Source organism: Castanea sativa, chromosome 5, assembly GCF_040712315.1.
Source record: "Castanea sativa cultivar Marrone di Chiusa Pesio chromosome 5, ASM4071231v1".
NCBI classification, from domain to species: Eukaryota; Viridiplantae; Streptophyta; class Magnoliopsida; order Fagales; family Fagaceae; genus Castanea; species Castanea sativa.
In genome coordinates, this window is record NC_134017.1 from 9,556,024 (window position 1) to 9,628,112 (window position 72,089).

The window sequence follows — 72,089 nt, forward strand, 5'->3', positions numbered from 1 at the left end:
CAATCATCACAGCAGAAATTAAATGATACAGGATGTGATGACCTAAGAAAAGCAATGAAACAACTTGTTTCAAGGTAGAAAACCTATGGAAAATTTAACCTAAACAATCCACAAGGCAACAATTCACTAATAGAATAAAAGTTCTTACAATAGACTTAACACTAAATCTTCTGCTATCTCATGTAGCACTTACTCACGTGAGCACACGCAGCTTTGAATCCATGGACACTTCTATTTTGAATCTATTGAACACAAATACTCCTATTTGTGACTCTAAGAACTCCACTAAAATACTTAGATCATCAACTATGGTTAATTTGATGTAGCAACTTTACTCCACCGAAACTAGCAATATGGATTTGATCTCTGGTAGGTACTTGTTGATTTAGAAGGTTATATATAGAACCTCATAGATCTCACAAGAGTAACTCACAAGACTTCAAAAATGTGTATTAGGGTTTTGCTTTTATACCTAACAGTATTGGACTCAAACCCTAAACGTTTTGTGGGCTATTGGGCCTTCTTTAAAATTCTACAGATCGCAATTTGGTTGGTCAAAGGTCTTTCTCGATCGGTCGAGCTCTTCAATTTCTGAATTCATTTTTCTATAGCTTGTACATTCTTGAATCTTGACTTGTATCAACTTAAGTAATGTCTAAAACTCTTCAAAAACACCAAGATCTATTAAACTAGTTTTTGTTCTCGGTTTGCTAATGTACAATATATTTAGAACTTAAACATTTAAGACTAAATATTTAGAACCTAACAGAGTTCATAGTAAGGGTAAATTAGAGAGGTTATGTATAGTCTTATACTTATTTGTTCGAATTGTCAAAGACTTATACTTTTGTGAATAGTAGTGCTCAATTTTAAAACTTTAGAGACAAAATATACTCATTTAAAATTTCAGTTCAATATTTTTCTTGTGTATGTCTTTATAGAGAAATGATGTAACATTTTTATTAATGATATGACATCTTTTTTTTTTATTTATTAAATATATACACATGCAATCTTAGACCTGAACCCGTTCCTATACCCCAATTCAAATTGAAACCCGAAAGACCTTCATAGTTTACCACAAATGCACGAGAGAGAGAGAGAGAGAGAGAGAGAGAGAGAGAGAGAGTACTATCCCGATCCACAAACCCTATAAAATTTGATACCCTTTTAAGTTTCTTTCTCATTTACTTTCCATATTAACTATTTCAAGTCTAGTGATTACTTGGTTTTGATTTGAGTCACTATAGATTACTTCACGTTTGTGTAAATTGAAAACCCTTTTGATTTTACCTTGAGTTGATAATTTGGATTTGTGTTATTACCTGGACGTAGATTATATTTTCAAGATTTTGTCCTAACTTAGTTAAGATTTTGAGGAGATACTTAAACCCTCATTGGAATTTTATGGATAGATACTTTACATAAACACCTAATAAGTTTGAGTTTTCTGAACTGCTGCATGGGTTTTCTGAAATGGTTAGTATTTCAAGCACTTCAAAAACTAGGAGTCTAGATTTGGTTTCAAGAGGTCATATATGAGATGGGGTAGGAGTGCTTGTGTTAAGGCTAGTTGCAGTGCCCTTTAGAGCTTGTTCAAAAACTTTAAACTAAAAAGGGAGGCACTGAATATATATAATGAACCTTTCAACATAAGAAGCACTGTAATTTGTCTCAAGTGTTGATTAGTTTACAATGAAAATTCTAATCGAACCAACCCGGAGTGTTTAGCCATAAGTTAGTACTCATAAGCAACAACAGGCGTACTAGAAAATTATTCCCAACCCTTTTACATTCCCTTTATTAGTTTCTAAAAGTTTAAAATAATTGGCAAACCATGATTACAAATTTGTCTAGATATAGATTACTAAGTCTATAGGTATGATTAGACAATGTTCAAGGTGTTTCAAGTTAGAATACAAGAATAAGGAAGTTGCAGGTTCAAAAATTAGAAATATGATAGGCTCGACTAATTGAGAAGATAGTTCGATTGATCGAATTGTGTTTCTATAGAATTTAAATTAAGGCCTTATAGCCCATTTATCCATCATATGATTAGGGTTTCAGATCTATTTCACTAAGTGTCCGTTTGGATACCGCTTATTTTGCTGAAAACTGAAAACTTATTGCTACAAACAATAAAAAATTAATTTCTGAGTTACTGTTTACTAATAAAAACACTGAAGCTTTACCTTAAAGTACTGTTCATATCCCATGAACATATGAATAGTTCAAGAGGCGCTGGTAAAAAAAAAAAGGTAAAAACGCCAAACGTGGATGCGGGCTCCAAACGGGTACTAAGTATATAAAGAAAACTCTATGGCACATTTTAAAGAATTTGGAACTTCTCTTTTGAGATTTAAAAGGTTTTGTGTCTTCTCCTTTGAAAGTCACCATCAAAAATCAATCTACATATTGTTAGATCTAGTAGATCTGAAGTTGTTGCATACCAGTCTTCAAAGGTGTTGGATTTAAACCTTCGAGGGTAGTCTTGGAGTTGTAGACTGGAGGTCTATGCGAAAGATCTAAAGTGTGAACTGGAGGTTCATGTTGGAACAAATCCACATTTTTGGAGTTTTATCTAAATTTTTTTTTTCTACTACACCTTTTTTTTCAAAATTTTGGGGCCTCCCTTCCACTTGGGGCCTTAGGCAATGGCCTAATTGGCCTAATGGAAGAGCCAGCCCTGATTAGAACCCAAAGTACCACTGCAAACCCACACTTATAGTTACCCAAATCAAACCAATCCCAAAATCCACTGATAAGCTAAACCAAACCAAATCTAGCCACCTAAACTACCAAATCCACATGCCACCACCTTTGAAACTGAATCTGTCATCATTGATGCCATGAGGTGGCCCCACCATAAGATTAGTGTTATTGTCCCTTGAAGAGCGCTGCCCAAATCGAAGAAGTATCCAAGCAAATGGGAGATTAGGTTTAAATTCTTACCCAAAAACAACTGTTTACGTACACAAAAAATACACTGCACCTAGACAACTATATTGAAGGTTCACAAACCCACATCCCAAAAACACTAAGAATTACAATAAGACCCACCTCTTCTCAAACCCAAACCCATCATCAATGAGACCCACAAATAGAAAACCATTGCCATCAATTAAAAAAAAAAAAAAAAAAAAACTAACCCACGGAGAAATTCCAAATCAAACTCAACCAAACCCAACAAATATCCCAAACCAAACTCAAATACAATTGTGGAGAAACCAAGGTCCTATTTGGTTATAAAAAGTGGTGTATTCACATTTCATTTTCTCTTTTCTATATTCAAATTCGAAAACTGAATATATAAAAAAATGACACATTTTTACATTTAAGGGTGTTTGGTAAGTTATTTTAAATACATAATTTGGGTATAAAATTCATCATACATGGTTTGGTATTGTTTTCTATTTTGTTTTTAAAAGTTACTTTTTTCACTTACACACACTCACATCAATCAAGTAGGGTCCTTTGCGTTTTCACAATATTTACAGAATTGCCACCGTATTTGTTTTCTATGAAAACAAAAACACTGAAAAATTGTTTTCATATTTTGTATTCAAATCCAACTTTTAGTATATTGAAAATGAAAACTGAGTACAAGTTCTTAAACCAAATAAGTTTTTTGTGGTGGGATTCACTGAAAACTAAAAATGAAAACAAAAATCATCACTTTTTTTAGCTAACCAAATAGCCCCCAAGATTCACCGCCAATCATTGTTAGGAAACCAGTGATTTCTAATGGAGATGGATGAGAATTGTAAGGGAACGTATGAGAAATATAAGGGAATTGATTTAATTCAAGGTAGTTACCATTTTATAGAGAAAGAATGAGATTAAGAGAGAGAGAGATGCACTAAGAAATTAGTTTATTCTTCAATATCCAATGTTGAGTTGCAATTATGTATTTATAGGAGATTAGCTCTAATCTCATTGGCCCACATGGCTTAAGATAATTGGCTAGTTAATTGAACATGTGGTTTAAGAATTAAGTCATGTGTTAAATGATCTAAATGTGCTAAAATCCTAACTAACTCATCATAATCTCAACTGACTAACTAGAAATGGTCGATGGAACTATAGAAATTATTATGATATTAGGATATTATATTGAATATGAGATTCCTAACAATTGTGGTGGTTGTATTTTACCCTTTTCTTTTTATTTTATGCCATCCTAAAAGAACAGCACAATGAGATAAAGGGATCGGCTTTCACAAGTAATTTATTCAAATAAATTTAAAAATGCATTCAATTATATACTTAATTTTAAATGTTTAAGTGGTTAACTATGTTTGTGTATGGATTCAACATCTCAAATGGTGTGAAAACACTATTGCTTGTTAGGCCCCCAAATAAAAACTTACAAATAAATTGTTTTTACCCTACTTAACTAAGTGTGGAATAAGAGTAAGTGTAATGCAATGAAACCAAAACAACTCTCTAAGGCATAGGCAAATTTAATAATAAAAAAAAAGCAAAGCTTAAAGAGTAAGGGAAGAGAGAAGCAAACAAAAGATAACATCGAGATGTGTTATTGAAGAGAAAATTTAAGTACTAGGCAAAAAACCTCTCTACGGCCCTCCAAGCCAAATCGATCCACAAGTGAATACAGTTGGAGTACACAGATATCAAAAAGACCCTCCAACCCTAATCTACCCAAAGTACTTGAATCCTCAAAGTTCTAGCTACAAACAGACTTCACCAAACCATGTTTTCACTAGTTATCCAGATCCCGCAATTAGCTCTAAATTGCATCCGACAATCGATGGTTTCTTCCAATGCTTCCCACATGCACCAAAACTTCGTTCAACACTCAAATTGGGTGAAGTAAGTGTTTGGGCTAAGAACCTTTCAAGGATTTATAATTGGAGAGATAGGAGTAGAGGAAAACTAAGAGAAATTGTGTAGATGATTGTGGGTTTACAATCTCTAACTCTCAAGTGTTTTGCTAGGGTTTTCTCTCTAAAAGTCTCCTTACAATTTCGTAGGTAATGTGGGCTTATATAGTGTTGGTAAATAAATGAGAAAAATACTCTTTGAAAAGTTCCAGGTAGAGAGTTTCGCGGGTCACTTGCGAGTTGGCCAATTCGCAAAGTGACACGCGAAATACAGCCTGGCAAAAGATTGTTTAGCTTCTAGTATGTGCCTCTCACGTGGCCTTTCGCGAGTTATCCACTCGTGAACCAGTCACGAGCCAGTTGCAAACTTCATTATCTTCACAATTTTTCACCATACTCTCACACTCAACTCTTACATTAAATCCTACAAACAGACAGAGCAATGATTGAACAAAAAATACAATTAAAGCCAACAAAAACATAGTTGTAAATCACAACTTTACAGTAATAAAGCGGGAGAAGGAAAAAAATCTATCTTTGTGTATTTTTATAATAAATATTAAGTGACAAGTTGTTATTAACTATTATTATTGGATAAAAAACTAATTTCAGTGATAGATTTAAGTTAAAACTAATAACTTATCACATAGAATTTATTGTAAAGTGTTGTAAAAATATTGTGACCATAGCACAACTCAAAGTAAAACAAATATATATATATATATATAATATTAGTAAAAAAAATTATATTGTTTAAGATGTAAAGGTTGATTAACATTATTTTAGATATTAGTGTAATAAGTAGAAACATACAAAAATCTCTACAATGTTAAAACATTGAACGTGGGATCTTTTTAAATAGTCGGTGCTATAGATAAATAAAAAATAGCTGAAAACACATTTTAGAAGGTGACATTATTGCTCAAAGATATATTTGGAGAGAGTGATGACTCAAGACTCAAGAACATGCGACTATGCGACTTTGATTGCCACCTACTCTAATAGAAAATGAATTTGATGCCTCATAGAAAATGAATTGTTGACTAAGTTATGCTAGTGCCATAATTTGTTGCACAATTTGTGCCACAACTTGTGAGTTGTGAGCGGTGGAGGGGTGTCCCCACATGGACCCACCATCACCCGTCCACTACTCACAACTCGCCACGTGAGCAAGTTGTGGCACAGGTTGTGGCACCAACATTACTCTAGTTGACTTGACCCATCTCTTAGCATGCATGCTTCCATTACCAATTTACCATACGGGCTGGGGCCTACCTCTCCATTGAAAAGCAAAAAGTATATTCCTTTCTTATGCATTAATAAATTTACTTTTTTGAGTTTTTTCAATTGCACTAGCAATTTCCTAAACCTCTAACCTCATTGTTTAAGCTCATCCATTTTCTACATGGCTTTAATTCCATTAGCTTCTTCTTCTTCTTTTTCTTCTTCCAAGAGACAGAAATACAATGTTTTTCTTAGTTTTAGAGGCGAGGACACCCGCACAAAATTTACAGACCATCTATATGCTAGTTTGATAAAAAAAGGCATATCAACTTTTAGGGACGATGAAAAACTCAAGCAAGGAACACTAATTGCCCCAGAGCTCTTGAAAGCAATAGAAGAATCAAAATTTGCTGTTGTTATTCTATCAAGAGATTACGCTTTTTCAAGGTGGTGCTTGATTGAACTAACAAAGATCGTTGAGTGCATAGAAAAGACGGGATTGGTAGTTCTACCTATTTTTCACTATGTGGATCCTAGTGATGTGAGGAATCATAGTGGGATTTTTGCAGAAGCCTTTGCTAAACATGAAGAGAGTTTCGAAGATAATATAGAAATTGTACAAACATGGAAAGCTGCTCTGACAAAGGTTGCTAATCTTGCTGGATGGGATTTAAAGAATAAGTAAGAAATTCTCTGAAATAATGTTATTTATGGTCAACTTGTTTTTTCCTGAATTTATTTATATATACTTTTTTTTTTTTACATGGCCACATGATGAGAGAGTACTGAAGTATTTATAGAAAAATTTAGTCTAACTCTATTATAATCCTAGTAGGACTAGATTCTTGTCATGCAAGTACATAATTACGCAGACTTGGGCCTTACAGCAAATTTGTCCCCAAATAGCTCTAAAATTGCCCTATAATACATCTAGTAATGAATTTCTTTTTCCCTTGTAAACTTTGGGAATTATAATCTCAAATTGGACTTTGGATGAACCTTTGCATACTTTGGCATGGTAGACCCTATATTACCCAATATGAGCAAAAGGCACGAACTTGGTAATCCTCATTCTACTAGTAACTCGTGGGGTCCTTAGCTTTTCTTTTTTATAAACTACTGGCCTACCTGTAGTCTTTTCATTCGAATTCCTACCTCCAATTTATAGTTCATGTTTCCTGCAAAATAGTCTTGATAAGAATGTAAAAATTTCCAAAGCAAGTGGTTAGCGAAAAGTAGAATTATATAGTTAATACTTCAATTGTTTAAATTTTTTTTTAATAAAAAATAAGGGTGCATGAAAATAGCAATCCTAGAAATGTACAACAGAGGACTAAATCTAATTAGGCACTCTCAAAGTGGCTGAACGAAGCTATGACTATGCTTATGTTGAATGTTTTGTATCTAAATGTGGCTATCTCTGCCTCATCAAAATTATTGTTTTGCTATTTTTTTTGCAGGCATGAATCAATAGTTATCCAAGAAATCACTGGATGGATATTTAGTGAGTTGTATAGTAAATTCTCAAGTGTTTCTAAGGACCTTGTTGGAATGGACTCCTATGTAAAGGAAATGTTGGATTCATACTTAGGCGGAGGGTTGGGTGGTGTTCGCTTTGTTGGGATATGCGGGATGGGTGGAATAGGCAAAACAACTCTTGCGCAGGAAATTTATAAAAGAATTTTTGGTAACTTTGAAGCTAGTAGCTTTATTGCTAATGTTAGAGAAGAAACTAAAAATCAAGGTCTAGTTTCTTTACAAAAACAACTTCTTTCTAAGATCCTCATGAAAAGTGAAATAAATATATGGAACGTTTGTGAAGGAATTGATATTATAAGGAATACACTATGTAATAAAAGGGTTTTTATTGTTCTTGATGATGTGGATAAAGAAGAACAATTTGGAGCATTAGCAGGAAAGCATGATTGGTTTGGTCCAGGAAGTAGAATCATTGTAACAAGCAGAGATAGCCATATATTGGTAAGATGTGGTGTGAATGATATATATATAGCTAAGGGGTTGAGTAATGATGATGCTTTGCAACTTTTTAGTTGGGGAGCTTTTCATAAACCTTATCTTGAAGAAAATTATGTGAATTTGTCTAAGGACTTTGTGAATTATGCTAAAGGCCTTCCTTTAGCTCTTAAAATTTTAGGTTCTTCATTGTTTGCTAAAAGAACGAATGAATGGAAAAGTGCTCTAGATAAACTAAAAGAAGAATCTAATAGAAACATTTTGGATATACTTCAAATAAGTTTTGATGAGCTAACAAATTCACAAAAAGGATTGTTTTTAGATATTGCATGTTTTTTCAAAGGAGAGAACAAAGATTTTATAAGAGATATACTGGAAAGTTTTGGCTATTATCCAGACTACAATATTGGTGTTCTTGTGGGCAAATCTCTCATAACCATTGATAACGGAAGAACTTTGTGGATGCATGATTTGCTACAAGATATGGGTCAATAAATAGTTCTTCGTGAATCTCCTAAAGAGCCTGGTAGACGTAGTAGGTTGTGGATTTATGAGGATGTCATTCATGTATTAAAGAATAATACTGTACGCTGACTAATATAAACTTGAACTTAAATAAGTACATATATTATCATTAAAAATTTTAAGATTTTACTAATTATTCTGATTTCATTGTTTTTGGTTATTAGGGAATAGAAGTAGTTGAAGGCATAATGCTAAACCTACCTATTCAAAAATAGGAACAATTGAGTGCTGAAGCTTTCTCAAAGATGAAGTTTTTGAGATTGCTTAAAATTGGTAATAAGGGACTTCTACAAAACTTCATAAATGGTATGCAACTTCCAAAACACAATTTTAGAGGTGCGGTGCAACTTCCACAAGGCCTCAGTTATCTACCTAATGAGTTGTGTGTTCTTGAATGGCATGGATATCATTTAAAATGCATACCAACCAATTTCCAACCAAACAAACTTGTTGAGTTGAGAATGCATTGTAGTGGGATCAAACAACTATGGAAAGGAAATATGGTAAGATTTTAGTTATGCAAATGTGCATTTTATTCCTTTTCATTAAGTCCTATCTTTATCTAATTATTTATTGGTTTATAATAGAATTTGGATGAGTTAAAACTCATGGACCTAAGTGGCTTTCAAAACTGGATTGAGATCCCGGACCTTAGTGGAGCCCCAAAGCTTAAGCAATTGATTCTTCGACATTGTGCAAGACTATATAAGATTCACTCATCTCTTGGAGATCTCAAACAACTAATTCAATTGGATCTGAATGGTTGCAAATGTCTCGAAAACCTTCCTCACAAGGTCAGCTTGGAAGCACTTGAAATTTTCGATCTTGGTGGTTGTTCGAGATTGAAGAAGTTTCCAAAAATTGTAGGAAATATGTCGTGTTTGTCAAAACTTTGTTTGAATGAGACAACTATAAGCGAACTACCATTCTCTGCGGAGTATTTAATTGGCCTTATTGAATTGGATCTAAGAAATTGCAAAAATCTTTTTAGTCTTTTGGATGCCTATTGCTGTTTAATATCTTTGAAGATTCTCATTTTATTTGGCTGTTCAAAACTTAAAGAAGTACCAGAGAATTTAGGGAATATTAAAGGTTTGGAGAAGCTAGACGTGAGTGGAACTGCAATAATAAGGCTACCTTCGTCTGTTGTTCACTTAAAAAATCTTAGGGTGCTATCTCTCCGTGAATGTGTGAGGCTGTCATCTAAATCGTCTAATATGCTTCTTAGTTTTCGTTTAATGCAGCCAAGAAGTAGTCCAAATCTCATGGGCATGTTACAAGGCTTATGTTCTTTAACCTATCTGGATCTACGCTATTGCAATCTTCAAACAATTCCTAGTGTTCTTGGGAGCTTGTCATCTTTAGAATTTTTAAATCTTAGGGGAAATAATTTTGTTTGCCTTCCTAAAAGTATCATTCTACTGTCTAATCTGGTACAACTTGTTTTGGCTGGTTGCACTCAACTTCAAATGTGTCCCAAGCTTCCATTAAGTATTAAATATATGGATGCAACAGGGTGTACCTCATTGGAAACATTACCATTAAGACCAGAATATGATTTTCAGCCGAATCTACTTCTTCTCAATTGCAACAAATTGATTAAGAATGAAGGCTATAGTGACCTGTTGTCAACAATGCTAAGACATTATAACATTAAGGTCTCTCTCTCTCTCTCTCTCTCTCTCTCATATGAAATAATTTTGTTTGTTTTAGAAAGTATCCTGATTCCATTGATTAAAAATGAAATAATTTTGTTTGCCTTCCTAAAAGTATCATGATTTGTTTGTTTCGGAAACGCTCTCAGACTATTTCATATCTCATATTTCTTGGAAGTGAAATTCCGAATTGGTTTGGGCACCAAAATGTGGGGAGTTCAGTGAATCTAGAAGTGCCTTCACATTTATTATTATGTAACAAATTTATGAGAATTGCTGTGTGTGCTGTTTTTAGATTTCGCCAGCATCGTCGTCCACTTTACCATCAAGAGCAGCAACTTGTATATCGTATTAGAATCAACGAACGTAACTATATTAAAATGGGGGGCATTTCAATATCTGAGGAATTTGGTAAGATTGAATCATATCAGATTTGTCTGCTATATATTCCCTATATACCCTTGAAAGAAGTATTGAATCGAGCAGATGCTTATGCATTCAGCCAAATTGAGGTAAGATTAGAAACTTTCAATGAATGCTTGGAGTTTACAAAATGTGGAGCCCATTTGGTATTTGAGTAAGACATTGAAGGTATAAAACAAAATAAGGTTGGGTTTAGCAGTTGCATAATCACTCCATATAAGGATCATGATTCAGTGAAAGATTTTGAAATTAAGGGAAGCTTGGATGACGAACCACCACATTTGAAGTGGATAGAACACCCTAATCTAATTGAAAATTGGATTGGGAATTTACGCACATAAAGGCCAAAGGTAAACTCTCTAATTGTAAGAAAGAGGAATCCAAAGTAACTTTAGGATGGGTTTGAATTGGGCTAAAACGCTCAGTTTCAACCTTTTTTTTTTTTTTGCTAGACGCGCACGTGTCACTATCCATTGGTCATGAACAGTGTTTTAGGCCAATGACCAGTAATTTTAGGCATGAACAATGTTTTTTACCCATTAAAAAATTATTTTACTACAGTATTTTTCAGTTTTAATTTTTAGTTTTCAGCTGTATCCAAACGGAACCTTATTATCATCATTTTATTATTATTGTTTTTGATAGAATAAAAAATTTGATGGCAGAGACGATCATACTACAGCCAGTAGCATGGGTTTTGGTGCTACCACTACACCGTCTTTGAGTGTCTCTGGGGTTGACGCTGATGGGGTGGAACTGGGTTTGGTGCTATTTCTGTTTGGCTACAAGGAAACTTGAGGTAAATATAATATCATTTTTATTATTTTTTTTCATTTAAACAATTTGATTTTAAAAATGAAGTTTTTTCTAGAACTCCTGGTGTGTTTGTGTGTGGCAAGTAAGCTCTCACTGAATATTATTGATTTCTATCAATGAAATATCATTAATTGTGTTATTGCCAATTAAAATAGTCCTTATTGTGTTTTACTATAAACAAAATTTTATTTATTTAGTAAAATTTGTTTTCTTTTCCACTCAATGTTAGATGGCAGAGACGATCGTACTACCATCTTTGAGCGTCTCTGGGGTTGATGCTGATGATGATAAAGTGGAACTGGGTTTGGTGCTATTTTTGTTTGGCTACAAGGAAACTTGAGGTAAATTTATGTAGAAATAGTAAAAAGCTTTTGAATTATATGGGCTGAAATAGTGGTTCCAGACTTATTTCTTGAGTTCTTAATTTTTTGGTTTCCCTTCAGAACATATAAATTTTTTTTCTTTATCCTATAATTTTCACAGAAACTTTTCAAACACATACGCACAGCTCAAGCAAGCCAGCTGTGTTTGGCTTTGCCGGTAATTTATTTCCTTTAAATAAAATGCATTTTTTTCCAAGAAAATAGGAGCTAATTGTGAGTTATGTTGTTTTGTATATATGTTTTCTGAAGGTACCAGTTGGAGCTATGCCAAAAAGCTTTGGAGGAGAATATTATTGTTTATTTGGGATCGCTGTACTGCTTATACACAAGTTGGGTCACTTGATAAGGAAGCCCCAGAAGAGCATATGCATATGCGTCATCCTTGCCCCTACTGTAGCTCTGTTTCAACAGGTGAGCTACTATCTATCATGTTGGTTTTGTAATTTGATGTTCCATTTTGGCTTGTATTTAAGTTTGAGATAATATTTATAGTTTACATGGATGGTACATTGCACAAAAATGAAGTGGTGTGCTCTCTGGCTTGGCTGAGGTTGTAGGTGTGTAGGCCGTGAGAAGGCAGTAGGGTCATTGTGTTTTAATGCTTATGTATGCAATTTCTCATTGTGATTCTAGATTTTAAAAAGGGGCTTTCTGAATCTCGGTGCTTCAAGTCCACCTTGGAAGGTAGTTTGGCATTTTATCAATAGAACCTTGATTATACTATGAACTCATGACCCCTTGAAATATATAAACAAAATCAAAATAGGGCTAGACTACCAAAAAATACAAAAGAATCAATTACTAGAACCAAGGATTCAATTCCTAGAAATTAACCAACCTTGAAAGCGCAAAAGTTTGGGCTTACTCTTTTAACAGCAAGGTGATATGTAGTGTTTTAGCAAGCAATAAAGGGTTGTGTGGCCTCTTTATTTGTTAATTGGGGTCTCATTTGTCAATTGATGATTGATAATAGCAAAATAAAAATGCAAAACTATAATTTTGATTTATGAGGCATGACCCAGTAGTACAAGAAGCTCTAATGAGGAATTTCACCTTGAGACACTGAGACAACCCACTGATGCCATTCTTAAAGATATGGGAAAACAAGTTTTAGAATAACCTCTCCACTACTTGCACAGTTGCCTTCAATACTGCTGTGCTCTTCCTTCTGTCATAAATTTCAATAAAATATCTCATTTATTTCTTATTCTCTTTGTGATTTGGTGAGTAATGACTTTTCCATAAAAACCTTTCATTCATATTAGCTCTGCCTCATTTAAAAAAAAAGAAAAAAAAATCCTTCTTTCTTAATTTTCATGTAAATCAAAATTTCCATAGTTAAATACTTTCCTACATGATATCTACTTTACCAATAAATTATTGGTAGGATGCGGATGTTGTGTTGAGAATTTAACCTAATTCCCATAACCTATGAGATGCAAAAATAAAGAGAAAAAAAAAACACACACACACACAAAGATTTATGTGATTTGGCAACATGCTTACATCCATGAAGTTGCTGCAATTTTCATAATGTCAAGGAGAAAAATACAGAGGTGGCTACAGTACAATGATGCAAGCACCCCTAATTCTGAAGCAACAAATATATACCGAAACAATGGGTCCAAAACAAGCCAAAAATGCTCTTGCTGGCCCAGGCCTATGCTCCATGAATTAAGCGATCCCCAACACTGTTGCAACATATTTCTATAGAAGGATCGACCACCAAACACAAACTTCAGGTAGGGCTGAAAAACGCCATCAGCTTATTAGCCCACTTGTTCAATGAAATTAACTTCTATATCTCTGGGTCTTTATATTTTAACATTTCCTTCCTTCTTCTTCTTCTTCTTTTTTTCATAAAAATCTATCCCCCAATTACTAACTTAACTTTTTTTTTTTTTTTTTGAAAAGGCGCTAACTTAACTTGTAGAGCCAAAAACATTTGTGTGGACTAAGTTCTACTAGTACTTTACAGAAGGCCACTAAATTAAAGAAATTTATATGAGAAGACATTTCCTTGATTGGTGAGACACATCTTGGTGAATCCGTATATGCTTTTAAGTCAAAGTCTTCGTTTAAAAATTTTCCATTAGATTTATGCATACTATTAAATATTATTACCAACTTTATTTCATCCTCAGCAACCTATCATAACCTCTGAAGAACTAGCTAGTCTCACCAAAAATCCATGGAAATGCTTCACTTCCATAAGAGTCTTTTCAAACTCTGCCATTTCTTACCTCTCTATTTCTCTTCACTTCTACTTCTTTCATCAGCTTACACTGTTCCTGACAAGTACTTAATCAACTGTGGAGCAAGCTCCAACACCACCGTCAACGGTCAGGTCTTTGTTAACCATAATTTCTAACAAGTGGCAAAAACAATAATAAATCCACACACACAAAAAAAAGTCAAATAAAGAGAGAGAAAGAGTGAGTAATCATTTTTTTTTTGTAGGAAGAACATGGAATAAATAGGAGAGAGGCGCATATGAAGTAATAGAAAATTTATTGAAAAGAATATAGGGAGAAGAAGAGTAAAAAAATGGAGATGAAGAGTTTAAGGAAGAGTAATGATAAGGTGAAGAATTATGGGGGAAAATAAGAGTTAATAAAGGGGGAAATGATTTGAAGAATGATGGGGAGAAAAAAAAACCAAGAAACCAAATTAATTTCTAAATATGATTATTATATATTTGTACGGGATACGAGTTCGGGCCCATTGAACTTCGGGCCATGGCCCCATGGCACGACGCACGATCTCAGGCCGTTGGGCCTTAGACCTTGATCCGAACACATCTTCGGGCTCAATTAGAGCCCAAATACCAGAATAGGCCCGTCTCCCTCTCTCTAAACGTGTAAGAGGTGAGTTCATGTTGATCACGTTACACCTTAATTAGGAAGTGCGCATGCCGAGAATGCCTTCCGTTCTCAGTTGCCAGGAATTGCCTTAGGAAACGTCGCAGCAGAACAGTCTTTAGAAAGAGGGAACCAATTCCAATGCCATTACCACATTCCCAACAAGACATCCACTTAGAGACGATGGAATTGGACCCCCCATTCGCACTAGTAAGATCTGGAAGTAATCATAACACCTCCACTTATTTGAGGCTATAAATATGAGGATAGAGTGAGAAGTAGGGGTTGGCAACTCTGGGGAGAAAAGAGAGGGTAGGGGGATTACTATCAGTAGTGAAGAGAGCAGCTCAAGGACGGAAAATGAAGGAGTTCATGGAAACTGGTATACAACTGGGTCTCAAAGTAAGGGACTACCCATAATAGGAAACTCAAAACCCACTATACAAATAAGTTGTGAGCCCAAATATAGGTTGAGGTTGTTAAAGATCTATTAGGTGCGCACAATTGGCGCCATTTGTGGGAATCTCCTACATAGTCGTGGTTCTACAGAGACTCACATTGGGAAAATGCCTAGAGGTCAGTCAGGAAGCTACGCTGAAAGTGGCTCTGGGAGATCTTCTCGGGGATCTACTTGGAAAGAAAGAAGGCGAAAGAGGCATGAAAATAAGGAGCATGAGCAGGAGGAAGAGCAGTTCGACCTTAGAGAAGGTTCATATTAAACACACTGGAGAATATCAGGCACTTCGGGGCGTGAGCGCTTTGACGAGAGAGACATGGAGCTTGAAAACTTATGTAGGTTGGTAAGAGATTTGGAGTTAGAAGCAAGAGGTAGGCGTTGGAGAAGAGACCACAAGGAGCGTGAGGAAGCGTCGGCTAGCGTGGGATGTTGGTATGGAGCAGGCTCCCACCAATTTGGTTCCCATCAACATCGGGATCATTCACGGGAGTATGCAGACCAGGACTCAATTTCCCCAGAGGAGCAGCGACCCCAAAATGCTACTATGGATGCTATGAGCCGAGCATTACGCATAGCTGCTCGTTCGTTGTACTCGGGGGACATTGAACAAGCCCCCATGCCGAGTAGATTTGCACGGCCTCCGTTTAATTCTTATGACGAAAAAACGGACCCGGTAGAGCACGTAAGCCATTATATTCAGATGATTTCCTTACATACTCATAACGATGCACTAATGCGTAAGGTATTTCCCTCGAGTCTTGGGCCTACCGCCTTGAGGTGGTTCAATGGATTAAGGAAAGGCTCAATTCACAGTTTTGCCAAGCTAATTCAAGAGTTTAGTGTCCAATTCATGACATGAAGCCGAGTTTCGCAGCCTGTGGACGCAATACTATCAATGAAAATGGGGGCAGGAAAAACCCTCTGTAGCTACGCTAACCGATATTAGGAGTTGTACAACGAGATTGGTGGAGGCAACGAAAAAATTGCAGCGAGTACCATTCGGTTGGGATTGCTCGAGGATTCTGAACTACAAGACTTGTTGACAAGGAGACCACCCGAGGATATGAGGCAGTTGATGAGGCGCATTGAAGAATACAAGAGGTTAGAGGATAACTGACAGCAGAATAAGGGCAAAGCTCCGATCATGAGTCAGCCTCGGCAAGGGGGTTTTCAATCAAGGCCCCGAAGGGATTTAAGGATTCGGGAGCCTGTCGCATAGGTAGAGGAAGTGAACGTGATGTTTAAGGAGCCGGTGCACAGAATTGTAGATTGAATAAAAAATGAGCCATACTTCCGGTGGCTGAACAAGATGGGGGTGACCTGTCGAGGAGAAATCAACTTGTAATGTACTTACCATAAAGACAAGGGGCATACCACCGAGCAATGTAGGGTGTTGAAAGATCATTTAGAGCAGCTGGTGAAAGCGGGGTATTTGAAAGAGTTTGTGGTAGACCAGAGGAATCAGGATGTCGGGCAAGGAACTCGACCTCGGGGAAACCCTCTCCCATCCCCATTGGGAGTGATAGAGGTCATTCATACATCTTCAAGGGGTATCGTGGTGTCTAGAAGGAGAGGGGTATTGACTGTGGTGCCGGCCTAAGGTTGCCTGGGCAAGCAACCCTCTGAGAAGAAGTTGAAGCTCACTCGGGAACCCATTTCCTTCAATAACAATGATCTGGAAGGAACGATCTAGCTGCACGACGATGCATTGGTAGTCACTACCCGGATAAATGGCTTTATAGTGAAGAGGGTATTGATAGATTAAGGGAGTGGTGCTGAAGTGATGTATCCCGACCTATTCAAGGGGCTTGCGTTGAGGAACGAGGATCTCTCTAAGTACGACACACCCCAGGTGGAGTTTGATGGTCAAATGGTGATCCTAGAAGGGTAGATTTCACTTCCTATAAACATGGAGGGCAAGGAAGTAATGGCGACATTCGTAGTAGTCGCCTTATTTTCACTGTATACGACAATTCTTGGAAGGCCATGGATTCACACAATAGGGACAGTTCCATCCACCCTACATGTGAAGGTCAAATTCCACACCGTGCAAGGTATTGCAATAGTGAAGGGAAACTAGCAAGTGGCCAGGCAGTGCTTGATGGCTGTTGTTAACTGGGAGATCAAATAGAAGGAACCAGCTGAAAAGGTTCCTTTATAGAAATTACAGGAACCCTAAGAGGATTTGGGAGCTTATGGTGCCAAGGACCTAATAAAGGTAAGGATACTGTTGGACGATGATAAGAGTTTCCAGATAGGAGCAAGCATGAAAGACGAAGATAAGGTAGAGATGTTGTTGCTTCTTGTACAGAATGTGGACGTGTTTGCTTGGAGCCCATATGAGGTGCCCGGGGTGAACCTCGAGTTCATAGTTCACAAGCTTAACGTGGACCCATTGTACCTTCCCAATAAGCAAAAGTCGAGGAGATCGGCCAAGGAGCATGTCGAAGCTGTTAGGCAAAAGGTCAAGAGATTGAAGGAGGCTAGGGCAATAAAGGAGATTTTCTTCCCGAGGTGGCTTGTGAATACTGTGGTGGTAAAAAAGAAGAGCAGCAAATGGAGAGTTTGTGTTGACTTTACTGACTTGAACCGAGCATGCCCAAAGGATCGCTTCCCCATGTCGAAGATTGATCAGCTAGTGGATGCCACTTACGGGCACCCGAGAATGAGCTTTTTGGACACTTTCTAGGGTTATCATCAGATTTCCCTAGTTGCTGATGATCAGAAGAAGACGACATTCATTTCCCCTGATGCCAATTACCATTATATTGTGATGTCTTTTGGGGTAAAGAATGCTGAAGCCACTTATCAACGGATGACGACGAGAATATTCAGAGATAAGATTGGGCATACAGTTAAGGTGTACATTGACGATATGGTGGTAAAAAACAAATGGGAGGCACAACATATTGATGATCTCAAAGAGGTGTTCAAAGTACTCTGACGACATAAGATGTGCCTCAATGCTGACAAGTGCGCTTTCAGAGGGGGGCTGGCAAGTTCTTAGGGTATTTGATCACTAACAGAGGAATAGAAGTCAACCTCGATCAGATTGAAGCCGTGAAGCGCCTCAGGCTGTCAAATAATCCAAAGGAAGTCCAAGTATTGACCGGCATGTTAGCTGCACTTAACTGGTTTATTTCAAAGTTTGCAGACCAGTGCCGTCCATTTTACTAGCTTTTGAAGAAGTGGAAGGGATTCCAATGGAATGACAAGTGTGAAAAGACTTTTCAGGATTTGAGGAATATTTGGTGCGAGCCCCCATGTTTACAGCCCCAGAGGTTGGCGAGGACTTATACATGTATCTCTCGATGTCTAAGCATTCCATGAGTGCTACTGAGAGATCAAGGTGTGCAACAGCCAATATATTATATCAGTAAAACCTTGGTTGATGCCGAGACGAGGTATTTGCCTCTGGAGAAGTTGGTATTGGCACTAGTTCATGCTACAAGGAAGTTACCCCATTATTTTTAAGCTCATACCGTCTATGTACTGACCGAGTATCCTCTACAATTGTTGTTGAAGAGATTTGATCATAGGCAGAATAGCTAAGTGGGGAACTTGGTTGCGCTCTTTTGACACCAGGTACAGACCTAGTAGTAAGGTGATAGGTCAGGTTCTCGTCGACTTTTTCGCAGAGTTTTCCCCGAGAGGGGAGATAGAGATGGTCTATCACGTAGAAGTCCTCCCGTGGAAGGTATTTGTGGACGGCGCGTCCAATGCATCAGGACTCAGGGTTGGAATTGTAGTTATCACCCCTGAAGGGATAAAATTGGAGTACTCTTAGAGGCTAGGATTTAGGGCTTCTAACAACAAAGCTCAGTATGAAGCCCTACTTGCTGGATTAAGGGTTGTTTTAGACCTAGGTGCAAGGAAAGTAGAGGTTTACTCAGATTCTCGATTAGTGGTAAATCAGGTATAGGAAAGCTTTGAGGCCAAGGATCCCCCGATGATGCAATACTTACGATTGGTAAAGCAAACTATGGACTGCTTTCTGAGTGTGAGAGTGATTCAGGTGGCTAAAGGACAATACCGGTACGCTGATTCTTTGGCCACATTGGCATCATCATTAATCGAGGAGGTACCCCGATTAATCAAGGTGGAGCTAGTAGCCGAACCGAGTATTAACGCAGGGGTAGGTGTTTCATTGATAACAATAGCTGGACCGTGTTGGATAGATCCAATCATTGCTTCTTAGCCGAGGATCGAGTGCTAGCTGATGAAAAGGAAGTAGAAAAAGTACACTAGGCAGCTGCTTGGCATTGGTTATCAGCCAATCATAAGCTGACCGAGCTACATGAGGGAGTGTGCGGCATCCACGTGGGGGGACGTTCGTTAGCCCACCAAGTGATGACTCAGGGGTTTTGGTGGCCGCGTATGCAAAAGGATGCTATCAAGTATGCACGGAAGTGTGAGAAATGTCAGAAGCACGCCCCGATGATCCACCAGCCGGCGGGGAGCCTAAATCCTATTAGTATCCCGTGGCCCTTTGCGTAGTGGGGGCTAGATATTGTTGGTCCATTCCCTCCCATAGGAAATCAAAGGTTTGTTTTAGTGGTCGTGGACTATTTCACCAAGTGGGTAGAGGTTGAAGGTGGGCAAACATCCGAGATGTGGATGTTAAGAAGTTTGTATAGAGAAACATAGTAACAAGGTTCGGGATACCAGAGTCTCTCGTATCAGATAATTGGTTGCAGTTTGATAGCAAAGCTTTCCGTGAGTTTTGTAGCAACTTCGGTATCGGGAACAGGTACTCTACCTCGGCATATCCGCAAAGTAATGGCCAAGTTAAGGCCACCAATAAAGCCATTGTGAATGGTTTAAAGAAAAGGTTGGAGGGTGCTAAGGGTAGGTGGGCCAAAGAATTGCCCAATGTTCTGTGCGCATATCGGACAACCCCGAAGAGATCCACAGGAGAGACTCTGTTTTCTCTAACATATGGAGTGGAAGCAATCATACCAGCAAAGATAAATTTGTGCAGTACTTGGGTTTCTGGATTCTCCCCAGCCAAGAACGTAGAATTAATGGTGAGACAGTTGATCTTGCTGGAAGAGCACCAGGAGTCGGTGACCATACGGCTAGCAAAATATTAGCAAAAGCTTGCTCGGAGATACAATAGAGACGTAAGGAAAAGGGAGTTTAGCGCTAGAGATTTGGTACTTCGGAAGGTAGTAGGGAACACCCGAGATGTCAATGGAGGGAAGTTAGGACTAACCTAGGAGGGACCATATGGAGTAATTGCCATTGCTAGCGTGGGGGCGTACTATTTGGAAGACTTGGACAAAAGACCACTTCTCCGACCATGGAATGCTCACAATTTAAAGAAATTTTACCATTGACTACCAGTGTGTAGGAGTATGGGTTGAGTATAACGTTGTATGTATGAAGTATTAAGTAATACGAGGGTGATGTTTATTCATGCAGGTGTATTTGTACCTATAGTTCCATTGTTGTTAACTCATTAACCCCAGTCAACAAACGCAGTGAGAGCTAATACTATTTATTCTAACGGCAGAAACCTGTTTCTCAGTTCAATCCTAATCACTAAGCAGGTGGAAAACTTATATCAAATCATTCTAAGGATGGAAACTTGTTTCTCGGTTCAATTCTAATCACTGAGTAGGTGGAAACCTTATATCAAATTATTCTAAGGATAGAAACCTATTTCTCAGTTCAATCCTAATCACCGAATAGGTGGAAATCTTATATCGAATCATTCTAAAGACAGAAACCTGTTTCTTGGTTCGATCCTAATCACCGAGCAGGTGGAAACCTTATATCGAATTATTTTAAGGACAGAAACCTGTTTCTTAGTTCGATCCTAATCACTGAGCAAGTGGAAACCTTATATCGAATCATTCTAAGGGCTGAAACCTGCTCCCAGTTCAATCCTAATCACCAAGAAGGTGGAAACCTTATAATTAATATACTTAACAATAAAAATTCTGTTCATGGCTAGGCCCAATCGTTAAATGGATGAGAATCGAGCACCTAGTTTCCTTAAGAATGAAAGCCTAGCATTCATTTTCATGTATCAACCTTAATCTTCGTTGCCAAATGGACGCGAACTTGGTGCTCATTTTTCCTAGATAAAGCTAACCTCTTTCAGTCCGGCCCTGGTCACTGAATAGATAAAAGTTATAGCCTATCTTTTCGAAGGTAGGTGAAAGAGTAGTCTTTATCACCGGTCAGAGACAAGCCTTGATTAGGTTACCCGGTCATTAGGAGTGGAAAGGGAAAGCATGCTAAAAAAGAAAAAATATAGTGACATAAATAATAATAGTAACTTAGTGACAATGTGATAAACAATCATAAATATAGCTAAAGTAAGTGTTCGGCCAACATGTCCGAGTGACCAATCAAACAAAGCAAACAAACAAAATTTAACCATTGTTCTGTCACCACAACCCGATGACTATAGGCAAACCAAGCAAGTAAAAGGAAAATTTAAACGCAAGAAAAGTAAAAGGACAAGGGCAGGCTAAAACTCAAATATCAAATTGGAGGATCAACGGGCGAGAGCTCGACTCCGACCTCGGCCGGTCATTTAGGGGCGTCCTAGGTTGGCTGATTGGCGGGGAGTGGCTGAGCCTGTGCATCCTCGGCGACGATGAGATTTTTGTTGACCTTGAGATCAACCATCTCTATGTAAGTGTCAATCGCGCGCACTAGCTCCCTCATGCTGGGGGTATCCTCTTCGTCCGCAGCACCGGCTTGACTCTAAACGAGGGGAGGAGGAGCTGGATATGGAATTTGCTCAGGATTCCTCAGTGGGGAATCCTCGGCTACTCCCATTACTTGTAGGGCTGCTAACCACACCTCCCCGAACCCATGATGTTGGGCTTGATGGACAATAGACTCCACAGAGTTTTTCAGCATTCATGAAGCCTTCATTATACTACTTCTCCTCACAGGCTTCAATGGCCACTTTAAGGTCAGTGATCTCGTCGGCTTGTGCCAAATTTAGGCTTTCTGCCTTCGCCAATTTGAACTCCGTGCCCCTCAGCTTAACCTTCATTTCTGTCAATTTATTCTCCGCCTTCAACTGGGCTTTCTTGGCAAATTACACCTTCTTCTTGGTGACTTCAGCAAGTTTGCCCTTTTCCTTTGTTGTGGCAGCCGCAACGTCTTTTAAGGCCTTCTCCCGATCGGTATCTACGACAGCCTCTTTTAACCTCTCGTCAATGACGTAGGTCAACTGCGCGGCTTGATGACGCAACAATGATAAGATGACAAGTGTGAAGGCAAAGGGAATACACATGCATTATAGCAGATGGAAAAGGACAGGACAGTAAGTTACCACCTATGGTATGCCATTGCAGCCGCCAAACCAATGGCTCGTCAGTCCCGTCCGAAAAGAAGTGAAAATCCTCGGGCAATAGGAGGCCTCGCACTAAGTTCTAGGTGACCTGCCCCCTTTTGCCTTGTGCCCATGTCCTTACGTTGGCAAACACCAACAAAGGCTCATCACCAAGTCTGAAGGCAGTCTGCCAACCCACCTCGGGTTGGGAAGAGGATGCCACATCGGTCCCGACTTGGGCAGTGGGTTGAGAACCACCAGTCGGCTCCCAGATCGTGATCCCGCTAGATACCTGAGGAGGGGTCCTCACGGGAGCATCACTTGAAACCCTAGGTGGTTGTTCGGCGATGTGCTGCCTTTTTCTAATACGGCCAGTAGGAGGGGGAGGAGTCTAATCCCTGCCTTGGGGATGTTGTGGCTGACCCGCAGGGTGGGTGCCGGGCAAAAACCAGTCAATGGTCATTGTTCGCTTTTTCACCATCTCTTTGCCTTGACCGGCCTCCGCTTCCGAAGAATTAACCAACTCAGCTACTTGAATCGGGGCTTCAGGCTCCTCAACAGGTATGTGGGCTCTACGGCTTTGAGATATAATATCAGCCGAGGCGTCCTTTATTGATGCAAGAGAATTCGTAGCAGTGTACCGGGTAGGCCTATTCGTTGATCTACCAACACCGACTGAAACCAGTCTAATCGCATCAATCCGCCCCCTTCAGAGCTCCGCTGATGGTTTTTAGCATGGTGGTCGATGACATCTTTTTAACTTCGACATCTAACCGGTGCGGCCGTTGGCACCGAGATGTGCACACCGCCGAGAACCGAACCGCACTGAGTATGTTTAATATATATATATATATATATATATATATTTTAATTGAGATGTGCTCTCAGTTTCTCATGCCGTGGCCCATGAGATGTGCTCTCAGTTTCTCATGCCGTGGCCATGCTCTATTAAAAAATATATGGTGTACTGAGCACGTCGAGCTCAGTCTCTCAGTTTTTTTTTTCTTTGGTTTGTGATGATGACTAACCTACGTGCGAAGTCAAAAGAATTAAGCCCATCAATAAATAAAAATTGTTAGCGTGTGTCATTCTTAAAGTTTGAATAGTCTCACTCAGGTCTTGTCTAATTGTCTTGCATTTAAACAAAAAATAAAAAACAAAAAACAAAAAACAAAAAACAAAAAACAAAAAAAAAAAGAAAAACAATGTCGTATTTGGTTAGTGTAAGTCACTGTATAAGTTTTTTTTTTCTTATTTACTCAGCCACACACGTACCCAGTTGTCTAACGCTCTAACTTGTCTCTTTCTCTCTATTTTTATACTTTTGCTCTCAGTATTTCAAACTCCACTCACTCCATCACTTAGCTCAGTCAGACTTAGATAGTTGGTTTGTAATGGGTTTTAACATTTGGGTTTGTAATGGGTTTTGAATATTTTGATATTTAGATTTTATCTAAGTTTTGATTTGTTGTTTGAATCCTTGAGTTTTCTGGGTTTGATTTTGGTTTTAGAATTTAGATATCTCTTCCTTTCTATATGTGTGATAGACAGGTGGACACTGACCACTACACTGACTGAAACCACCACCGAGGATGCTGGAGAACCGTTCCTTAGGAGCGGCAGTGGCTTGGGTTTTTAGGAAACTGAAGATTCCAGTGCGGTGTAGAAACGGCCACAAAAATCGGCTGCACCGCACCGTGTACAGCCCTAGTACCAGGGGCCGAGGTCTCTAACTTCACCTACCATTAGAGAGGGGGGGAGCAAGTTGGCGTGCCGTACGTCTATGTACGACAACATGGGGCTATCCACTAATAGGGCCTGGCTGAAGTTCTGCCATGTAGTGTACAGCGGATTGAAGCCGAGAATCATGTGAGATGCACGGAGTTATCCGTCCAAGTGCACAAATATTTCCAATCTGAGTACAAAGTTGAGGTCTCTCACATGCACAACTCTAAGGTTGGGTTTGAACCTTTTGCTCTCTGCACCAATGCAACACGAAAACTGGTTAATATATGTATAAGTAAAGTAAGCAAAGAAAAAATCTCAGGTCTAAGGCAAATAAAAGTGCTCGGTACCGACCAACATCTCGTGGGGAAAGTGGGCAGGGGAGCTCATTGGCAAACCAATTGCCGCTCACCCAAACGAATTCTCTCCGTTGAATTTCTGTTGGAGTCGGGAAGGTATGATATGAGCCATACTCATACATCCCTAGCTTTTAAATAATAATCGGACCTACTGTTATGACATAAACCATACATGAAGTTTATGTCGTGGTGGTTTAGTTGCAACCCATATAGTTGGTTCAACCTATTTACACAACTTACAATTTGGAAAAAATTGGGAGGAAGTTGGTTGGGGCACAATCTGTAAAATCTAAGGGCACCGAGTATGAGAGGGTCAACGGGAAACCTAACCCCACCCTCTAAAATGGCCATCAAAGGAAAAAAAAAAAATACTACATTTGGGTTAGAACGTCGCTAGAGAGCAATATCGCCCTCGTGACAGTAGGCGATGTCAACATCTCTAGGAACGTCATAGGCTACTCTAAAGTTAGCCAAGGCCACCTCAGACGCAAGAAGGTGTGATTATCCCATTCCTAAACTCTAGAGTGAAGAAAAATTGAAAGAAGAGGAAAGGGTAAAGAAAACTTACTTTAGGCTCTAGGAAATGATGATCTGGAATGGAGTATTAACGCACGGGATGATTATGCCCGACAGAGAGGAAGTTAAAGGAGAGAGGATGCAAAGAGTAAAATGAAAAATCTGGAGATACTATTTATAAGGCCAGAGCATTTAATGAACAAGAAGGCGGGAAAGTCATTCTGGCTTCTTTTCGTAACCCTCCACACGAGCTGGCACAAATCACGAACTGTCGGGTTATGGAAGCGGTGAGATGTGACAGTCTAACAGGGCGCCCCTTTTGAGAAAATATTGATGGTCATCTAGTTAGTTTAATAATTGGCGGTTGGGATCCCCGAAGGATCACTAGCGCCAACCGGATTGTCCTTGGTTCCTCCTTGGTAGCCGGGCATGAATCGAGGAGAGGCTATTGTATGGGATACGAATTCGGGCCCATTGTACTTCGAGCCATGGCCCCATGGTACGATGCACAATCTCAGGCCGTTGGGCCTTAGACCTTGATTCGAACACATCTTCAGGCCCAATTAGAGCCTAAATACTAGAATAGGCCAGTCTCCCTCTCTCTAAACGTGTCAGAGGTGAGCTCCTGCCAATCACATTACACCTTAATCAGGAAGTGTGCATGTCGAGAATGCATACGCAAATTCTTATTGGATCTTGGTTGTTCTTAACAGCAATGGCTATTCATTTAAGTCTTCGGGTAACACCACTAGATCTTCAACAAGGTAGAAATTCTCGTATTCTGTATGTACATGTTCCTGTGGCTCGGATGAGTATTCTTGTTTATATCACTATGGCTATAAACACTTTCTTCTTCCTATTAACAAAACACCCCTTTTTTCTTCTCTCTTCCAAAATCGGTATAGAAATAGGTGTTGTTTTACGTTGTTTACCTTAGTTACTAGGGAGTTTCGGGGAAGACCTATGTGGGGCACCTTTTGTGTGTGGGATGCTCGTTTAACCTCCGTATTCATCTCGTTTCTGAATACGGAATTGCCTTAGGAAACGTCGCTGCTAAATAGTCTTTTGAAAGTGGGAACCAGTTCCAATGCCATTATCACAATTCCCAACAGAATATCCACTTAGAGACGATGGAATTGGACCCCCCATTCGCACTAGTAAGATCTGAAAGTAATCATAACACCTCCACTTATCTGAGGCTATAAATAGGAGGATAGAGTGAGAAGTGGAGGTTGGCAACTCTGGGGAGAAAAGAGAGGGCAAGGGGGATTGGTATCAGTGGTGAGGAGAGCAGCTAGAGAAGGAAAATAGAGGATTTCGTGGAAACTAGTATACAACTGGGTCTTAAAGCAAAGGACTTCTCACAGTAGGAAACTCAAAGCCCATTATATAAATAAGTTGTGAGCCCAAATATAGGTTGAGGCTATTAAAGCTCTATTGGGTGTGCACAATTTTGTATAGATATTATTATTTCTTTATCTTTAATTTTACAAATAACAAATAATTATTAGGAATGAGTGATGTGGCTAATGACATGGGGTAATATGAATTCACACCATTTTCAATCATTAATTTTTATCCTATAATTCTTTTTTTTTTTTTTTTGGTGTTAAAAGGAGCTTGCGTTAAAAACTAACTAGCCATAGTGGCCAAAGTAGTAGTAGAAAGTCTACCATAATATAGACCATCTACATCCGAATTTACATAGGAAATAATAAGAGTAGAAGGGGGAAAATCAAACACAACAAAATCCTCTTGGAAAGAGCATCCCCTTCTAGCCAAAGAGTCAACACGCTTATTTGCTTCTTTAAAAACATGCTCCACTTTGACTTGGTAAAACCTGCTTAGTAATGACCTGCAATCATTTAGAATAGAGGATAAGGACCTATTAGCCACAATGTTAGAGTGAAGCAGATCCACAATTGTTTTTGCATCAAGTTCAACTTCAATATTTTGGATGCCTAGTTGGGAAGCTAGGATTAGCTCGTCCTTGAGTGCCTAGAATTCAGCTATAATACTCGTGACATGCCCAATGGATCTTGAGAAGCCCTTGACCCTATTGCTCAAGCTGTCCCTAATGAGGTCTCCCCCAACCTCCTCTTCTTGGGTTGCTGAGAGAAGCACCGTCAGCATTGAGTTTTAGCCAGCCCATTGGTGGTTTTGACCATCTAACAGGAATTGCCACCATACGCTTCTGGTCTTTTATCTTTCCAACGCAAAAAAAGTATTCCAAGGCTTAATTAATACACGGGTTGTGGAGATTATAGTCTAGGGGAATATTCACATCCTCTTTAATCTCTCTATTTTTATAAATTATTGATCTAAAATATCGAATATTCTCGCTCTAAAATACAATTGAGATTGTATCTCATCTATATTATAAAAATAAAAATAGAAGTCATTGATGTCTTCACATAATCCTATTATTTACATTTAGAAAAATTGCACTCTAAAATACAACTTAAATTGACTAAACTTGATTAAACCATATAGTGCCTGTCAGATGTATCCTATCCACCAATCCTGGCTTATATAAGTGGTAGTAGCAAAAAGAATGTAGTGGATGACAAATTATACATCTACTTTTGAAGTGGCATTATGCGGTGAAGTGGTTTGACTAAAATGTTATTTCCCATTCAAAACACTTGCCCTCTCTGCATCCCTTTCCCTGTACAACACAATTACCGGTGCAGCAATGGTACCTAAATCAGCCTTCAACCCAATTTGTAGTGGTTAATTCTGTTAATATGTGAAAGGAAACTCATCAATCGGCATACACCGATTCTGATACACAGCCTATGCTGTCAAGTGTTGTTGAAGATCTAGGTGTTCTCTCATGATCTCCAAAAAATTAAAAAATCGAGGATGTTCCAAATACTAACTAGGCTGCTGATGTTAATTTCTGGCGTCAAATAAGTTACATAAAATATGAAAAATTTACAAACTTGCTCCAACGGTAGTTAACCAAGTATTTATGATTTTTTTTTTTAATTTTGTACTAATTTAATAATTAAAAATATTGTCAATTAAGTGGTAGCATTTAAAAAGGGTTATGGTTGGTGGCTTGGTGCACACTATTTGTTCCACACATGACACAACTGAAATCCAGACTTCAAAATACGATTTCAGTTCAAAAACTGAATTATGTGTAAACATTGTCCTTTCTTAAATCTCATATATAAATATACAATTGGGTTTGGGAGCTCGTTCATGGGTTCCATCCTCATCCTCCTCTTTTCAATTAAGGTGACAAAAAATACTTGGGCTTTAGTACTTTACTTTTATATATGCTTTAATCTAATTGGACCTGATAATTTTGGAACTGGTTCAATGTTTCTTTCCTTTTTCCACCATATTCTTGGCAAGAAGTCGAGCAACCGAGCTTGCAAGTTGCAACCGTAGAGCCCACAGGAGTAAATGCTTACCTATTTTCTTCCAAATGCAAAAGAACATTTGTTGACTCTTTCAAACTGTTCAAAAGTTTTAGGACACTGGTATAAGTATTTTACTATTTTGGAGCCCACTGATTCTATAAAAGGAATAATATGGTATCTGAAAAATCGAAATTATCCTGCTGCATGTGCACACAGTAATTGAAAATAATTGGTTTTTTTTGGTATATTTGTTTTTTTTGAGAGAGTTTAAATTTTTAAATAACATTACAAATAATTTTATATATTTTTTACACGTATTTTTTAAAAAAAATTGAAAGACAGTATTTTAAACATGAGAGGTGCTACGTCCACAACATTTTTACAACAAATCATAGGTGGTTAGTTGTTATTGGTTCAAATTTGAATCTAACACTAAGATTACTTTTTTGCCCCAACAATAACAACCTGTAACATCCTGCCACCTATAATTTATTGTAAAAATATTGTAAAAATGTTGTGAACATATCATTTCTCTTTAAACATACATATCAATTCACTTTTAAATTAGACTTTTCCTATTTAAAAATTTTCGTGGTCCACAATTCAATTCCAAAAGTCCACGGGGTAAAATAGTAAAATAGGCATAACTTTCTAACTATATAGTTAGTTGTTACGGTTTGCAAACTATATCTTTTACTAGCATCTCAAGTCTAAGAGGCTCGATTTTGGGCTTAAAAATCGAGTTTTTAAGGGTCGATTTTTATGGTCACGTGGCGTCTAGTTGGAAATCAAGAATTAGAAACTCGATTTATGTCCTATATCTATCCCTCTTTCCTTCTTATTTTTTCCATCTGCGTTTCACTCCGGTCTTTCTTCCATTTTTTGCTTCTTTCTTCTCATTGCTTCTTTCTTCTCACTGCTTCTTTCTTCCTCGTCCTCTACACGCCCAGCCGCCGCCGACCCACGCAGACCCAGGCCGGCGAGCCCAGGTCGCGCGACCCAGGCCGGCGCGCCTCAGGTCGCGCGACCCAGGCCGGCGCGCCCAGGTCGCGCGTCCCAGGCCGGTGAGACCCAGGCAGCCGTGGATCTGGGGCAATGGTTTTTTTTTTTTTTTGTGCGTGCTGGGTTCTGTTCAGTCTTGATCTTCACATGGTGGTGGATGAATTTTGATGGCTTTTTGGATTTTGATGGCTGTAGATTTCAGATGGCAAAAGACTTGGATTTTTTTTATTTTGGGTTTGTAAATCGAGTCATAGAAACTCGATTTTCAGGTGGTTCCACGTGGAAAAAAATGCCACATCAGACATTAAAAATCGACTTTCAAAAATTCGATTTTTGACCCAAAATCGAGCCTCTCGAACTCGAGATGCTAGTAAAAAATATAGTTTGTAAACCGTAACAACTAACTATATAGTTAGAAAATTATGCCTATTTTACTATTTTCTCCTGTTCGAGAAGACTCATGTCTTTCACCTAAAAGATAACTGTGAAAGGTTTCTATGTTCATCGAACTTCAAGCTACATAACTCTCTTATCAGCATTTCTCAGACTAAAAATAAGCCAAAGTTCTGCTTTTTATATCTCCATTTTTCATGGAAAAGCTTCAGTTCCATAAAATCCATCTCCCTCCTTTTGCTGCTTTTCTTTTTCTGCTTCAGTTTCTCTCTGTGGCTTACTCTCTCACAGATAATAACTTCTTCATCAACTGTGGCTCAGCTACCAACGCCAACACAGACATCCGGAATTTCGTTGGGGACTTGAATTCCAGTGACCCGATCTCCTCTTCCTTTTCTTTCACAGGGCACAGCAGTCCCGTCGCAAACGGCAACCAGTCTTCAGGTACATCATCAACTCTTTATCAGACAGCAAGAATTTTCAGAACCAACTCTTCCTACGAGTTTGATATCCCAAATAATGACATCTATTTTGTACGCCTTCATTTCTCTGCTTTCTCAACCCCGACTGACCTCTCCGCGGCTCTTTTTGATGTATGGACTTCTGGGTCCTCACTGTTGCTTAATTTCACTGGCAAAAACAGTACCAACTCTCCTATAATAAAGGAATTCTTCCTTCCCATCTCTCCCGGAAAATTCAATGTGTATTTTTTGCCTCGAGGATCGTCTTTTGCGTTTATAAATGCAATAGAAGTCTTCCCTGCCAATGATAGTTACATACCTGATGAAGCAAACCAAATTAGTTCTGTAGGAAGTAAAAATACTTACAGGGGTTTGAGATCTTGGACATTACAGACCATTTACAGGATCAATGTTGGAGGCCCTAAAATCACACCAGAGAACGATACACTCTGGCGAAACTGGGACCCAGACGATGGATCTTACGAAAATGCAGGAAGTGCAACCAGCGTATCCCCGACTTCGTATTCCAGTATGCCTAATTACGGGGGAAATGTCAATGAAAGCATCAGTGCATCTACGGCCCCAACTCTCGTCTACCAGACTGCGAAAGTAGCAAAACCGATGAATACCAGTGGCAATTTCAACTTAACCTGGTCTTTTAAAGTTGATAAGAGTGTTAGCCACCTTGTTCGAGTTCACTTCTGTGATATTATCAGTGAATCAGCTAACACTCTAAATTTCAGTCTACATATTTATAATAATTTCAGTATGTTGATCAATCCTTATGAGTATGGTTACCAGTTAGCTGTTCCGTTTTACATCGATTTTGTGGTTTATTCTGATGATTCTGGACATTTGAATATCGGTATAGGCCCTTGGGCAGGTACCATTTTAAACAGTGCCTTTCTGAATGGGCTGGAAATAATGAAGATACTGGGGAATTCAGGCATTACATTGAGCTTGCAAGAGCACGAGAAAAAAAATGTTTTTATTATAGTTGGTTCAATTCTTGGAGGCTTAGGCTTAATTTGCATTTTGGTAGCTGTGTTCTTTTTGGTTTTCAGATGCAGGAAGCCGAAGTCTATTGAAACTTCAGACTGGTCGCCACTAACTGGAGGAGGGAGTTCTCACAGCAGGATGACTGAGGGAACCATCCCTAATATGAATCTCGGATTAAAGATACCATTTTCTGAAATTCAATTGGCAACGAAAAACTTTGACACGAAGTTGCGGATTGGTAAGGGTGGCTTTGGGATCGTCTATAAGGGAACTCTCAAGAATGGCACAAAAATTGCTGTGAAACGTAGTGATCCAGGGTCTGGCCAAGGCCTTCCAGAATTCCAAACAGAGATCATGGTTCTGTCCAAAATTCGCCACCGCCATCTTGTATCCTTGATTGGGTATTGTGATGAGAGGTCTGAGATGATACTTGTCTATGAATTCATGGCCAATGGGACTTTAAGGGATCATCTATATGCTTCGGATAAGCCACCTTTGTCTTGGAAACAAAGGCTTGAAATTTGCAATGGTGCAGCCAGGGGTCTTCACTACCTCCACAAAGGGTCAGCTGGGGGAATCATACACCGTGATGTTAAGCCCACTAACATCCTGCTTGATAAGAATAATGTTGCTAAAGTTGCCGATTTTGGTCTTTCAAAATCGGGTCCTCTTGATGATACCCATGTCAGCACAACTGTCAAAGGCACAATTGGTTATCTTGATCCCGAGTATTTTAAGTCCCAACAGTTGACAGAAAAATCTGATGTCTACTCATTTGGCGTAGTTCTTCTTGAGGTGCTATGTGCAAGGCCGGCAATAGATAGCACGCTTCCAAGAGAGCAGGCGAATTTGGCAGAATGGGCAATGCTTTGCAAGAATAAAGGGTTGCTAGAAGATATTATTGATCCTATACTCAAGGATCAGATTGATCCTAACTCCCTAAGAAAATTTATTGAGACAACAGAGAAATGTTTGCAAGAATGCGGCACTGATCGCCCTACCATGGGTGACATATTGTGGGACTTGGAATATGCATTACAGCTTCAACAAACAGCAATGCCAAGAGAGCCACATGAAGACAGCACAGTTGGTGGTTCTGCAGCATTGGCAATGCCCAATGTTTGGAGGTTTCCTTCAATTAGTATGTCTATTGAGAGAGATGATATGCCTGCTATAATGGATGATGGCTCCTACACTAGAGATAGTGAAGTTTTTTCCCAGTTGAAAGCTGATGGTAGCAGATAATGTTATTTGGTTTTCAAGATCTAGTGACGCAGCTGAAGTTTCTTTATCCTCTACAAACTATGATAAATACACCTTTGTGAACTTCATTTTGTATTTTGGGTCGCATTAGCACTTCTTCTAATTGTAAACCAGCAGTATAATGGTAGATTAGTTACATATTCTTGTCTGCATCTGTTTACCGCTTTTATATGCTTGCAAGTCTGTTCTTGGTGTTTGAATAAAATTTGTTTCATCAGAGGAAAAAAAATATTTACCAATGCTGATTGCCATTGGTTAATAGAGGGAAAATGCGCTTGAAAAGATCCTTATAGAGCTTGATGGGTTTGCTGGGTGCAAAGGTTTTATATTTCTGGTCTCTAAGAATTGTATCCGTTACACCCTGCTATTCTATGATAAGGTTGATTTGATCATAGGATTAGAGTTCGCCTTCCAAATGCCGAAGGGAGAGTAAATATTTCAAAAATTTAGGCCAACCAAGTGAAGATGTTTACATTTCTTGAGTGTCCACTCTTGGACAGAACTTGATTGGAGAGTAAGGTTGGCCCAGCTTCTTCAAGAGGCTGTTCTAAAGGGTAAGGCCTAGTCTTTAGGCATTTCTCAAGGTCTTTTACTTCAAGTGAAAATAATGTGATAGGAGCATAGTTACAAATTCCTTTCAGTTCTGCTCGGAATGGCCATAATTTTTCATTTCAATTAATCAACTGATATGAATCACCTTTCTACTCTATTTATTTATTTTTAGAGTGAGAAATAAAATTATTTAAATAGAATAGAGAAATGAAATTTTCTAGCTGATGCATGTGTCTATTTGTCAAAATAACAAAAATGGAGTTTTTAGAGTTAGTTTGGCTAAAATGCTAAAGAGGCTGATGTAAATGCTTTAGATTAAACTGAGTAGTTTACTTAATGTACTTTAGTAATTTATGGGTCTGCCGATTTTCATTAGAAAAAAAAAAAAAGAAAAAAACAAAGAAGTAAATCTGAGGCTGTAACTTCTTTTCAAGTTTACATTTTGTTTATATATTACTGTGTTGACTTAGTATTATTGTGCTGTTAAGTCATGGGTGATTTTTTTTTTTTTTTTTTTTTGCTTTGAGACAAAAAATTATATAATAGTATTGCGTATTTTATGTTAATGTATTTATATTTGGTTTTGAAATTTGCTTAATTATTTGGTTTATCTGCTCATCAAAAAATTGGTTGATCTCACTATACTTAGTAGCTTAAACCCTTTTTTATAGGTTAGTAGCTTAAACATGATTGTTCATACAATTTGTTTTTTCTTTATAAATTTACTAAATAATTAGTTTTAAAAATTCAATATTAATGTTTTAAAGTGTGATTAATTTATGGGAAAGACATTCACAACTTATGCACATTTTAAGGGGAAAAATGCTCAAAATTCAGAAGTTATGCTTCAATCCTGTGTCCCAAATGCTGTAGCTTTAGATATTGAACCCCCTGTAAAGGCTCAAAGATGTAAACTTTATCAAATAGACATTGTTTTTTTAGAATGTGATTCTAGACATTGTTTTATAGGACATCTTCATTGAGTTAAAACTAATTTATAAAATAAAAGTTTTTTTTTTTACTTACAAATTTTATTATATTAACTATTTAGTTTGGCCCCCTAGAAAAACTTCCTGGCTCTGCCAATGGACACAGCATTAGCAACATGCCAAGATTATCATCATTGCTGAAAAAGAAGGAATTGGAGAGGCATCATCTACTAACACACTAGTAAATGATCCAGATTGAGATGCAGATTCGGAAGCCATAAATGAGACTTAAGCAAAGCTCTTATACTATGTTCAAAACTAAAGCAAGAAAAGAAAAATGATAAAAAAAAAAATTTATACTGATCAATCCGAAAGAATTACATTAACCATTGTTGATACCTATTTTCGCGACACATTTTCTACAAGCCCGATTTAACCAAGCCTGACTTCATTGTAGGCTCAATTCATGTATTATATTATATTTTATTCTTTTAAGCATGGCCCAAGCCCATGTGACTTATGAAGGAAATTGGGGGTGGAAATATGGGTACAGAGGAACTTTCCCTCTCTTCCTCACAACCTCTCTCAATTTTCTCTTCTCGGTGACTGTGGGTCGAAACTTCAGACCTGTTGAACCACGTTCTACCCACATACTTGAAACTTTAGAGCAAAAACTCATTTAGCCAGTCAATAATCTCACGATTCCGAAACTTAGGGGTGAAAATATGAGTATAGGGAAACCATCTCTCTCTTCCTCACAACCTCTCTCAATTTCCTCTTCTCGGTGATTATAGGTTAAAGTTTCAAACCTGTTGAGCCACATTTTCCCCAGAGCTAAAACTTGAGAGTAAAAACTCATTGAGCCAGGAAACATTCTCACAATTCTGAACCTTAAGGGTGAAAATATGGGTATAGAGGAACCTTCCCTCTCTTTCTCACAACCTCTCTTGATTCCCTCTTCTCGGTAACTGTGAGTTGAAGTTTCAAATCTGTTATGTTTTTATGGTTTTTTTATTTTTTTGTACTTTTGTTATTAGCATTTTGATTCTCTCTTATCAAAGCACCAATAGCCATTTGTTCATTATACATTTGGAATTTTGGGCTTGATTCTCCACAATAAACACTTCTAAAAAACCCAAAGGGAGATTTGGGCTAATATCATATTTTTAGCCCTTGTTGCAAAACGTCCCCGACAACCATAAACCATATTTGTTTATATTAAAAAAAAAATAGAGCAAAACTCACCAAAACAAACTGACAATTAAGCCTAACTAACTAACTTAGGCCAAAATGGCCAAATATCACAATTTTCAGATATTTGTAGCAAAAAAACACTGTTTCGGAACTAAATAGAGAAATACCACATTTCTGGAACTCGAGTTTCAGAAACTCGAGTTCCAAATGGTACTCAAGTTTATGAAACTCGAGTTCCTCATTAGTTCTGCCACCGTAGTACTGCTGAGCTGAAATTTGTACAATTAAAAAAAATAATGTGGTACTCAAGCTTAGCAAACTCGAGTTCCATGCAACACAGTACTCAAGTATACCAGGCTCGAGTACCTATTACAAAAACTATTATGTTTATGTTTATTTCTATGGTACTCGAGCTTGGTAAGCCTGAGTACCTTGTTAGGAACTCGAGTTTATTAAACTCGAGTTCCTTATAACTTTTTTTTTTTGGGTAATCGACAAATAAACATAAACATAACAATAAGTAGCTTTTTTATGTTTTTATTTATTTAAATAGAAGAATTGTAAAATATAGAGATTTTAATTTCAAAATATGAATTAATTTCTACATTAATTAAAAGTGTTCATTGTTTTCTCATAAAAATTGTTCACTGTTTTTTGTATAAACTATTTCTAGCATTCTGCATAAAATTATTTTATGTTCAACATTATTTAAAATATTGTTCACTCTCTTTTCTACGTAAATTATTCTCTATTCACTATTTAAAAAATTGTTCACTGTTTTCTTATAAAACACCTAGTGAAATCATGTTTTCTAAATATAAACGCCAATCTAAATGCTTTTTCATATTTGAATTTCACAATAATCAAATCTATTTCAAATTCAAACAATTGGACTGCTAAAAAAAATTGCTAGAAACAAAGTCACAAAGTCCTCAAAGTTTCTTGGTATACTTAGAAACAAGTAATTAGATCAAGTCTTGTTGCACTTTGAGGGCATCCTGTTTTAGCAAGCTTTTCGAAGTCAATTTATACATAAAGAAGCCAATACCTTATCTCATCATCTCACAAATTTATAATTTTAGACTCACCGTATCAAGCCCCAAACCTAGAGTATGAGCTTGGCATATAACAACTACCACACATCAAAAAAGTTTTCACCTTACAAGTGTAAGGCTTTCTTATAAACTAGTAATTATCCTCAAAAGAATTACACATTAAATAAAATCCAAACCTCAATAATTCAATTGCCAAAAATCTGCAAAGTATCAATTGAAGCAAAAATCTAAATCTCATGTGCATAAATACTAAACAACAACAATATTCAATACTTTATCTCAAGACTCAATACCAAAAGTTTAATATTAATTATTCAAAACTCTTTAAGCTCTTCTTAGCAAAAACCCCCAACCTTGTTATTCTTCATAATTTGAAACTGAAAAGTGAGTTTGACAACTCAACAAGTAACTAAAATCTCAACTAGCCAGATCAAGCATATTATATAAATTAAATAAATTAATTGTACATAGTACAACTATCTCGTTTGTAAATAAATTAAGTGTACATAGTACAACCATCTCAAACATAAACATAAACATAATTTTTTTATTATTATTATTTTTTTATAATAGGTACTCGAGCCTGGTATACTCAAGGACTGTGTTGCATGGAACTCGAGTTTACCAAGCTCGAGTACCACATTATTTTTCTTAATTGTACAAGTTCCAGCTCAGTAGAGCCCTGGTGGCGAAAATGATGAGGAACTCGAGTTTCATAAACTCGAGTACCATTTGGTTTTAACTCGAGTTCCAGAAAAGTGGTATTTCCCTATTTAGTTCCGAAACAATGTTTTTTTGCTACAAATTTCTGAAAATTGTGGTATTTGGCCATTTTGGCCAACTAACTTAGTCGTTACACAGTAATATCTGCCTTATTATTAGTCTAACTAATCACCAAATCACAAGTGTTACACACTTAACAATCATGTACCATTTACGTGTCATTTCAATTTTTAATATAAACTCAGATACAAATTGGGTTTGGGAGTTGGTTTAATTTAATTGGCACCAATAATTTTTGGAATTGTTTCAATGTTCCTTTCCTTTTACTACCATGTTAGTGGCAGAAACCTGAGCAGTGGGTCCCATTTGGTGAGTGAAATTACAATAGTGCCATCATAATTCATTTTTCACAACTCAAAAACACCTAAAATATGTTTTCATTTTCAACAACTCATTGCTCATTTTATTGAGTTATGGATGATGAGAATTGAAAATGAAAACTTGGCCAAACATGGTTTTTAGGTATGAGGCCCATTGAAAATGAATAATGAGCTATGAAAACAGAATTATGAGTCATAGAAATTGGCTAAACCAAACAGTCCCTCAGCTTGCAAGTTGCAACCCAAAGAGGCCAAGGGGAGTAAACTGATTGGCTATTCTCATCCAAATGCAAAAGGAATTTTGTTGACTCTTTCTGACTGTTGAAAAGTTTCTTAAGATTTTGAAGCTGATATTTTTGTACTGATTCTATAAAATGAATAATTGGGTTGCACAGTTATTGAAATCAAAAGACTGTTAAAACATTCACTTATTGACTTAAAGTCTTACTCCTAAAAGATTTCAATGTTCATTGAACTTGAAACTAACATAACTCTCTTACCAGCATTTCTCAGACTAAAAATAAGCCAAAAGTTCTGCTTTTTATACCTCCATTTTTCATGGAAAAGCTTCAATTCCATAAAATCCATCTCCCTCATTTTGCTGCTCTTCTTTTTCTGCTTCAGTTTCTCTCTGTGGCTTACTCTCTCACAGATAATTTCTTCATCAACTGTGGCTCAGCTACCAACGCCAACACCGACATCCGGAATTTCGTTGGGGACTTGAATTCCATTGACTCGATCTCCTCTTCATTTTCTTTTACAGGGCACAGCAGCCCCGTCGCAAACAGCAGCCAGTCTTCAGGTACATCATCAACTCTTTATCAGACAGCAAGAATTTTCGGAAGCAACTCTTCCTACGAGTTTCATATCCCAAATAATGGCACCTATTTTGTACGCCTTCATTTCTCTGCTTTCTCAACCCCGACTGACCTCTCCGCGGCTCTTTTTGATGTATGGACTTCTGGGTCCTCACTGTTGCTTAATTTCACTGGCAAAAACAGTACCAACTCTCCTATAATAAAGGAATTCTTCCTTCCCATCTCTCCCGGAAAATTCAATGTGTATTTTTTGCCTCGAGGATCGTCTTTTGCGTTTATAAATGCAATAGAAGTCTTCCCTGCCAATGATAGTTACATACCTGATGAAGCAAACCAAATTAGTTCTGCAGGAAGTAAAAATACTTACAGGGGTTTGAGATCTTGGACATTACAGACCATTTACAGGATCAATGTTGGAGGCCCTAAAATCACACCAGAGAACGATACACTTTGGCGAAACTGGTTTCCAGACGATGGATATTTCGATAATTCCAGAAGTGCAACCAGTGTACCACCCCTCTCCGGTAAGCCTAATTACGGTGGAAATGTCAGGGAAAGCATCAGTGAATATACTGCCCCAACTCTCGTCTACCAGACTGCGAAAGCAGCAAAGCAGATGAATACCAGTGGCAATTTCAACTTAACCTGGTCTTTCAATGTTGATAAGAGTGCTAGACACCTTGTTCGAGTTCACTTCTGTGATATTATCAGTGTATCACCTAACACTCTAAATTTCAGTCTTCGTATTTATAATAATTTCAGTGTGTTGATCAATCCTTATGAGTATGGCCAGTCAACTATTCCTTTTTACATCGATTTTGTGGTTTATTCTGATGATTCTGGACATTTGAATATTGGTATAGGCCCTTCGGAAGATACCATGGTACACAGTGCCTTTCTGAATGGGCTGGAAATAATGAAGATAGTGGGGAATTCAGGCATTACATTGAGCTTGGAAGAGCACGAGAAAAAAAACGTTTTTCTTATAGTTGGTTCAATTCTTGGAGGGTTGGGCTTAATCTGCGTTATTGTAGTTCTGTTCTTTTTGGTTTTCAGATGCAAGAAGCTGAAGCCTATTGAAACTTCGGAGTGGTCACCACTACCTGGAGGAAGGAGTTCTCACAGCAGGATGACCGAGGGAACCATCCCTAATGTGAATCTCAAGTTGAAGATACCATTTGCTGAAATTCAATTCACGACGAAAAGCTTTGAAACCAAATTGCTAATTGGTAAGGGTGGCTTTGGGAATGTGTATAGAGGTACTCTCAGGAATGGCACAGAAGTTGCTGTGAAACGTAGTGAGCCAGGGTCAGGCCAAGGTCTTCCAGAATTCCAAACAGAGATCATGGTTCTGTCCAAAATTCGCCACCGTCATCTTGTTTCCTTGATTGGGTATTGTGATGAGAGGTCTGAGATGATACTTGTCTATGAATTCATGGCCAATGGGACTTTAAGGGATCGCCTATATGCTTCAGATAAGCCTCCCTTGTCTTGGAAGCAAAGGCTTGAAATTTGCATCGGTGCAGCGAAGGGTCTTCATTACCTTCACAAAGGATCAGCTGGGGGAATCATACACCGTGATGTTAAGCCCACTAACATCCTGCTTGATAAGAATAATGTTGCTAAAGTTGCCGATTTTGGTCTTTCAAAATCGGGTCCTCTTGATGATACCCATGTCAGCACAACTGTCAAAGGCACAATTGGTTATCTTGATCCCGAGTATTTTAAGTCCCAACAGTTGACAGAAAAATCTGATGTCTACTCATTTGGCGTAGTTCTTCTAGAGGTGCTATGTGCAAGGCCAGCAATAGATAGCACGCTTCCAAGAGAGCAGGCGAATTTGGCTGAATGGGCAATGCTTTGCAAGAATAAAGGGTTGCTAGAAGATATTATTGATCCTATACTCAAGGATCAGATTGATCCTAACTCCCTAAGAAAATTTATTGAGACAACAGAGAAATGTTTGCAAGAATGCGGCACTGATCGCCCTACCATGGGTGATATATTGTGGGACTTGGAATATGCATTACAGCTTCAACAAACAGCAATGCCAAGAGAGCCACATGAAGACAGCACAGTTGGTGGTTCTGCAGCATTGGCAATGCCCAATGTTTGGAGGTTTCCTTCAATTAGTATGTCTATTGAGAGAGATGATATGCCTGCTATAATGGATGATGGCTCCTACACTAGAGATAGTGAAGTTTTCTCCCAGTTGAAAGCTGATGGTAGCAGATAATGTTATTTAGTTTTCAAGATCTAGTGACGCAGCTGAAGTTTCTTTATCCTCTACAAACTATGATAAGTACACCTTTGTGAACTTAATTTTGTATTTTGGGTCGCATTAGCACTTCTTCTAATTGAAGCAGCATTATAATAGTAGATTAGTTACGTATTCTTGCCTGCGTCTGTTTACTGCTTTTATATGCTCGTAAGTCTGTTCTTGGTGTTTGAATAAAATTTGTTTCATCAGAGAAAAAAATATTCACCAATGCTGATTGCCATTGGTTAATAGAGGGAAAATGTGCTTGAAAAGCTCCTTATAGAGCTTGATGGGTTTGCTGGGAGCAAAGCCTTTATATTTCTGTTCTCTAAGAATTGTATCCGTTACACCCTGCTCTTCTATGATAAGGTTGATTTGATCATAGGATTAGAGTTCGCCTTCCAAATGCCAAAGGGAGAAATATTTCAAAATTTTAGGCCAACAAAGTGAAGATGTTTACATTTATTGAGTGTCCACTCTTGGACAGAACTTGATTGGAGAGTAAGGTTGGCCAGATTCTTCAAGACGCCGTTCTTAAGGGTAAGGCCTGTTACTTTAGGTTATTTTAGAGTTTTAGTGGGTGTTTGGGAGAGAAGTTTAAGTTATGTTGTTTGAGTGTTTTTCATATACGTGTGGATGAAAAAGTGTGTGGAAATATGTTTAGTCTTTAGGCATTTCTCAAGATCTTTTATTTCAAGTGAAAATAATATGATTGGAGCATAGTTACAAATTCCCCTCAGTTCTGCTCGGAATGGCCATAATTTTTCATTTCAATTAATTAACTAATATGAATCACCTTTCTACTCTATTTACTTATTTTTAGAGTGAGAAAAAAAATTATTTAAATAGAACATAGAAATAAATATTTCTAGTTGATGCATGTGCCTACTTATCAAAATGACAAAAATGGGGTTTTTAGAGTTAGTCTAGCTAAAATGCTGAAGAGGCTGGTGTAAATGCTTTAGATTAAACTAAGTAGTTTACTTAATGTACTTTAGTAATTTGTGGGTCTACCGATTTTCATTAGAAAAAAAAAAAACAAAAAAAATAAAAAACAAACCAAGAAGAAGTAAATGAGGCTGTAATTTCTTTACAAGTTCACATTTTGTTAATATACTACTGTGTTGTTGTTAAGTCATGGGTGATTTTTTTTTTCTTTGAGGAAAAAAGTATATAATAGTATTGCGTATTTTATGTTAATGTATTTATATTTGGTTTTGAGATTTGCTTAATTGTATGGTTTATCTGCTCATCAAAAAATTAATTGATCTCGTTATACTTAGCCGCTTAAACCCTTTTTTATAGGTTAGTAGCTTAAACTTGATTGTTCAAACAATTTTTTCTTTATAAATTTACTAAATAATTAGTGTGGGGACGTGAATCCCCCCGTATAAGTTAGATGGGCGATTAAGGTAATTTCCATGGACGCACCTCGGACCTCGAGGATGAGCACTAGTTATGTGAGACGCATAATGTTAGAACATCAAAGGAGAGAGAAAGTAGGCTTGGCATGAAACATAAAAAGGATGAAGAAAGAAGGGTGTAGAAGACATCCCCTCCGCATTAAACGCAAGACAACCACTCCTCTAGCCACATTAATGAGGAAATGATCGTGAATAGTGGTGGCACAGCTAACGATGCAGGAAAAGGCTCACTAATCTGTTCTGGATGGGACATGAGCTCTAAGAATGCAATCTCAGCCCTACAAGTGTAAGATTCAGATGAGTTGTTGCTGGATAAAAAATCCCATTTAAAACCGTAATGCTTCCAATTTGGGTTGGATCACAAACTAGATTGAACACAAAACAAGCTCCACATAACCCAACAAGTTGATTATTGAAGATGTGAAGTTCAAGAATTTTATAAACACTGGAAATTTTACCACAAAATGGGTATTCACACTACAATAATTGATAGATTAACATTGCCAAAATGTATATATTTTTTATTCTTTTGGATAAACATCGTAATAGATTACTTAAGATGTTCGAGGTCATTGTTGTTTGTAAGTTATAGTTGAATTAGAGTGGCACTGACAGAAAAGAAATATAAATTAGAATATGTGATTGCCAGCACTTACATCATTTTAAGTGGTCATAGGAAGTAATAAATGAGAGAAGCATACTGCTTGTGTATATGATCTGTGTGATATTGGGCTAGTGCTAGTGTTCACAGACATTTTTGTGGGACACTGTCCTATTTTGGAATTTTGTTGATAAATCTCATGTGCATGATTTATACCGCTCTCTGCATCTCAACCTGCACTGGAAAATATATCCTCAAGTTTTAAATGAGCCCTTATTATTCCTTAATTTTTGGTTTGGTTCTCCATTCTATAGGACATCAAATAGTTCTGCTTACAGTCACTGTGGATGTCCTTGTACATTATAAAATATTTACAATGTTATACTAATATATTGGCTCTCAAGCTATCAATTCTTTCTATTTTTTATTTTTTATTTTGGGGGCGTGGGGTCTGCATATTGCTGTTGACTCTGCCTCTCCTGCAGATCATGCTCATGTAACTGGTCAGATGCCTGTGAATTGACTATTTTCTTCTGGACGTAAAGAGGACTTGCTGATGACTGTGCAGAAGTGCTGGTTGTTTCTGCCTCTGTTATTGACTGTGCTGTTAAGCCTTTAGCAAGTTCAGCTGCTAAGTGGGCAAAGAGGCACTTTTTATAGGATGTATTCTGATTGAAGCTACTGTTGATAATGTGCAGTTGCATTTCAGTCAGTGTGGCTATCTTTTGGATGTGTATCTTCCCAAGGTAAATGTAGCTGATTTTTGTCTAGATTAATTGAGAATGTGTGGAGGGTTTGCTGATGAAAATATTACTGCACCGTATTTCTTGACAACTCTTTTCTAGATGCTTCAACCATGGCTATGAAGCATGTGAAAAGATGTGTTGTTAAACCAGCTTGTGTTTGTTTAAGGTTTTATAATGGGCTTGCTTGCAGAGGACACTTTTACCACCTTATCTATATAAGCATAAATTCAATATTGCACAACAATAGTAATGGCTGAAATCAAGATGTTGAGATATGACTACAAGAGGGAAAATGAACACATGATGATCACATGATGAACACTTAGAGGTAACACCAATTGGAAAACAGATAAGATGTTCTGCCAAATTCCTCCTGGGATGAGAATTGAAAATTAGTGATTGCTTAGAGACTTTTCTTGGTACTAATTGTCATTGATTGCATGTTTTTTTCATGTTGCTAACTTGCTATTTGCACATCATGGAAACTCATTTTGTACTGTAATTGCATGTTCTGTGTTATATTTTAGTATTTATCAGATCCTTCTTGGGTTTTGCCCATATGTTATTGGTATAACTAATATCACAATGCATTTTGCTTCAGGATGAAAGAAAAATGTGTCATAGGGGGTTCGGTTTTGTGACATTGTCGGATGAATTTTCAGCTGAGTACACTTCTCAGAAAGTACATAGGATATTTGGGCAGATGTGTGTTAGTAGATGTTATCACGTATATGATAGATAGGTGCTTGGGCCCAATAGACACTCATGTGGGTAGCCGAGTATCAAAGGAAACAGCATCAGGGGTTTCTTATGCAGAGTGGTTTGGTGTGCTTCTGTCTATGACATGATTCACATATGGTCTCAGAGAAACTCAAGAATTCATGGAGAGGTCAAAACAGGGGAAATCAAAGTGAAGAGATGAGAAAGGATATCAAGTTTTGGATGATGTTCAAAGGAAGTAGCTGCAACTCTAGCCTAACCTATACAGAGTCATCTGTTCTAACTGGAGTGTACCACATTAAATCATTCATGACTTCTGCTTAAAAGCTTGCTAGTAGTTGGGGTTTGTGGTTGGTTTGTTTTTAAAACAAGATGTTGGGTAAGATTAGCACCAATCTGATGCTGTAGTTTAGTCCGAAGACTCGTATCTTTGTTTAGAATTGGGTTGGGATGATGTAACACTGTTTTCAGATGGAGATAATCTTTTAATTTTTAGTTCAGATGACCTTGTTGTAGTGGACTAGCTGAAGTCTCTTTCCGGTGTTTCTGTTTGTATTGGCTTGTTTCATAACATATATAATTTATTACTTATTAGTATGTTTGATTATTGCATTTGTCATGTCTTCCCACCTTAGCACCTTTGTATTTCATCTTAGTATTTTATTGATGGAAAATGCTAAAGTTACACTTAGTTGTTTAGCATTTTCATTATACATAATTTTTCAAGTCGTTTATCTTTTCATTATTGCTAAATCATGATTTAGCATTTTTCTTTTCAAATCTTTAATAAAGCCTCAAAAGTGCTAGACCAATTGAAACCATAAAATGTATGAAAAAAAATGTTGAAAATGTGTTAGATTATCAATGATGATTCATTTCCCCTAATAGTTTGAGACTTCAACTTTTGTAAACCAATCTTACATGATAGTATATTGTCGATATTAGTCACCTAAAATTGAAAATTAAATTACAAACTTTATATTTAACTATGGATGAACTTGTATCCAAGATAAAGACAAATACAACTTTGGATCAATTGGACTATCTTCTATAGAACAAAACTTTTATTAATAAGATAGATGGCCAAAATGACAGATTTTACATCCCTTTAACATTGCTTCCTTTATTCATATATAATCTCATAGAAGGAAAACCACACAATTTAACTATTTAAGAATTTTATCGATTAGAGCTTGGGAATCTAAAGCATAGGCCCAAAAGTACCTTAAATAAGTCCCAAGATCATCTGGGTATGTCACATTCCTTAACAGCTTAAAACACTGAAAGTGAAAAACTAAGGCTGCTTGCACATCACTTCTAGCCTCTTGGTAATTTTTCGATCCCAAGTCCGAAGACGCATTGGCTAACTTTTGATGTATATCTTGGTACCTACTAGCACAATATCCATATGTTGCTCTAGTACTCTGATTTGGGTCTGTAGCATTTAAGTTGTCAAATATTTGTTTCAAGTTTTGAGCTTGTGTTGAAGCACAGGCATCGATCAATATCTTTGCGAGTCCCGTTAAATCTGCAGTAGCACTTCCAGGATTAAAGAAAAAACATTTGTTGCAATCGTTAGGTTGTGGGGTCCTAAAACATATGTCACTGTAACTATTTGTTGAAATTCCATTAACCAGGTTCTGCTTTGTTGCTAAAGCAATAATGATGAAGGACATCAACATTGAAATTGTTTGGAACAAAGACATATACGTAGATACAATAAACCTGCACAAAGAAAAATAAAATAAACTTGTATTAATAGAAAAGGATATTTAATTAAACATGCTCTTCCGTGTGTTTCGTTGAGTATAAACACATACGCCTGGTTAATCTCAATCTTTTATAACGTTAGTATTAGATTTTTCCTAAAACATAATGTTTAATCTCAATCATTTATCTTTATTTCAAAATCTTCCTTATATTTTAAAATGCATCAAAAGACATTTCTTACCGTTATTACCAAGTGAAAATTTCCAAAGTATAAGAATAATCTTGAAACATATATTAAAGTTTAAGAACCAAATATACAAATTAACCAAAAAGAAAAATAAAAGATTGAAACCCTTATGAGGAGAGCTAAACCTTTGGTTTCGACAGACTTCAATTTTTGGTTGACTACGTATGTGGTGAGTTTGTACTTTGTAGGCCTTTTATAGAGCTATCACCCAATGGTAAAAAGTTTTCCTCAAATAATTTTTTTTTTAAAAACCTATGGTAAAAACTAAAAAACACATAGACATTGTGGATTTGATATGGACTTTTGGATATGAAATATTAAATTTATAATTGTAATTATTAATGGGTATTATTAACTTATCAAAAAAATGACTAGGTATTTATGAAGACTATATTTTTATATGAAAGTATTAAATATACAATTATGAATTAAATTTATAATTATGGTAATTATTAATGGGTATTATTAACTTATCAAAAAAAAAAAGTGAATCGGTGTTTATGAAGACTGTCTTTTATGTGAAAATATTAAATAAAAAATTATGATAATAATTTATATATATTTATTAGAATGGGTTTGTAAATGAAATTAGGTAAATTGCAATTACACCCCTAAAGTTTGGGGGTGATTGGACTTTACACTCTCAAGTTTCAAAATTTGGATTTTACCTCCTATCTTTTATGAGTGTTTGGATTTTAGTTCCTAAAGTTTTGGGGTGTTTGAATTTTAAATCCTAAAGTTTCAAAATTTGAGGGTATAAAATCCAAACAACCCAAAACTTTTGAGTATAAAATCCAAGTTCTGAAACGTCAGGGTATAAAATTCAAACACCCCAAACATCAGTGTGTAAATATCAAATTCAATAAAAAAAAATTAGAATATTAACATGTAAAATTGTGAGTACCCCCAAAGCTTATGTGACAAAATTCAAAATTCTTTAATTTTATGTTCTTCTTTTTATCGATCTTTCCTTCAAAATTTTATTTATATTCTATAATGTATCAAGATTCTTATCCTCGTTACTAAAGTGAAAAGTTTTAAAGTATATATAAGAATGATTTTGACCAGGTATTTAATTCTTTCATATAAAAATATAGTCTTCATAAATTCCTAGTCATTTTTTTGAAAAGTTAATAATACCCATTAATAATTACAATTATAAATATTAAATTATTTTTTGGATATGAAATATTAAATTTATAATTGTAATTATTAATGGGTATTATTAACTTATCATAAAAATGACTAGGTATTTATGAAGACTATATTTGTATATGAAAGTATTAAATATACAATTATGAATTAAATATATAATTATGGTAACTAGTAATGCGTATTATTAACTTATCAAAAAAAAAAGTGAATCGTGTTTATGAAGACTGTCTTTTTAAATGAAAGTATTAAATAAAAAATTATGATAATGATTGATATATATTTATTAGAATGGGTTTGTAAATGAACTTAGATAAATTGAGAATTACACCCCTAAAGTTTGGGAGTGATTGGACTTTACACTCTCAAATTTTAAAATTTGGATTTTACCCCCAATATTATAGGAGTATTTGGATTTTACCCTCTAAAATTTTGGAGTGTTTGGACTTTAAATCCTAAAGTTTCAAAATTTAAGGATGTAAAATCCAAACAAACCTAAACTTTAGAATGTAAAATACAAGTTCTGAAACGTTAGGGTGTCAAATTCAAACACCCCAAACATCAGTGTGTAAAATCCAAATTCAATTAAAAAAAATATATTAGAATATTAACATGTAAAATTGTGAGTACCCCCAAAGCTTATGTGACAAAATTCAAAATTCTTAAATTTTATGTAGTTCTTCTTTTTATCGATTTTTCCTTCAAAATATTATTTATATTCTATAATGTATCAAGATTCTTACCCTCATTACTAAAGTGAAAAGTTTTAAAGTATATATAAAATTGATTTTGACTAGGTATTTAACACATTCATATAAAAATATAGTCTTCATAAATACCTAGTCATTTTTTTGATAAGTTAATAATACTCACTAATAATTACAATTATAAATATTAAAATTTTTTTGGATATGAACTATTAAATTTATAATTGTAATTATTAATGGGTATTATTAACTTATCAAAAAAATGACTTGGTATTTATGAAGACTATATTTTTATATGAAAGTATTAAATATAAAATTATGAGGTAAATTTATAATTATGGTAATTATTAACGGGTATTATTAACTTATCAAAAAAAAAAAGTGAATCAGTGTTTATGAAGACTGTCTTTTTAGATGAAAGTATTAAATAAAAAATTATGATAATGATTGATATATAATTATTAGAATGGGTTTGTAAATGAAATTAGATAAATTGCGAATTACACCCCTAAAGTTTGGGAGTGATTGGACTTTACACTCTCAAATTTTAAAATTTGGATTTTTTTACCCCTATATTTTAGGAGTATTTGGATTTTAGTCTCTAAAGTTTTGGAGTGTTTGGATTTTAAATCCTAAAGTTTCAAAATTTGAGGGTGTAAAATCCAAACAACCCTAAACTTTAGAGTGTAAAATACAAGTTCTGAAACGTCAGGATGTCAAATTCAAACACCCCAAACATCAGTGTGTAAATATCAAATTCAATAAAAAAAAATAGAATATTAACATGTAAAATTGTGAGTACCCCCAAAGCTTATGTGACAAAATTCAAAATTCTTTAATTTTAAGTTCTTCTTTTTATTGATCTTTCTTTCAAAATTTTATTTATATTCTATAATGTATCAAGATTCTTACCCGACTAGGTATTTAATACTTTCATATAAAAACATAGTCTTCATAAATACGTAGTCATTTTTTTGATAAGTTAATAATACCCATTAATAATTACAATTAGAAATATTAAATTTTTTTTGGATATGAAATATTAAATTTATAATTGTAATTATTAATGGGTATTATTAACTTATCAAAAAAATGACTAGGTATTTATGAAGACTATATTTTTATATGAAAGTATTAAATATACAATTGTGAATTATATTTATAATTATGGTAATTATTAATGGGTATTATTAACTTATCAAAAAAAAAAGTGAATCGGTGTTTATGAAGACTATCTTTTTATGTGAAAGTATTAAATAAAAAATTATGATAATAATTTATATATATTTATAAGATTGGGTTTTTAAATAAAATTAGGTAATTTGCAAATTACACCCCTAAAGTTTGGAGGTGATTGGACTTTACACTCTCAAATTTCAAAATTTAGATTTTACGCCCTATATTTTAGGAGTGTTTGGATTTTAGTCCCTAAAGTTTTGTGGTATTTGGATTTTAAATCCTAAAGTTTCAAAATTTAAGGGTGTAAAATCCAAACAACCCAAAGCTTTCAAGTGTAAAATCCAAGTTCTGAAATGTCATGGTGTAAAATTCAAACACCCCAAACTTCAGTGTGTAAAATCCAAATTCAATAAATAAATAAATAAATTAGAATATTAACATGTAAAATTGTGAGTATTCCCAAAGCTTACGTGACAAAATTCAAAATTCTTTAATTTTATGTAGTTCTTTTTATTGATCTTTCTTTCAACATTTTATTTATATTCTATAATGTATCAAGATTCTTACCCTCGTTGCTAAAGTGAAAAGTTTTAAAGTATATATAAGAAACTATGCAAAAAGGAAATTATTTTCAAACTAAGGTGATGGTCCATTTTAGTCTATTTGGTCCGTTTTGATCCATTTCAATCCACTCTGTCCTTTTCAGTCTATTCAATCCATATTAGTTCATTTTGGTTCATTCAATCCACATCGGTCCATCTTTGGTCCATTCAATCCACATCGGTCTAATTTTGTCCATTTTCAGTATACTTTGGTTCATTTTGATCTACACGGTCCATCTTTAGCCCATCCAGTCCACATTGGTCCATCAATCCATTTCAGTCTGCTTTGAATCTGATCTAGCAAATTAGGTGTCATTAATAAATGGATTAATACCACCGCACACCCTTGGTGCAATGGTCACTCCACAAGTATAAATGCTTGTGGGGTGTGGGGGATAAGGGTCAGGATTCAAGTCTCCAAGAGAGAGCTTCACACACATATACACTTAGATTAAGTTAGAGTAGAAATTCTATCTTGTATCAAAAAATAAATAAAATAAATGGATTAATGCTTTTGGATTCATAATCTTTTGGATAGTGGAGAAATGTTAGTTAATTATAGTGTGTATGTATTATCATATTAATGCAAAATTCCTACGCATCACGCAGGTTAGCAACTAGTATCTATAAATATGAAATACTAAACTCTCAGCCGTTTATTTCAATTATAAATTTACCCAAATTATTTTTGTGATTTAGTTCTTCTTAATTATGAAGATGTCAAAATTCTTACACTCATTACTAAGTGAGAAATTTTAAAGTATATATAAGAATGATCATAAAATACATGTTAAAGTTCAAGGACTGAATATGCAACTTAACCAAAAAGTTAATAAAAAAACAAATGAAACCCTATTATATAGAAAAGAATTTATGAGTCTGAAGGCCTTATAGCTCAACTTTCACCTTGTGCTGTTTTGACAAAAATGTCAAAGGTTAAAATCCCCAAACTCCAACTATCAATTGTAATAAAAATATAAATAAACAAAATTTCAAAAAAAAAATAAAGAAAGAGGAAGAAGGTCAATAAAGAGCTCATTGTAAGGTAAAATTAGGGGGTAATTACACTAAACCTACCTGTGGTTTGGCCTGAAATCACTTTACCTACTCGTGGTTTAAAAAGTGTCACTTTACCCACCTAAAGTATGTTCCGTTTGTTTTCCTTAACTCACCTCTGTTAAAATTAAGGGTAAATATGTATTTTTGCTCAAATTTTATATCTCTCTCCTCCCAAAACAAAAAATAGCACCAAAATGCAAGAGAGAGAAGATCAAAAAGTGGTATTTGTCTCTCTCTCCATTCACACAAATCTTGAACATGAAGAACATACCAAAAAAAAAAAAAAAAACCCAGATCAACCTACACAAGATCACTGACTTAATGGCTCAAATTGTCCAGTTTCTATGGAAGAATAATGCACCTTTCACAGTTAACATTTACCCTTTCCTAAGTCTTTATGGCAATGACAAGTAAACCCATTTTGATATCATCATCAAGCAGCAAGCTCAAATCGCCAGAAGAACAACTAAACTCATAACCTTTTGAGAAACAAAAACCTCATAATCAGCCTCATCAGTCCCAGAAACATAGGTAACAGCCAATAGTTCTTCATCACCAAGTTCGTTAAGAAACGGGTGATCCATCAACATCTCAACAATAAACCTATACATATATTTCTTCACAAGGCACGCTTTCAGAAAAGCTTTGGCTTGACTTGAAATCCCAGTTGGAATTTCAGGCAATTCGCGCTCATCATCAATAAGATTGAACAAATCCCATTTGTTAAACTCTTTTTCCCTATCCCAAGGAGATTTCCCAATCAACATCTCACAAACAACGCAACCCAAAGCCCATATATTAGAGGGAGGCTCTTACACTCACTCAATCAAACACTCAGGTGCCATATACAAAGCAGTGCCTCTCAAGTCCATCCTCATCTTCTTTCTCTACCATGACCTCTTGGCCAACCCAAGATCAGCAATCTTGGCCACAAAATGAGCAGCAGCAGTAGTACTAGCACTCACATTCACAAGCAAAAAATTCTTAAGCTTGATATCACAGTGTACATACCCACATCCATGAATATGATTAAGCCCTTTTAGAATACACTTGTTTGGTCTTATAGATGAGGATGCAAAGAGCATTGCTTCGGGAAATTTTGAACGTCATTGAGGAATTTATAATTATGATGGGCAACCAAAATATGCGATAGATGTTTCTGGTCAGGGTCAAAATAAATTTCTTGTGCCTACACAAAATATGGAATATCTTCCCAACAAATGGTGTGTGATCAATCCAAATGCCAAAGATCTGAGCAAACTAGCAGATAACATAAATTTTGCTTGCACCTGCGCAGATTACGCCACACTTGGATATGGGTCCTCTTGTAATAATTTGGATGCTAATGGGAATGCTTCGTATGCATTTAATATGTATTTCCAGATACAGAATTAGGATACAATGGCTTGTAATTTTCAAGGGTTGGCCCAAGTGACAATTTTTTTGGGTATGTTCTTCATGATCTAGGTTTTATTTTTTTTGGTATATTCTTCATGTTCAAAATTTGTGTGAATGGAGAAAGAGACAAATACCACTTTTTTTATCTTGTTTCTCTTGCATTTTTGTGCTATTTTATTTTTTGGAGGAGAGTTGAGCAAAAATACCTATTTACTCTTGATTTTAACAGAAGTGGGTTACGAAAAACAAACGGAACATACTTCAGATAGGTAAAGTGACACTTTTTAAACCACGGGTAAGTAAGTGATTTTGGGCCAAACCACAAGTGCATTTATTGTAATTACCCTGTAAAATTAGAGAGGTCAAAGTCTTATACCTTTTTCTTTTTTTAGAATTGTCAAAATTTTATGTTTCAATGACCAATCGCGCTCATTTTTTAAAATTTTAGGACAAAAATACTCATTTAAAAATTTCACTTCTATAGTTTGCTTGTGTATGTGTTTACAGAGGAATGACGTGATATTTGTTTTGATGATATGACATCTTATTTTTAAATTTTAATTAAAAAATTACACACATGTAATCCTAGACACGAACCCATTTCTTTTCCCCAATTCAAACCAAGGCCCGGAATACCTTCATAGTTCCCCCACGCGCGCGCAGAGAAAGAGAGAGAGAGAGAGAGAGCACGTACTTTCCCAAAATCGATAAACCCTATAAAATTGGAGACCCTTTTAAGTTTATTCCTTATTTGCTTTCCATATTAATAGCTTCAAGTCTTGTATATTTGTAATTATATGGTTATGATTTGAGTTTTACTATAGATTACTTCATGTTTGAGTAAATTCAAAACCCAGCTTTGAATATTTTGTCCAGACATTAATTAAGATTTTGAGGAGATATCTTGAAGACTTAAACCCTTAATAAGTTTACATAAACACCTAATAAGTTTGAATTTTCTGATCCGCTTCATGGGTTTTCTGAAATTAATTAAGATTTTGAGGAGATATCTTGAAGACTTAAACCCTTAATAATTTTACATAAACACCTAATAAGTTTGAATTTTATGATGCGCTTCATGGGTTTTCTGAAAGAGAGGTACGTCCACAACATTTTTACAATATTTTCACAATAAATCACAGGTGGCTAGCTGTTATTGGATAAAATTTAAATTCAGCACTAAGATTACTTTTTTAACCCAACAACAACAACTAGTAACAACCTGCCACTTAGGATTTGTTGTAAAAATGTTGTGGACATATCATTTCTCTTTCTGAAATGGCTAGTATTTCAAACTCTTCAAAAACTAGGAGCCTAGATTTTATTTCAAGAGGTCCCTTATGAGATGGGGTAGGAGTGGTTGTGTTAAGGCTAGTTCAAAGAAGAGAGGCACTGAACATATATATGTATTTAATTTTTATATTACTAGGTTCAATACTAAGTTGATGTATTTCACATCTCTTGTTCACATTACTAAGTGCAATATTAAGCTGATGTATCAATACGTAATTTGATGTGCCGAGTCAATTATATATAACTTGTTCTCTTTTTTTTTTCTTTATTTCATTATTGTAAAATTCATAAAATTCCTCTCTCTAATTAGTAGATTATCAGGGTCAGTCCAAAGCCTAGGCCTATGGCCCCTACTACAAAACGATCACGGTCATTCTTAAAAAAAACTATACCCTCATTATAAAAATACCCAAATTTTACTACTTAAAGTCTACAAATTGACGTGTCATTAATAACAAAAAAGTTATTCAAACATATTAATAAGGTTGTTGAAGTTTTTCAATTACGTTCATTCCTACATCATTTTGTAATAAAAATTATATTGATTAAAGATTTTTCTTTTCTCATTTTTAACAAGGCCTCCAAAATGCTAGACCAATTGAAACCCTAAAATGTTTGACAAAAAATGTTGAAAATGTGTTAGATACTTAAATCATCAATGATGATTAATTTCCCCAAACACATTGAAACTTTAATTTTTGTAACCAATATCTTACATATTATATTGTCAACATTAGCCACCTAATCTCTCACATAGCTACACACTAAACAATCCCTTTCTAACTCTTAACACTTAATATAAAATTGAAAACTAGATTACAAATTTACATTTAACTATATGGATGGACTAATGATTCTTGAATGTACAAAAAAAAAATCCAAATTTTTCTTCTCACGCTAGGTGAGTATTTTTTTTCTCTCTAGGGAGTGAACTTTCTTCTCACACTCTGGGTGAGGGCAAGTTAGTTCACAGTGTTTGTTTGCAATTTTGTTAGAGTTCAGTGGGATCTATTTAGTGTTTTCCTATTCACATGATGGATTTGGATTTTATAGACAAGTTGCAAAATATAACCTTGACGGAGGAGGAGGGAGAAGTTATTAAGGTTGGGGTTACACAAAGGGAAAGGATGTTGGAAGAATGTTCCCTTAGTTTGTTGGGGAGATTTCTCAAAACATGAGCTCTCAACTAGCATGCGGCCAAGCCTTTGCTAAGGTTTGTGTGGAGGATGGGCTTGGATTTATGCATTGGTGACATGGGGGATGATCTTTTTCAATTCAAATTTACCATGGAGAGTCAGTTGAAGTGGGTGCTAGCAAATGGTCTATGGAGTTTTGAGGACCACCCTTTGGCGTTACGTAGATGGGAGAGAGTTATGACAGCCACTTCGGTTAGATTCACTTCAATGCTGATGTGGGTTCAGGTTTGGGAGAAGTATTAGAAGTTGATTTTAAGGCGTTTTAAATAAAAGGGTGGAGTTGCCGTTGGATAAACCGTTACGATGAGGAGTTGTCGCCAGTGCCAGCGGCCAGCCCTGAAAGAGATAAGGTTTGCATTGGTTTCAAGTATGAATATTTAGTTAGGCTCTATTATCAGTGTGGTCGGATTGGTCATGAGGTTAGGGATTGTTCTTTCCAAAGGGATTGACAACAAGGAGGTCTACCTTATGGGGAGTAGTTGAAGGTGGGGTACATAGAAACTATGGTAATGCAAACAAAGTAAGAAGTAGCCCGGGGCGACAGGATGACGATGTCCAAGCTGATCAAGGGTATCGGGTTTCTTCACAACAGAAGGTAAATGAGCAGGTTAATCCAGCAACTGGAAGTGGGAATGGAAGTATGTCGTTAACACAGTTAGGTAGTTTAACTGATGGTGGTAGCTTTGACGGTGCTCCGGCAAACGGTGGTGTTACTGTCGATACAGGTTCAATCATGACTATAAAGAAGCACGTTCCAGATTTTGAGGAGTTGATTACGGAGATTAATCGTGCTATCCAAACTGGTCCAGATTTTTCAAATTCAAAAGCAACTCCAACTAATTGCGTGCCAGATAATAGCGAGATTTCCTCTGACTTGATTGAGGTGGTAGTCATGGATGAGGATACGGTCAACCATAATCGTGACTTAATGGGGAAACAAGGTGAACAAATATCTCCACCGAGTTTTGAGGAATCAGAGATACGTTTTAAGGTTGGCTGTGGTAACAGGCAAGGTAGCAAGGGTACTAGTAAGGGTCGGGCCAAAAGAAGTGGTAATAAAGATAAGGGTGTGAGTCAATCCATGCATAGCCCAAAAGTAGTTGAGTCTGTGGAGAAGTCTACAATTGAAAGCTCGAAAGCAATGATGAGTTGGAAAAGGCTTACCACAAGACCTCAGACTCTTATTAATTCTTTAATTGTTGACGTGGAACCTGGGCAAAAAAGGAAGCAAGCAGAAAACGTGAATAAGGAGGCTACGGTTGTTAAGGGAGAAAAGAAACATAGAACTATGGAAAATGAGCAAGGTGTTGTATCAACTATGGGATTGGTAGAGGTTGCAGGGCAACCCTGCCAGCCATAATGACGCTCCTAAGTTGGAAACAAAAAACAAAAACAAATCCATCATTTTGATGTCCTCGTAAATCAAGAAGGTGTCGTTTGGCACTTTTTCTGGGCATCCGAAGACTTTGAAGTAAAGATTTGCTTACAGTAGTTTGGATCTTAAAGATTTCCTCTTTTTTTTTTCTTTGTTCTTTTTTTCTTTTCTTTCTTTTCTTTATGATGTAATCGTGCTACTCTAGCATATGCTAGTGTTGCAAAAGAGAATGATGGGGTCACTATTTAGTTAATAGAATGTCCCTCTTTCTCTTTCTTATTATATATCATGATTCTCAATTAATAAAGTCTACTATCGTTTCCTCTAAAAATAAATAAATATATGGATGGACTTATATCCAAGATAAAGATAAATACAACTTTGAATCAGTTGGGCTATCTTCTATAGAACAATATACTTTTATTGATAAGATTGCTTTACTCATAATATAATCTGATAAAAGGAAAATCACACAAATAAACTATATAGGAATTTGATCGATAATACTTTCAGTATCTAGAGTATAGGCCGTAAAGTTCCTTAAATTAGCTCCAAGATCACCAGGTAACTTCAAATTCTTTAACTGGATAAAACACTGTAAGTGAAACACTAAGGTTGTTTTCACATCACCTTTAGCCTCTTCGTAATTTTTCCATCTCAAGGCTAAAGAAGCATACTGTAACTGTTCATATGCATCATGGAATTTACTAGCACAATTTCCATATATTGCTCTAGCACTCTGACTTGGGTCTGTAGCTTTTAATTTCTCAAAAATTTGTCTCAAATTTTGAGCTTGACTTGAAGCACAGTAATCGATCATTATTTTTGCCAATGCTACTACATCTGCTCTACCACTTCCAGGATTAGAGAAAACACATTAGTTGCAAATGTCAGGTTTCGGAGTCTTATTACATATGTCAGTGTAACTATTATTTGTAATTCCATTAACCAGGTTCTGCTTTGTTGCTAAAGCAAAAATGACAAAGGAAATCAACACTGAAATTCTTTGAAACAACGACATATATATAGTTACAAAAAACCTGCACAAAGAAAAATAAAATAAACTTGTATTAATAGAGAAAGATGAACTTAAAAAAAAAAAATTAAAATTAAGAGGATATATATTTAATTAAACATGCTCTTACGTGTGTTTCTTTGAGTATAAATAGTTAAATTGATACACCTAATTAAACCCTTATGAGGAGAGCTAACCTTTGGGTTGAACAAAATTCAATTTTTGGTTGACTACACATGTGGCGAGTTTGTAGGCTTTTTTTTTATAGAGAGATATCGCCCTATGGTAAAAACTGAAAAATATTGAGATTAAAAACTAATTGGCAACCAGTTCAATAGATATTATTTTATCTAAAAAATATAATTTCATTTTATTTTAATTTGTATATAAATATCAAAGTTGATAATTATTATAGTTCAGTTAATCAACATTTATTTTTGTTGTGTGTATATTAAATATGAAATATGGTAATTATTAATAAGTATTTATTATGATTATGTTTTTATATGGAATTATTAAATTTATAATTATAGCAATTATTAATGTGTATTTATTATTTTATACAACAATGGATAGGTATTAATTATGACTGTATTTTTATATGAAAGTATTAAGTATACAATTATGGTAATATTAACATATATTTATTAGATTGTGTTTCTATATGAAAGATGACTAGCAAGATTTTAATTGTGGGTTTCAAAATATAGAATAAAATTAAAATTCAATTATATATATATATATATATATATATATATATATATATTGTAGTATAAAGTTTAGTTACAAAATTGTTTGTAGGCTAAGGCTACAACCTTACCTAATATCTATTTATTAGAGGTGAATTATGACAAATTTACCACTAGATTACATTTTCTTTATATATCCTCTATGCTTGCAAAATTTCTAGAAAATTAAAGATCACTAGTAATGTCATCAATAAATTGTTTAAATTACAAGTCTTTGTAATTTAAAATTATGTATAAAATATAAGTTAATAGTTCATATAATAAATAATATCTAATTAACACAAAATTTGACATGTATATTAAGAGCCTAAAGAACATACAATTCAATGATTAGATTTTCAAAACATCTAGTAATATTTATTCTATTGAGTAAAGTTGTAACCTTAGGCTATAACCAATTTTGTAACTAAAATTTTTCAATATATTATTGCATGTAAAATTGTGATCAACCCAAAGCTCATTTAATGAAATTCAAAATTCTTTAATTTAGTTGATTTGTCCTTAAAAAAAATTAAATTGCAAATGCAGTTCAAACCTTTGATCTTTCTTTCAAAATCTTTTTTGTATTCTATAATGAGTCTAAGAAGGTTCTAACCCTCATTACTAAAGTGAAAAATTTTAAAGTATATATAAGAATGACCTTGAAACACATGTTAAAGTTCAAGGACTAAATATGCAAGGTAAATTATAAAAATAAATAAATAAATAAAGTAAGTAAAAAATATAAAGCATGTTATATAGAGAAAGAATTATGAGCACAAAAATCCTTGTAGGCTTCTAGCTCAACTAACATATTCTAGTGCTTTCATGAAGTTGTCCAAGGTTCAAATCTCTCCAACTCCAACTATCAATTATAATAAAACAAAGAAAGCAAAAGAAGATCAATAAAGTGTTTAGACTTTATAATAAGGTAAAATTAGAGAGGTCAAACTCTTATGCTCATTTTTTTTAGAATCATCAGTGTCTTATACTGTCATGACCAATACCACTCTTCTTTAAAATATGAGAGAGAGAGAGAGAGAGAACTTTCCCAAATCCACAAACCTTATAAAATTTGAGACCCTTTTAAGTTTCTTCCTGATTTTCATTCCATATTAAATGCTTCAAGTCTTGTAATTTGGTTATGATTTCAGTTTTATTATAGATTACTTCACGTTTGTGTAATTTCAAAACCTAGGTTTGATTTACCTTGAATTCAGAATTTGAATTTGTGTGATTACTTATTACCCAAACTCAGTTATCTTTTCAAATTTTGTCCCAACTCAATTAAGATTTTGAGGAGATATCTTGACGACTTAAAACTTTATTGGAATTTTATGAATATATACTTTACATAAACACCTAATAAGTTTGAATTTTCTAATCTGCATCATGAGTTTTCCGAAATGGTTAGTATGTCGAGCTCTTCAAAACTAGGAGTCTAGATTTGGTTTCAAGAGGTCATATACATATGAGACTAGTTGCAGTGCCCTTTAGGACTTGTTCGAGAAACTTAAAACTAAAAGGGAGGCACTGAACATATATAACTTTCAACATAAGAAGCACTGTAATCTGTCTTTAAGTGTTTACAATGAAAATTCTGTGTTCACTAAGTTGATGTATTTCACATCTTTTGATCAAATTACTAAGTTCAATTTTAGGTTGATGTATTTCATCAATACTCAACTTTTTGATATGTCGAATAAATTATAAAGAAAACTTATAACTTGTTCACTAATTCTTTTTAAATTCATGACTGTAAAATTTATAATTTCTAGTCTCCAGTGGGAACGTTATCAAGGTCGGCCCAATACCTAGGACTAAGCCCCTCACTACAAAAAGTCCCACCCTGTTCGTTAAAAAGGCTCTATCCCCGTTATAAAAGACCCAGCATTTTAGATAATATTTTTTTTTCCAAGTTGTATTACTTTTCTCAAGAGTGATGTTAGAGATATTACAAAATTTATTGCATAAATTTTACAAATTGATGAGGTATTAATGATTACTCACAAAACCACCGCGCACCTTTGGTACGGTGATCACTCTACAAGTATAAATGCTTGTAAAGTGTGGGGGGTAAGGGTCGGAGTTCAAGTTTTCAGGAGGGAGTTTCACACACATATACACTTAGATTATGTTAGAGTAGAAATTCTATTTTATATATAAAAAAAATGATTAATCACAAAAAAAAGTGATTTAAACATACAACTTAGATTGTTGAATTTTTCGAATTACATTCATTACTGCTTCATTTTGTAGACTGTAATAAAAATTATACTAATTTAGCATTTTTCTTTTCAAATCTTCGATAAGGCCTCTAAAATACTAGATCAATTGAAACCTAACCAAATTGACACCCTAGTTTATGGAAAAAAAAAAATTGAAAATGTATTTGATTATCAATGATGATTAACTTTCTCTAACAGTTTGAAATTTTAATTTTTGTAAACCAAAATCTTATATGATATATTGTCAATATTAGCCACATAATCTCTCACATAACCACACATCAAACAATCTTTTTCTCTCTCTTAAGTTTTAACACCAAATATAAAATTGAAATTAGATTACAACTTTACATTCTACTATGGATTGAGTTATATCCAAAGATTTTTTTTTTTTTGGATAATCATATCCAAAAATAAATATAAATACAATTTTGAATCAATTGGACCATCTTCTGTAGAACAGTACTTTAATTGATATGATAAGATAGATGGACAAAACGACCAATTTTACATCCCTTTAACATTGCTTCCTTCACTCATACAATCTCATAAAAGGAAAAGCATACATTCAAACTACTTAGGAATTTGATCTATACTACTTTTGGTAGCGAAGTCATATTATCAACATTAGTCACCTAATCTCCCACATCTTAGACATCAAACAATCTCTTTCTCTCTCAAAAGTCTTAACACCAAATATATAATTGAAAATTAGATTATAACTTTACATTTTACTATGAAACTTATATCAAAGATAAAGATAAATTAATACAACATTAAATCAGTTGGACTATCTTCAATGAACACTTCTTTTATTGATATGATAAGATAGGTGGCCAAAATGACCAATTTTACATCACTTTAACATTGTTTCCTTTAATTTAGTCATCATAAAAGGAAAAGCACACGTTTAAACTACTTAGGAATTTGATCTATAATACTTTCGATATCTACAGCATAGGCCCATAAGTTCCTTAAAGAAGTCCCCATATCACCGGTAATGGCAGATTCTTTAACAGGTCAAAACACCGATAGTGAAGCTCTATGGCTGTTTTCATAAAATATCTAGCCTCTTGCTTCTTTTTCAGAAACACGTCTATTGACGCAGTTGATAAACACTTAGTTATATCTAGGTACTTACTGCTACAGTATGCAGATATTGCTCTAGAACTCGGAATTGGGTCTGTAGCATTTAAGTTATCAAACATTTGAAACAAGGGCCAAGCTTGATTTGTAGCACAGACATCGATCATTATTTTTGCCAATGCCCTTACATCTGCTCTACCACTTCCAGGATTAGAGAAAACACATTAGTTGCAATCCCTAGGTAGTGGAGTCTTATTACACATTTCAGTGTAACTATTATTTGAAATTCGATCATTGTGACTGGAATTTGTAATCCCATTAACCAGGTTCTGCTTCGTTTCTAAAGCAAAAATGATAAAGGAAATCAACATTGAAATTCTTTGAAATAACGACATCTATGTAGTTACCAAAAAAACCTGCACATTTGAAAATCACATAAACTTGTATTAATAGACAAAGATGAACTTCAAAAAATTTAAATTAAGAGGATATTTAACTAAGCATGCTCTTACGTGTGTTTCTTTGAGAATAAATACATACAGCTAATGTTAGTATTAGATTTGTCCTAAAACATAATGTTTGGTCCTCAACCTATTATCTTTATTTCAAAATCTTCTTTTATATTTTAAAATGTATCAAAAAAAGTTCTTACCGTCATTTCTTTGTGAAAAATTTTAAATACCAAATATTAAAGTATAAGAATAATCTTTAAGCACATATTAAAGTTTAAGGAACAAATATGCAATTTAACCAAAAAGATGAGGAAAATATAGAAACCCTAATGAGGAGAGCTAACCTTTGGTTTGGACAAACTTCTACTTTTGGTGGACTAAATATGTGGCAAGATTTAGTCCTTTTTATAGAGATATCACCCTATGGTAAAAACTGAAAAATACAGAGATATAATGGATCTGATATGGACTTTTTATTGACTTTCTTCAATTTATGAGATTAACAACTAGTTAGTAGTAAGGGAATGTAACCAATTCAATAAAAATATTATATGATCTAAAAAAATTTATTTTCACTCTCTTTTACTTTGTATATAAAAATGAAATTTAATTAATAATTTTGTTAGTCTGTAATAGAAATTTATTTTTGATTGTGTTTGGAGTATATTAATAAAAGATATTTTGATAATTATAGTAGTTATTAATAGATATCTATCATGATTATGTTTTTAAATGCAGTTATCAAATATATAATTATAGTAATTATTAATGGGTATTTAACTATTTATTAACTTATCAAAAAAATTAATAAATATTTATTACCATTTTTTTATATAGAAATATTAAATATACAATTATAGTAATTATTGATATAAAAGGTTTCTTGTATATTCAATATATTGTAATACAAGTTTGATTCCACTTTGATAGTGGAAAAGTAATGTTTAATCCCAATTTTTTATATGAAAAAGTGTTAATTCCTCTATAGTAGAGGTAGAGTGATAGAAAATTAGAAACAGTGGTAATCAAATAAAGAATCAAAGTTCAAAGAATCTTGGATGTATGGGAGCTGTATATAAGATGTATGAGATTTCAAGTTTCTTTTGCATCAAAATTTCTAGAGATTTCGTAAGACCATCAGACATACAAGATTATTCAAAATTTACGAATTTGCATTTTTTTGAACCAAAAATTGTATCACTTGAAATGAAAATGTTTGCAAACGCCCTTCAAACTTTTCATTTATCTTTTTATTGAAAGTGAATTTTGAAAATATAATATTTAGATTACATGTTCTTATTATAACCCCCATGTTTGCAAATTAAAATTTCAAGAAGATCAAAGATCAATAGCTATGCCATCCATTAAATGTTAAAATTTCAAGTTTTTTTTTTTTTTTTGCCTAAAATTAAAATTATACATAAAAAATAAGTTTATTGATTAAATTATAAATAACATTCAATTTAAACGAAATTTGACATATGTTAAGAATAAAAAGAATATGCAATTTAACAGTTAAATTTTCAAACTTAACATCCAATAAAAAGATATAGAAATAGTTTCCCTCTAAACTAGTTTAGAAAAAAACCGTGTCCTATATTTATTATGTTTCTAGATGTAGCTGGGGTCATGTATCCAAGAATTTCTCCTCAAAGGTGGGGTCCAAACTCCAAAAAGCCCCACCTTGGTGAGATTCCACGTCATAAAAAAATATAAAAAATTATTATGTTTGAATTCAAGAGAAAATGGTTGTTTAGCCTTAATTTTGAACTATGTAACCAAATCAGCTCATTCTAAAATATGTAACAAAATACCCCTATTTCTATTCCTATTTTTAAGGTTAAACAACCATTTTTTTTCCTTAAATTTGTAAATGAAACTATCTATTCTATCATTTAAATGAAAGATGACATGACAAATTTTAATTTAGAGTTTAAATATAAAACATAACTTAAATTCAATTAAACAATATATATTAGAATATTAACATATAAAATTTTGAGCACTCAAAATAAAATATTTTGAGCTCAACCAAAATTTAAAAGTCTTCAATTTTATATATAATATAAATATCTTAAGAAGTATCCAAACACTTAATAAGATAGGTGCTCAACCAAAATTTAAAAGTCTTCAATTTCATCTATAATATAAATATCTTAAGAAATATCCAAACACTTAATAAGATAGGTGAACTAATAAAGATAAACTAAAAAAACTAAAATTAAGATTAAATTAAAATAGAGATGCTCTTACGTGTGTTTCTTTGAGTATAAATACACACTTAATTTTAGTAGTTGATTTGTCTTAAGCCAAAAAAAGAGGGTTAAATTGCATGTTTAGTCCTTGACCGTTGAACATTATTTCAAAATTGTCTTTATCTATATATAAAAAGCGTCAATGGGCAAAGCTATAGTAGAAAAGCTACACTAGTTTTAGTTTATGTAATCCAAACTGTTTCAGGCTTTCTCTTTTTTTGAAATATAGCTTATTGAACATACTTTTTATTTATTTTTTTATCTAACTATGAGCTGTTTCCCTAATAGATTAAAATATTATCACAATAGTTTCACAATTGTTGAGGTGTTATTTCTTTATAAGCTAAAATAAATATCATACTAAAACCAACCAAGACTAAAAATAAATATGAAAAAAGAAAACTTACCAATAAAATTACTTTTTTACCTACCAATAACAACCTATAACAACCTACTACTTTATGATTTATTGTGAAAATGTTATGGATATAGTATTTCTCTTGTAAAAATATTAATACATTTTGTTGTCATCATAATATATTACAAAATAAAATATTACAAAATTATAAAAGTATTACGAAAATGTTGTCCCATTATGTTGTGTTTCTAGGATTTTTTTTTCTTTGGTTTAGTCAACTTTCTTAAGCCAAAATTCACTATTTCACATTCAGTTTTCTTGAGTTGACTTTTTGTATTTTTTATTATATTTTTATCTTTACTCACCATTTCACGTAAAAATAAATAGTTTTACACACACACACACACAAATAAATAAATAAACTTAGGACAAAAACATTTTTCATCCTTTATGTTTGAGGTAGTTCACAATTCCTCATTGAACTTTAAATAAAATCAAGCAATTTCCCCCTTAATATTTTAGAAAAGAGCAAATATGTCATATTGTTATTCTCTCAGTTAAACCCTAATGAAAACTTATAATTCTTAAAATATTACATTGTGTAATGTCTAAAATACTCTCACTATATTTTAACATTCCAAGATTTTTCTTCATGTATATTGAGTTTTAGATGGTAGTAATACTTAGAATGTTAGAATGGTAGTATAAGGTATTTTATTTATTACCTAAACAACATTAATTTTCTAGGTTTAAATATTCAAAATTTATAATTTATCTAATGGGAAATTCAATGACACATGCATTTTGTTATCTATTCTTTTTTCTTTTCTTGCCTAAAATGGGTGTTCATTAAAAACTAAGTAAGCTAAATATTGCACGTAAACTCATGTAGAATGATAAACAAGAAAGTACAAATGAAAAAAATTTCATTGTATATGGCAGAAGGGATTTGATAAAAAACTTCAATTATAGCATATAACATCATTCATTACAAAAATTTAAATATTGTGATAATATCTTAGCAAAACTCAGTTACTTATTGTTGGATGATGATGATATTTGTTATCATTCTTAGAAGTTTTTAGTGAGTAGATATTGTTTTTAACAAATAAATACTAAAAGACTGTTATAATAAAATATATACTCATATGTTAAATAGCTATCATAACTTTGTATGTGATTAGCTATTAAAATTTTTATGTGAATAAGATTAACTTTGTATGACATTTATTTTTTATGCATATAATTTCATACCTCTTCAAATAAAAATTTTATTTTAATTTTCTCACTCAAGAAGTAGCACAAGCCATCCTAACTATATTCTAAAATGTGTCAAAAAAAAGTTCTTACCAACATATTTAAAATATAGGAATGATCTTGAAACATGTGATGGAACAGAAGTACATAAAAACAAAGTAATTAAAACACCCACTAAGAGACAAAGTCACATGTCTTGAACAAAATTACTAAGTTTCAATACAAAGTTGAAGTATATCATCAATAGGAAATGGAATGCAATTGTAAGAGAGGTTTAACGTTGTAATTATAGTAGATTTTATCTCTCTTTGTTTTTTTTTTTTTTTTTTGAGATAAAGGATAGAACTTATATTAAAGAAAAAAGCAAGTTGTATAAAACTTATTTCTTGACAAAATAAAACTTATTTCTTGCATTCCATATTGCCCACGACACAGATGCCCACACTTCCAGTTCTTTCTTCTCCAGTCTCCCGAACAAACCACGACCCAGCATGAAGATATCATGGATCGAAGTTGGAATATTTTTCTGGAGTTTACCACGAACCAAAGCCCAAACGTTTCTAGCAAAAGGGCATTCCCACAGTATATGGCTAGCTGTTTCAGAGAAGTGGTCACAGAGTTCACACCTTTCTTCAATCCTCACTGTCTTACGCTGGAGGTTGTCCCTGGTGGGTAGAATATTCGAACATGCTCGCCAAGCGACAGTCCGAACCTTGGGAGGGACTATGGGCGCGCCCATAGTTTCTACCACATATTTCTATCCATGCACCCTTGCCAAAGAATGCTCCCCACTTGGCTGCTGCTTTTGTCGGTCGGATGGCCACCAGATAGGCAGTCTTAACAGAGAAAATTCTTGCCTTATGTGTGTGCAATTTGTTGGGAAGTAGACAATTTGTTAAATTACATAAATTCTTTGTGTTTTCTATGTGTGTGCTTTTCTATTTTTGTCTTCGCTATTATTTTGGATTAAGGGGTGTTATTTGCATAACAATTAATATTAGAGCTCAAGGTTTCTTCTTGGTAAAGTTCAAGATTTGGATCAACTTCATCAAGAAACGGTTGCTTGGACCAAGGCGGAGTTCCCCCAGCTGGGTATTGACTGATGGAATTTGAGTCAAAGTAAATATTATTAAAAATTGCCTCAAATTTTCAACGCACTTTTTATTTTTTTTATTTTTTTATTTATTGACAAGAAGAGAGCTGGGAAGATTCAAACCATCTAAATTCTTTATGTGAAAAGAATCAAATAATGCCACTCAATCATAAACCTTTTGAGTTTTGACATCCTCCTTTTCTTTAAGTTGTAACACCATTATAGTTCTGTGGGAATAGTAAGGCTCGAAAATAAACCCAGCTTTAGCCAAATCGATTGGTTCAGCGGTTCAGGGGCAAGAGGGAGAGTGATAGATTGCTTGGGTAGTGGATTGCATATATATTAAAGGCTCCTAAACTTCTTCTTTTTTAAAATACATAAGTAATTTAAATGACCCAACAATATGCAACAGCTCCTTAAAAATTCTCAACAATAAAATATGAGAGTAAAACATGAGAAGATCTACAAGATTTTTTAACACACAGTTCTTGGAAGTTAAAACGATTTCAGATCTCATTTTATAGCCATAGTATAGCGTACTTCAACGGTGAAGGTGATTTAGTTGTTACACACGTCATTGGAAGACTTTTATTTCCTTTTTGTAATTATTGAAAATTTCTAGAATAAGATTTTTATTTTCTAATGATCCTTTAATTTTATGATAGGATATTAAAAAGGATATCTTCAAAAATATTTTTTTAGGCATTAAGTTTTTTGGGAGCAACTAATTAAATTGGCTATTTAAGTTGTAAAACAAAAATTAGAAGCCAATTATCAAAAAAATTCCTGTTCTCTACCTTTTGGGTTCAAGGTGTTTTTAGAGTTTAGTCATATATACAACACTTCCAAGTTCCTACATGATTACACTGTGTCAAAATGGCTACCTAGGAAAGATTTTGGTAACCAAATGAGAAATAGCTAACAGAAGATCGATAAGAAATTAGAGGAAACAAGTGCTTTGAGATGCACTTGAATTGAGTAAGTATTGAGAGGGAGTTAGAGAGAGATTTCAAATCTTTATATCGAAGTGAAATGATAATGATGGTGAAGTTAAAGATATATTTAGTGGTTCTTCTTCTTCGTGATGGTTCATGCCTTAGCAGTGCCACCATTCATTTTGAAATTATGCAAAAAGGAAATTATTGTGAAACTATGGTGATGGTCCATTTCGGTCTAATCCAGTCCATTTCAGTCCATTCATTCGACATTGGACTATGTCAGTGTACTTCAGTCCATTTCAATCTACTTCGGTCCATCTTGGATCCATTCAATCAACATCGTTCCATTTGGACTGATTTGGTCTTTTCGGCCTATTTAGTCTACTTCCGTCCACGCAGTCCATATTTGGTCCATTCAGTTGACATCAGTCCAATTCGGTCCATTCTATCAATTTTGGTCCACTTTGAATCTACTCTAGCAAACTGGGTGTCTTGTTATAAATGGATTAAGTTTTTTGAATTTCTAATCTTCATGATAGTGGAGAAATGTTATTTAACTATAGTGCATTGCATATGTCTTATCATATTAATGCAAATGAAGGTTAGCAACTAGTATCTATAAATATAAAATTTTAAACTCTCAACTGTTTTCTTGAATGATCAATTTACCCAAACTATTTTGTGTTCTTAATTATGAAGATGTCAAAATTCTTTAATTAGCATCATGTAGAATCAAAATGCTTTTAAATTACAATATACAATCAGATAGAATGGATTAAGAACCAACAACGTGTATTAACTTACAAAGATTTTTAATTTCTAAATAGTATGTGTTTTCCAAACACGGAATATATATATATATATATATATATATATATATATATATATATATTTATTTATTTATTTATTTATTTTGAATAATTCAAAAATTAAGAGCAAAAAGATCTACATCTTAAAAGGTGTGCCAATTGAGCTAACTTGATAATTGGCATTGGCTGTTCGCACAAGTGGGAACAGATACCATCTACAAGTATTTCAAGAATTTTAGATAGCTTAATAGTTATAAAATAAAAATAATAATAATAATAACAATATCCTTAATTTTTTTTTATTATTAAAATAGACCCAATCCGGGGTTGGCAAAGTGATAGATGATTCGATGTTAGTTATAACCGAGGCTGTCCAATAACAGCTTTTAAGTAGAAGGCATCTTGTTGTCAAATAAATAAATAAATAATTTAAAAGTAGAAGGCATCTTGTGAGGTTTGTTATAACACTTTAGGAATATCTTAAATACCATATATTATGATTTTATATAATAACTAGTTTAAGACCCGTGTGCATTGCACGGTTTTAGGTATAAACTCATAAAATGATAAAAAAAATTTAAATAATAATAGCTAAATAAATTTTTATTATATAATTGAAAGTAAAAATTATGCTACGTATGTTTGTATATATGAATGAAAAAAAAATCTGAATCCATAAAACAATTGAAACAAAGTTAAGCATAAACCCATCAAATGAATAATTTTTTTTAAAAAAATAGCTAAATGATTTATTATTTTATAATTGAAAGTAAAAATCATGCTACATGTTGTATATATTTTTCAATCAAAATGCCCCAATAAAGACAGATGTTGGTGTATCATCAACTCAATGAACATATATTCATCTAAAAATAAAAATATAACTAATGTTTTTGAATATATAAAGAATGATTAAATAATTATAATATTATATAAATAAATATAATCACTAAAAATATATATATTTATGAACTTACTTTCAACTTCGAACAATATGGATCTGCCTTTCTAATTCTAACTATACCATGAAATTGTTTGTAACTCTAAGTAATGGCACTCCTAATAGAGAAATCATTTTCATTCGCAATCAATCTTCGTTTTAATTTTGCAAGTCTTTTTATTTCAACATTGTTCAACTATTTAATACAAAAAATATGTGACAAACAACTATAATATACACAACCAAACCAAACTAACTGTACATATTATTTGAAAGACAAAGTAAGTGCATGTAAAGTGTAAAAAAATACTTGTATGTAGGTTGATGGTAGTGGTGGTGCCATCTTATCTTGTCTAGCTAATTTTTGTTATAATCCCTTTGTTTTATATGGATATCTAAGTGGTATTTCATACGGATTAGTATTTCAATTGTTGGTTTAGGTAGCTAGAAGTTAGTACATGCATAGCAGTTAATAAATATCAAATCACTTTGAAAATTTTTTTTTAACACCAATCCCTTAAAAAAATTTAGTGAAATTTAAATCATGTTAATAAATTAATTGTGCATTCAATTTTTTTCTTAAAATCACGTTAATAAAAATTTACCAATAGAGTCATAAAACTATTATTAGTAAACGTTTCTTGGGCTTATCTATTTAGCTTTGTTGCCAAATTGGTATCAACTCTTTTATTTTATTTTTTTAGAAGAATATAACACAACTAAAAACATATAAAAATAATTTAAATTTATTATTAAGAATATAATCAAACTTATTCATAATTTAAAATTAAGAAACTAAAAAAAAATCATAAATTAAGATATAAATGTAGAAAAATAACAAAGATTATACCTATTTGTTTCCTCTATCACTTTGAGAGATGAAAGCATGAGTAAATGTGAGTATGTAACGAAAACTTGCACCAATTATTGTAGAAGATAATAAATAAGTACAAAAGTTTAATATTATGAATTGGGTTAATCTATCTATCAATTCCTAATGCAGAATTCATGAAGATAACAAATGAGTACAAAAGTTTAATATTATGAACTGGGTTGATCTATCTAACAATTTCTAATGCAGAATCCATGAATTTAAGTAATTATGTGAGAAATTTTCATTAATTCTTTTTGAAGTTAAAGAAAATTAGCTTAAATAAAATGAAAAAATAATAATGAAGAAAGAATGCATACATGCATTGTCATGGGATTTAAGCATTCACATATTAGAGTAAACTTATATATAGAGGTAGAGTTCCATTTGATATAGAACATAAATCCTATTGAGATTAAGATTTTTAATTTAATCAATGTGTTTGTTGCTATCTCATAAAAAAGTGGAATACAAAAAATGTCATATACTTAATACTTATAAGTATATATGTATACTCCTTCATTATATATATAATTTTGAGGAGAAGGTGTTTACTTTAAACTCAAATCCTTAGGAGTATTACGTTATTTACAATTTTTTTTAGTTTATCTAAGAAAAAGTTTGGTACATCGGTATGAAATATGAACAAAAAACGTTGCTTTTTTTTTTCTTAAGACTGTGTATTTATATATTCAAGTAAAAATTAATAGTAAAATGATTAGACGAAGAATTTGAATTGTAACTAAATTAAGATTTTTATCAACTTAAAAATTATAGGAGAAGAAGATAAGAACAAAAGTTGTATCTATTTTTTTTAATCTAAAACAATTCCTGCAATTTGGTGAAGCCACTTGGTACAACCACGACTTCTAAGCTAACTTTTATTATATAATATATGATTTGGATTGGTATGGTTTTGTATTGATAATTTATGTGTGCTAGAATAGTTTGATGTTTGGTTCGCCATGATATTACATTACACTGTAATATTATGTTATTGTAATCTTAATACAAGAACACAATATTACATTGTTTAAAAATGTGATGAAATTAAAGTGATGCGATATATTTTATAATTTTAAATTATGATAATGTTAGAAAAAAATAAAATAAACCAAAAATCTTAATGTCACATCATCATAATGTGTATCATTTCAAGGACACATCACAGCAACCAAACACCCCCTTGATTACCATATATGTTGTGTTTTGTTGTGTTGCAATTGTTTTAAGATTATTGTATTTGTCTTATTACATATACAACACTAAATAACAAATCTCTCTCTCTCTCTCTCTCTCTCTCTCTCACAGTTACTTAAATATAGTTGTCATAGTCACATCAAGGAGAGGAAGCGTAATTTTTCCGTAGGAGTAATGTTCCTTTCACCAGGGGCAAAGGCACTTGTTGTTTAGGGGGTTTGAACTCCCTGACTTCAAAAAAGAGTTTACATACACACACAAATAATATTTTTTATTAGTTTATTTTACCCTTAAAAATATTTTTATACACTCTTACTAAAATTTTGTACACCTTGATCACAAATCAGTGCAGCCTAAACCAAACAACAATTAGACACTTAGGTTATGTTCGGTAATAGTTTTTGTTTTCTATTTTCAAAAACTTGTTTTGGGGAATATAAATAAAAAATAATTTTCTTGTATTTTTTGAATCAAAAACATGTTTGGTTAGTTGAAATTTTAAAAAAAAATAGTTTTTTGAAGAAAAAATTGAAAATACTAAAATATGTTGTTATTAGGATTTAAACTCTAATACTAACTTATTAAATGAGACAGATTTATTAAATTAAATGAATATTTTCATTGACTTTTGAAAATTAAAAATTGAAAATAATCTTTTGCATATTTTGAAAACAAAAAACAAGGGAAAACAACAATTACCAAACATACCCTTAGTATGTTATTTATGCTAGTGATTTAAGAAAAAAAAATAGTAAAGTCAGCATTTGTTCAAGTATATGAATAGTTAAGTAGGAACTTAGTGTAATATATAGTGTGAATGTGCGAGTTAATGAATAATATAGTGCCATGGGAGGGTTGCATTTTCTCATTTAGTTTAAAATATTTTTATAAGAATAATGACAACTCGTAAAAGTAAAAATATTATACAAACTTAACAATATAAAATTGTCTCACCTAGTCAGAAGCCATATTGACAATAGATAAT

The 72,089-nt window shown here is 34.3% G+C and overlaps 3 protein-coding genes, 1 long non-coding RNA gene and 2 pseudogenes across 4 annotated transcripts; 5 read left to right on the forward strand and 1 right to left on the reverse strand.

Moving 5' to 3' along the window:
* The first annotated feature begins 6,249 nt into the window (after nt 1–6,249).
* Nucleotides 6,250–10,986, forward strand: LOC142634693 (TMV resistance protein N-like; annotated as a pseudogene).
* A 364-nt stretch (nt 10,987–11,350) lies between these two features.
* On the forward strand, nt 11,351–12,199 carry LOC142636061 (uncharacterized). The gene is made up of 3 exons (XR_012844248.1): nt 11,351–11,444; nt 11,691–11,802; nt 12,094–12,199. It is a non-coding gene; the product is annotated as an uncharacterized LOC142636061 (long non-coding RNA).
* A 5,229-nt stretch (nt 12,200–17,428) lies between these two features.
* Nucleotides 17,429–20,255, forward strand: LOC142634694 (uncharacterized). The gene is made up of 7 exons (XM_075808973.1): nt 17,429–17,725; nt 17,852–18,043; nt 18,148–18,296; nt 18,748–18,859; nt 18,950–19,078; nt 19,178–19,297; nt 19,860–20,255. Exons 1-7 carry the CDS (start codon nt 17,429–17,431, stop codon nt 20,253–20,255), a joined length of 1,395 nt encoding a protein of 464 aa, XP_075665088.1.
* Nucleotides 20,256–29,906: 9,651 nt separating this feature from the next.
* Nucleotides 29,907–32,783, forward strand: LOC142636058 (putative receptor-like protein kinase At5g24010). The gene has a single exon (XM_075810128.1). It carries the CDS (start codon nt 30,029–30,031, stop codon nt 32,534–32,536), a length of 2,508 nt encoding a protein of 835 aa, XP_075666243.1. The 5' UTR covers nt 29,907–30,028; the 3' UTR covers nt 32,537–32,783.
* Nucleotides 32,784–37,876: 5,093 nt separating this feature from the next.
* Nucleotides 37,877–44,498, forward strand: LOC142636060 (putative receptor-like protein kinase At5g24010). Its single transcript, XM_075810129.1, has 3 exons — nt 37,877–40,507; nt 42,976–43,236; nt 43,838–44,498. The coding sequence occupies exon 1, from the start codon at nt 37,946–37,948 to the stop codon at nt 40,439–40,441; it is 2,496 nt and encodes an 831-aa protein (XP_075666244.1). The 5' UTR covers nt 37,877–37,945; the 3' UTR covers nt 40,442–40,507; nt 42,976–43,236; nt 43,838–44,498.
* A 6,501-nt stretch (nt 44,499–50,999) lies between these two features.
* LOC142634696 (mitogen-activated protein kinase kinase kinase 20-like) lies at nt 51,000–51,697 on the reverse strand (annotated as a pseudogene).
* Nucleotides 51,698–72,089: the final 20,392 nt, after the last annotated feature.

Bases quoted from the DNA above. Each gene is read 5' to 3' on its own strand.
- LOC142634694 (XM_075808973.1), top strand. From the start codon at position 17,429: ATGAAAGACGAAGATAAGGTAGAGATGTTGTTGCTTCTTGTACAGAAT. The intron at 17,726-17,851 runs GTTTGTGTTGAC...GACACTTTCTAG, and splicing joins AGAAGAGCAGCAAATGGAGA to GGTTATCATCAGATTTCCCT. The intron at 18,297-18,747 runs GTTTATTTCAAA...TTTTGACACCAG, and splicing joins ATGTTAGCTGCACTTAACTG to GTACAGACCTAGTAGTAAGG.
- LOC142636058 (XM_075810128.1), top strand. From the start codon at position 30,029: ATGGAAAAGCTTCAGTTCCATAAAATCCATCTCCCTCCTTTTGCTGCT.
- LOC142636060 (XM_075810129.1), top strand. From the start codon at position 37,946: ATGGAAAAGCTTCAATTCCATAAAATCCATCTCCCTCATTTTGCTGCT.